The following is a 72,089-nucleotide window of genomic DNA, read 5'->3' on the forward strand; positions in this document are numbered from 1 at the left end:
TAAAATAAAATCTACTAGTTTTCCCTGTATAAAAATAGTAAATTTGAAAAACATATAAAGATAATTAATTTTTTAAATTCCTGTATTTACTTCCAGGCTCTTTTCATCTCATGAGTATGATTATAAGAAGGGGGTAGGATGTGAAAGTCCAGGGTTAACTCCCAGAAGTTGGTATTTACCTTTCAAAAATGGCTTCAGACAAGCCATGAAAAGACACGGAGGAAACCTCAGCACACATTTCTCAGTCAAAAATGCCAATGTGAAAAGGCTCACGTTGTGTGATTCCAACTCTAGGACATTCTGGGAAAGGCAAAAGCCATGGAGACAGTAAAAAGACCAGTGGTCGCCAGGGGTTAGTGGGGAGGGAGGATAAATAGGCAGAGCACAGAGGATTTTTAGGGCAGTTAAATACTCTGAACTACAAGAGTGGATATGCGATACATGTATCAAACCTGGGTCCAAACCCACAGAATGTACAGCTCCCAGGTGACACTCCCAGGTGATGCAGTAGAGCAGGTTCTTTGTAACAAATGCACTCTCTATGGGGATACTGGGAGGGGGAGGCGGAGAGGGCCACATGGGAACTCTCTGTACCTTACCCTCACTTTTGCTGAGAACCTAAAACTGCTCTGAAAAATAAAATCTATTTTTAAAAAAATGAAAAAAAAAGATACATACAGTTGGTATTTTGATAGTCTAGTGTGATGGTGTAATAGTTTGAGTGATTTTTTTTTTGCTTGTGAAAAGTACCAAATCATGTTGTGAATTTGCTTTGGAGCCTTTTATCAGTTCAACATGCTTCCTGGCAAATTCACAATATATGAACTTGAAATTAGATTAACAACTTGATCAGTGCTGGCAGCACTGAAGCAGGGATTCCAGGAGATCCCCTGGAAGTGATGCAAACCTTAAGTCCACTGTCCTCCCGCAAGTCTACTCTAAATGCCTCCAGAATCATGGTTTCTCCTTCCCGTCTATCTCAAGTAAGTGTCTCTTATTGGCAGACTCTACCCAAGAACCATTCAGGGAAGGAGATTCTGGAAAATATATTTCTATGAGAATGTGGTTTGATGCCAAGTTAATAGCAGACTATCTCACACATTATCTGATAGAGAAGTTGAAAAAGCTGAAGACCTCTAATGTTTCCTGATTAAAACGTCATTATTACTTCTTCTTGCCTGTAGATACTCCAGGTGCTCCAAAATTCAAAAAGAAAGGAACTTACCTTTAGATTATACCAAAAGAAATGACTATGGTAAAGGCTGAATACAAACAGTCCAGTCTTAGACCTCTTTCTTTGCCATCTACATTTACTTCCTCAGTGTTCCAATGCAGATGTGTGGCTTGAATTATCATCTATACTGACAGCTCCCAAATCTATATTTCCAGCCTGGACTTCTTCCTTTCTACCACCAAAATACTTCCATAATCCAACCAACCCTCACTTCCATGACTAACACTTTAATCTAAGCTAAACATGATAAACTGTCTGCTTAACTAGATTCCCAGCTTTGGCCTTTAGCCTCTTATTCTCGACAAAGTAGACAGAGTATATAGGTGATTCTTTTAAAATATGTCATGTCACTCCTCTGCCCAAAAACCTTTAGTGCCTTCTCTTCTTGCAAAAAAAAAAAGCAAAAAACAAGAACAACAAAAACCACCACAAAACAACAGCAACAACAACAACAAAAACAAAGGCAATGTCCCACAAAGTCCTTGGATATCTGGCAATCATTATCTTCCTGACCTCACTTTCTATTACTCTCCCAGACACTTCCTTTACTCCAGCCCCACTGACTAAACTTACTATTTCTCTGCTACACCGAGCATCCTATATCAGGGTCTTTGAACATGCTTTTCCCTCTGCTTCAAGTACTTACTTAACTCATCAAATGTCACCTTTGTAATGAGGCCTTTCCTGACCTCTCCGTATAAAGAATATCTTACCCAATGATGCCACCCCCTCCTTTTGAACACTTAAATTATTGGCAAATGTCAATATATAGAATGTATTTATTTGTTTTTGTCATTTTCCTCCACTAGATTTTAAGTCCCATGAGGGTGAGAACTTTGTTTAATTCACTGTTACATCCACAGAACAAAGAATAGAGTTCAGCATTTTATAAATACTGGATAATTAGTGAATGAATAAATAAATGAAATCTGAGTAGTGTAGAGAAATGATGACAGACAGGTGTGATCATTAAGCAAGCATTTGAGTTTAACCATAATAGGTAAGTGCGTCGCAATATCTAAAAAGAAGATGGTATACTGCATAGTGAAGCTCATTTATGTAAAGTGAATATCACCAATTCTTATTCAAATTAGTATGTAGTCAGTTTTTTCTATTTTATTTCATTCTATATTAACATAATATGGTGTCAGACTGTGGACTACCCTTTCTTCATATGACACAATAACTCCAGGCTCTGTAGAAAAGTGAGAATTATGCCATTTTTTACCTTCAAAATAAATATTACCAAAAAAAAATTTACTTCTTTTATGATAACTGAAGACTTACTGTAACCTGATATTTAACTGGCTTTGCAGCCACACCTCCCAACACTTTCCACTGACAATATCTACTTGAGTTTCCTTTCTTCCTCCTCCTCGATTTTGTGCATTGCCTTCCCTCTGTCTGAATGGTCTTCCAGCATTGATTTGCTTATAAAGTTTCTTCTCTGCTTCTGAGACTCATGTTAAGCGCCAACTCCCTAACCTTTCCTTGACTCACATAGGTAGATCAAGGTGGTACTTCTTATGCTCTTACTGCACCATGAACACAGATCTTGAAGGAAGAAACTACATATATCTTAAAGATAGTGCTAGTGCCTTTGATACTGCCTTACCAGAATAGGTACTTATATTAAATATTTTCTGAATGGGTGAATAAATGCATATAGCGAAAACAAACTGGCATCCAAAGATGAGTGGGAGTTCCTGAATTCTCACATTTAGCATTGTAATCAGACTGTTCTCTATCCCAGAGACATAAAGTTCTGCACTGAGAGGAAAAAAAAAGCATTATTTTTTGTAATGTCACATACCTTGAACTCTAAGGGACAGAAAATATTTAATTTCCTAATGTGAAAACACGTTTAAGAGACATTAAACTAGCAAACTCCTCATTCAAGTGATATGCTTTATTTTTTAACTCAATAAATATTTTTATAATATATTTTAATATCTATAAATTTCCTTTCTGTGAAAACTAATGAACCTAGTAACGTTTAATCACTCATTTATGTACATGCAGGGCTTTTGTTTTTTTTAAAAAGGGAGATTTTGATTCTTATAGCTTGAAAAAATATGAAATAATGCTCATTCCTAACTCCATTACCCCTTGAAACCCAACTCCCTCCCAACTCTTGTTGGCAGTTGAACTTGTCTTCTCTGCCAAGTGAGTCACTTGAAATGGGAAAATTACTTTATTAGAACTGACTTGGGTCAAGTTAATCTAAAGAAAATATAAGAAGGAAAGAAAAAAGTTGCCATGCTATATGAATAGAAAAGTATATGCAGAAAAAACATAACTTATAAATGAATAGCATATGAAACAGTCTTTAAATGATGAAAAATGTTGATGGACCTCAACCTTACTAATTTTAGAAATTAAAATATTCAGTATATACTGCTAAAATGGCTGCTTCTCCAAAACCTATCCAAAATTCAAGAAGCTGGAAAGCTAAATATGAGTTTGGTGGTTTTAAAAATATGTCCACTAATACTTTGATATTCCTCCCCTTGAGAACTGGACCTTAGTTCCCTCCTCTTTTAGCGTGGGATAGTGGGATAGACTTAATGATTCACCTCCAGGAAAAAAACCAGAACAAAACAAAACAAAAAAACTGTAGATGGATGGGCATCATTTCCAAGATTAGGTTATAGAAGGATTTCAGCTTATATTTTATGTATGTTCAATTTCAATCTGTCTCTGTCTTTCTGTCTGTATTTCTCTCTGATAAGATTGTGTTGGATCTATAACTCGCTTTGGATAGTATGCACAGTTTAACAAATAATTAGCAAGCCAAATTCAAAAACACATGATCTACATCATGATCAAAAGGGATTTATCCTTGTGATGCAAGGATGGTTCAACATATGCAAATCAATAAATGAGATACACCACATTAATACAATGACAGGTAAAAATTACATGATCACCTCATTAGATACAGAATAAGCATTTGACAAAATACAACATCCTTTCATTATAAAAGTCCTTAACAGATGGGTACAGATGGAACATACCTCAACATAATAAAGGCCATACATGACAAACTCACATCTAATATTATGCTCAATGGTGAAAAACTGCAAGATTTTCCTCTAAGATCAGGAAAAAGGCAAAGATGCTCACTCTTACCACTCTAATTTAAGACAGTACTGGAAGTCCTAGCTAGCGTAATTAGGCAAGACAAAGAAACAAAAGGCATCCAAATCAGAAAAGAAGTAAAATTATCATTATTTGTAAACAATATAATTTTATATATAGAAAATCCCAAAGACTCAACAAAAAACTGTTAGAACTAATTAACCAATTTAGTAAAGTTGCAGGATATAAAATCAACATACAGAAATCAGTTGCATTTGTATACACTAACAATGAAACATCTGAAAAGGAACTAAAGAAAACTATCCCATTCACAATAGTATCAGAAACAATAAAATACCTAGCAATGAATTCAACCAAGGAAATGAAAGATCTGTACAACAAAAACTACAATACTTTTTGAAAGGAAGCAAAGAAGACACAAATAAGTGGAAAGACATCTCATGTTCATGGATCAGAAGAATAAACATTGTTATAATACATGTTCATTATCTGAGAGTTTCTATGGATCAAGACCTTCTGCTGAGGGTTTCATAAAGCTGAATCAAGGCTAAGCTGATTTTTTTTCTGGAGCTTAGGGTACTCTTCCAAGCTGCTGGTTGGCAAAATTAATTTCCTTGCAGCTATAGAAGTCACGGTGGCTTGAGTTTTCAAGGTCAGCAGGAAACCCTGTCTAACATCTAGACTCACGGTTAAAGGGTTCTCCTAAATAGTCAGGCCCATCCAGGATGTTTTCCATGTAATGAATGTAAAATCAACATATTAAAAACTTTAATTACATCTGAAAATCCCCTTCACTTTTGCCATATGCTATTGATTAGGAGGGACTGCATAAAGGTGTGGATACCAGGGGTCAGAAATCATGAGGGCTTATCTTAAAATTCTGCCTCCAGAGACCCTAAGTCAGAACAACCCACCTAAACTGCTCCCAATTTCCTAACTCATGTAAGAAAATATATGTCTGTTGTATTAAGTTTCTAATTTGGGGATGTTTCATTACACAGCAATAGGTAACTAATATAGTGAGGCTATACTGGCATGAATTACATTCAGGGAAGAAGTATACATTATCATCCCTCTTCTCTTCTTGATTCACAAATCCCAGTTCTGCTGATAGTAGATGTTGAAAGAGTACTATATTAAGTAAGGATATACTCTTTGGGTTTCACACAAAGACGTTACAGGAAAAAATAGCACAAAGAATTAGAATATAATCCCAATACTCAAAAATCAATTTTGGAAACTGATACAGAATTGGCACTAACTCTTAAATCAAAGCTGTCCTTTAAAAGCTTTAAGATAATACCATCCTTAAGGTCAAAGTAAACATATAGAGGCAGAATAATCGTACAGCTAAAAAAAAAAAATTTCTTACTAACACTATAGTAATGAAAATTTTTCATACTGAAAATTATAAAATATTTTAATTAAAAATGAATGCCCATTAAATGAAATTCTGTAACAAACAGGGTTAAAAGTTTCCATACAGATGCATTTTGTAATGCATTTTTTCTTATCACTTACTAGTGACAGCCATTAAGAGTAGTGGCAGGAGGACTTACCTGGTGGCTCAGTGGTTAAGAGTCTGCCTGCCAATGCAGGGGACACAGGTTCGAGCCCTGGTCCGGGAAGATCCCACATGCCGCAGAGCAACTAAGCCCGTGTGCCACAGCTACTGAGCCTGTGCTGTAGAGCCCATGAGCCACAATTACTGAGTTCACGTGCTACAACTACTGAAGCCTGTGCACCTAGAGCCCATGCTCCCCAACAAGAGAAGCCACTGCAATGAGAAGCCCGTGCTCTGGAACAAAGAGTAGCCCCCCGCTCGCCACAACTAGAGAAAGCAGACATGCAGCAATGAAGACCCAACGCAGCCAAAAATAAATAAATTAAAAATAAATTAAAAACAAACAAAAAAAGAGTAGTGGCACTGATATGTTTATGTAAAATGATTGTTTCATTATACAAGGAACTGAAAGTTAATGAAAATAAGTCTAACCTTCAATTCTCAAAGAGGATTTCTGTATAACCTCTCTTTTCCAATATGTAACTGATCTTCTTGGGGTTAAATACTTGTACTGTGTGTGAATTAATTATGCATTACTCAAAAATCATGACTTATCTGTAAATCATCTTGCATTCAAACACTTGTTAGTTACTTAATCTGCTACTTATATAATTTTCAGTGTCATACAGCATCAACTTTAATAAAACAATCAATTCAAACAGATAACATTAAAAATTGGGCTTCCCTGGTGGTGCAGTGGTTGAGAGTCCGCCTGCCGATGCAGGGGACATGGGTTCATGCCCCGTTCCGGGAGGATCCCACATGCCACGGAGCGGCTGGGCCCGTGAGCCATGGCCGCTGAGCCTGCGCATCTGGAGCCTGTGCTCCGCAACGGGAGAGGCCACAACAGTGAGAGGCACGCATACCGAAAAAAAAAAAAATTACTTATTACCTCTGTGTTGAGGGGAAAAGCCCAAAATGCTAGGGAGACAGCTCTGCTTTGGTGAGATTATTTGAATTGATCAAATAGATGGTAGAATTTAATAAAAACAAAGATAAACAAGTGGGACCTAATGAAACTTCAAAGCTTTTGCACAGCAAAGGAAACCATAAACAAGACCAAAAGACAACCCTCAGAATGGGAGAAAATATTTGCAAATGAAGCAACTGACAAAGGATTAATCTCCAAAATTTATAAACAGCTCATGCAGCTCAATAGCAAAAGAACAAACAACCCAATCCAAAAATGGGCAGAAGACTTAAATAGGCATTTCTCCAAAGAAGATATACAGACTGCCAACAAACACATGAAAGAATGCTCAACATCATTAATCATTAGAGAAATGCAAATCAAAACTACAGTGAGATATCATCTCACACCAGTCAGAATGGCCATCATCAAGAAATCTAGAAACACTAAATGCTGGAGAGGGTGTGGACAAAAGGGAACACTCTTGCACTGCTGGTGGGAATGTGAATTGGTACAGCCACTATGGAGAACAGTATGGAGGTTCCTTAAAAAACTACAAATAGAACTACCATATGACCCAGCAATCCCACTACTAGGCATATACCCTGAGAAAACCATAATTCAAAAAGAGACATGTACCAAAATGTTCATTGCAGCTCTATTCACAATAGCCCGGAGCTGGAAACAACCTAAATGTCCATCATCAGATGAATGGATAAAGAAGATGTGGCACATATATACAATGGAATATTACTCAGCCATAAAAAGAAACGAAACTGAGCTATTTGTAATGAGGTGGATAGACCTAGAGTCTGTCATACAGAGTGAAGTAAATCAGAAAGAGAAAGACAAATACCGTATGCTAACACATATATATGGAATTTTAAAAAAATGTCATGAAGAACCTAGGGGTAAAACGGGAATAAAGACACAGACCTACTTGAGAATGGACTTGAGGATATGGGGAGGGGGAAGTGTAAGCTGTGACAAAGTGAAAGAGAGGCATGGACATGTATACACTACCAAACGTGAGGTAGATAGATAGTGGGAAGCAGCCGCAGAGCACGGGGTGATCAGCTCGGTGCTTTGTGACCGCCTGGAGGGGTGGGATGGGGAGGGTGGTAGGGAGGGAGATGCATGAGGGAAGGGATGTGGGAACGGATGTATATGTATGACTGATTCACTTTGTTATAAAGCAGAAACTAATAAAAAAAATTTTTTTAAAAAGTGGGGAAAGATGAGGAACTAAGAAATACATCTACAGGAATGTGGATTGTGAGTTCATCAGAATTTGTCTTTATTATTTTGGGGAATTCCCAGTATAGAAGTGATATCTTCATTCACATATAAGTATAAAAAAATTTAAGCCAAATATAAAGTGATTTTAGTCTCTTTGCCCTTTTGCTTATTATATATTACCATTTTTGCAACTGAGATTGATCTTATGTGCAATCCTACATCCTATCTTCATGACCCGCAGCACAACTTCAAAGTAGAAATGACGAAAACAACAGAGCAGGAGGAAAGAGTAAGCAATCAAAATTCTTTCCCTGAGGAGAAAGAAGCCTCTGATAACTAACTGGTTATAAGGCAATTTATGAATATGAGAATTCCAGAAAGCAATTTTATAATACTTCCTTAAAAATGGTAAAACTCTAGAAACAGGGGATTTAGGGCAATGTTGCATGGAGGAATGAGCTTTGGAAAAGTACTTCTATACCCATTATTTCATTTCACCTTCCTAAGTTCCCTGTGACTGACTAAGGCAGGAGACATCTCTGCATTTTGCAGATGAGAAATTGAGTCTCAAAAACATTGTTATTGGTTCAAGGTTTCATGGCTATTAAATGGTAGAACTAAGAATGAAATTCAAGGCTTATGATTAGTTTTCTGAAGTCTTTTTCCACTAGGAAATATTGCTTTTACTCATCCATTGAAGACACTTTTAAAATTGAATCTCCATGAACTAAGAGCCAAAGAATCTTAATTTTAAAATAAGAATGTTAGAATTTTATAATTCTCAGACTCATAGAAATTATCCCAGAGTGTTAAAGAGACTCAGTCTGGGTCATACAACCAGGCTTGCAAAAGAGCTTTTTGTATGGTTGGTTTTAACATTTCACTGATGAGAAACAGTCTTACTATGTAAGATTGAACACCTAATGAGCACTGGAACCACGAGTCTCCACTTCATGCAGTTCCTAGTTCCTAGAGTCTAGTGAAATGTAGGGATTTCCAGGTACATTATTCCCAAATTTGAATTGGGGTGTTCATATCCCAGAACCATTGTCTAAGGAAGTGTGTGAAAATTCAGGATAAACTGGACACATCTTTCCCAAGTGTGCATTTTATTCAGTATTGGGCACTATAACATAGTATTTTTACGCTAACGCCATCACAAATATATCATAGGCTGGAAAAAATCAAATGAATTATTAAAATAAAAGAGAAGACTTCAAAGATATTTCTCACTGTGGTGGTTTCTTGAATTCTGCCCCCAAGCTTCATGGGTATTTATTTACTTTCCTCTGAAGTTGGGGTACTATTTGGGAAAAGTTAGGCAAGCACTGCTTTAGAAGACAAAGGCCCTTCCTTTCTTTTCATCTCTCTCGTGGTGCAATCCAGCAGAGTGAACCCAAACTCTAATTTACACCCTTTTCTTAAAATCTCAGGTCGTAATATTATTATTAATTAGTCTACAATTTAGGGATTCCTTATACATCTTGATACATATATTCTAAGCCCTCTGATTGGACAAAAAGACATCTCCTTCAAAAGCTTGATAAAGTAACAGCTGTGTGTTTTCCAAATCCAACACTTGTATTCTAAGTAATTGCAATATTGCCAGTTTTGCGCTGAGTTCTCATTGCTGGGTGACTTGTGCTTCCTACTCCATTTAGCATGTCTCCGGGGCTAGAATGTTGGAACTACCTTAGAACATCCATTTTTATGTACCACCTAGCTAACAGTCCCTCTTCTTTCCCTGACATCCATCCAACCTCCACAAGGTATACATAACCCTTCTTTTCACTACATCAGATCTAGAACTTTCCAATAAAATCAAGAATGATATTTTACTTAAAAATTCAGATAGAAATTGAATGAAAGAACAAATTGAGGGACTTCCCTGGTGGCATAGTGGTTAAGAATCTGCCTGCCAATGCAGGGGACACGGGTTCGATTCCTGATCCGGGAAGATCCCACATGCCATGGAGCAACTAAGCCCACAAGCCACAACTACTGAGCCCACGTGCCACAACTACTGAAGCCCGCATGCCTAGAGCCCACGCTCCGCAACAAGAGAAGCCACCCCAATGAGAAGTATGCACACTGCAATGAAGAGTAGCCCCCACTCACCGCAACTAGAGAAAGCCCATGCCCAGCAATGAAGACCCAGTGCAGCCAAAAATAAATAAAAATAAATCTATAAAAAATTATTTAAAAAAACCCAAATTGAACATATAGAATGCTTTGACTCCCTTCAAATATCATAAGTAAAATAATTTTGCCATCCACATTGGGCTGTAGTTGAATTTCTACTATTTGTTCTTCCTTGCCCTCATCTCCCGATTTCTAAGATAATAAAAATGTATATATCTTATCTATCTGTCTTAAAATATTAATTTGTTTTAACAGTTGCAAATGTTTTTTGAGATGTTGAGGAAATATAATTTTTCTTTTTCTTTTATTAATAGACTATTTTTAGAACAGTTTTAGATTTACAAAAATTGAGCAGATAGTACAGAGAATTCCTGTATACCCCCTCTTTATCTCCTCACAATTTACCCTATTATTAACATCTTGCATTAGTGTAGTATATTTGTTACAGTTGATGAACCAAAATTGAAACATTATCATTGACTAAAGTCCACAGTTCACGTTTAGCTTCCTTTTTTTGCGTTATAGTTCTACAGATTTCAACAAATGCAGAATGTCATGCATCCACCATTACAGGATATCTTACTGCCCTAAAATTCCCCAGCGCTTTACCTATTCAACCCTTCTCCCTTCTCCTGAACCCCTGGCAACCACTAATCTTTTTACTTTCTCTATAGTTTTGACTTTTCCAGAATGTCATATACTTAGAATCATACAGTATATAGCCTTTTCAGACTGACTTCTTATGTTAAGCGATATGCAATTTAAGGTTCCTATATGTCTTTTGGTGGCTTGATAGCTTTTTTTTTTATTGTTGAATAAGATTTCATTATATAGATACTCCAGTTTGTTTATCCATTCACCTTTTGAAGGATATCTTGGTTGCTTCCACTGTGGTACAATTATGAATAAAGCTTCTATCAACATTCATTTGCAGGTTTTTGGGTGGACCTAAGTTTTCAATTTATTTGGGTAAACACCTAGGAATGTGACTGCTGGACCATATGGTAAGATGATATTTAGCTTTGTAAGAAACACCAACTTATTTTCAAAGTGGCTGTGCCATTTTGCATTCCCACCAGCAATGAATGAAAGTTACTGTTACTCCACATTCTCACCGATATTTGGTACTGTCAGATTTTTTTTGCATTTTGGCCATTCTAGTAAGTGTCAAATATTTTTTTAAATTATTTTATTTTATAGTATTTGTTTCTCTTCAAGGTTCACAGCCTGTTGAAATAAGCTATTCCTGCTTATTCCTGTATTCCTGCTAAATTAAAATCAAATTTAAGCTATACATTTGTCTAATTTTTTAAAAAAGTAAAACATTTATAAATCTAGAAATTGCAATAAATTTGGTGATAAATTTGAATGAGGTAAGGATGGAATACAACAAAACTCCTCCAAAATCCACAATATTACGCCATCTGAACTTAGAAGAGACACTTAATAAATATCACCGTCTTGAAAGAGATGTTTATATTATTTCTACTATGAAGAACAAGCCTCTTCCAGTCTGAGCGTAAAAAGAAGGAATAAATGCACATAATTTCGTCTTTTTAGAAGCCATTTCAAAGCCACTAAAGTTATTTTTGCTGAGATGCAAGCAAGATTTCAGACACCTGTAAAGCACCTGAATTACTTTCAGTAAGAAAAAGGTGATAAGCAGCTTACTAATAGTGTACATAGATTTCTTCATAAATTTCTTCATAAGGAAAGGCTTAGAGATGAGATAATTTCCATTTTAATAGTTTAGGTATTTCATAAATAAGAACCTACTATATGGATTCTCATCACACTTTGGAGAATGAAACAATCAGGAGTTTGATGAGGGTCCACAGAAAGCAAAGACATAAACAATAACTAGTGTATTCTTCTCCTGAGGGGTGTAGGATGACACCTTGGAAAGAGGATGGATTTTACAGATTGGTGGACTTGGAATGGAAAAAGATTTGCTGTCTGGTACATAGCAGATGCCCAAGAATTCAGAGGCTTTGAGGTAGTTACCATGAGTTGCAGGTTGGGGTTTACAGGAAGCAGAATTTTAGAGACTTCTAGAGACAAAGTTTAGTATACAGATGTTTATTAAGAAGTGTTCTTGGGATTAACAGCGATGGAAAAGGGAAAGAAACAAGATTGAGTAAAGAGAGAAGGAGGGTTGCCAGGCCAACCCAACAGTACCAGCCAAACCCCTGGGGAGTTGTAAAGCTGAAAGGGCCCAAGACAGTTGCTCTACTTTGGGCTAAATGGCCTGGGACTTTTTACCCTTGCCTCAATCAGTCTTTGGATGTGGACCATGCCTGGAAGGGCATGATCTTGGGAAAAATGGATCTCTGCAGCTGACAAGCCTCCTAGTTGAAGGCTGTCTGCTGATTAACACTCCTGGCAGTTCGAGGATCTCAGTGAGCCAAATCTGTGTTCACCACCGGTCACCCCTTACGTCTCTATGATCACTTTCTTTACATATATATTCATAGAGAAGCTCCTCCAGAATTACAGGTAGTCTCTTTTCCTGGAGAAAACTTAGTATAGGAAGTCTAGAGAGACCAATAATGGTCCTGGCCACTGCAGTCGGTCTTTAGGCTGCAACTGATAATCCTCTTCTCTCGATTTTTCCATCCATGCTATGTTCCTTTCACCTTCAGGTGCTGGTCTTAGTGGCGTACCTGGTAATATGACCTAGATCCTCATCCCTTATGGGTATGAATTCTCGGTCACCATGACCTTCTCAAACCAGAACTGTTACACTTGTCTATTTACCAGCACAACTGAGCAAGGAAATATCAAGAGGCGTTCAAGTACATCCTAGATGCCAAACATATCCTTCCCTGCCTCCACCAAGTAACAGCAGTGCTATCTCCTCCTGATGATCAGCTTAATTACTCAGGCCAACCGGTCTGCTGATCTTTGTACAGAAGGGGACTAAAATATCCAGGCAGTTATATCATTTAATAAGCCTAGCTCTGTGCCCCCTGGCTAGAGAAGTCCCTCTTTGGGAACAGGAACTTTTAACTATGCAGAGACCAGACTCATGGAAATGGGATAGCCAAATCTACTGGGGGCACAACACCATATACAATGTTTTGACTCTAGGTGTATACAGCAAACTGGAGGATCGTGTTCCATTATCAAAGGGTTGACTATGACCTATGTGCACTTTTCCTTGAGTTGGCCATTCCCACACTTTATCAGGCCAGAAGAATCTGGGTGTTACAGAATGTGATATGGGGTTACAGAACCCCATGATAGGAAGCCCACTATTTTGTTGTAAAGTATTGATTGGGAAACAATATTATAAGGGAACCAGTGCTAGTAGACCAATTTTCTAAGAACATTCTCTAAGAACTTTGATAGCAGTCTAGCTGAGGCTGTGCATACAGGAAAGCCAAACTTCTTTTTTGAAACTCCCCTTGACCACTACCCACAATCCCAGAGCTCTCCCCAGTGATAACCACTCTTACTGGGGTAGCATGTATCTTTTTTTTTAAATTATTTTTTATACAGCAGGTTCTTATTAGTTATCTATTTTATACATATTAGTGTATATATGTCAAGGAAAGGCAAACTCTTGTGGAGACTATGTGTCTATTCTGTTAGAATGGATGTCTGTCCCCTCCAAGTTCAAAAGGACCCAACCAAGCAGCCAGTTGGGTTTCTTGAGAAATGGTACCATATTGGAAGATCAACATTAATCTCTGTTGCTGGCAGTTTGCACATTTGGCATTGGCAGGAGCTGTATCAGCCTTGGTAAATGGGTGCTTACCAATATTTGTGAATCTGTAAATAGTCTCTGTCTCTGTCTCTGTGGTCACTTCCTTCACACACCCATTATACCACTGCTGGAGTGACCAATGTCAAAGTCTGGCTGACACCAACTGGCTGAGTCATTCTGTCTTCTTCACTTTTTAATAATTCTTCTATGGTGGGTACTCTCTAATCTAACATGTAATTCCAAGATATTCACACTTTGTTCCTTCTCTCATTCATCCATCCACATTTCTCTGTCTCAGATCCCCTTGTCCCTAATCTTCCCATCTTTCTTCCAGGTCCGTGACCTGCTACCTATGAATCTGTAAACTTTTCTAACTTTGGACTATTTCCCAAATGGCCAGGTGGATAACCAGGTGCATCACCTAAAACTCTGCCCATTGAAATGATTTTTCCCTCTTTACTCTCTTTCAAGACCACTGCTGAGTAAGGTTGTAATGCAGCTGCTGTCCATTTTTGACTTGTTCCCACATACCAGTCTGACCAAACTAAACCAAAACTCTGGCTTCTCCTTTTTCTATCATCAGCTGTTCATAGGAAGTCATCATACTGTAATAGGTCAAAGCTAAGAGTGGGGAACTAAGAATGTAACAGTGGTGGATGATATGAGTCTGGGCCACCTGCTCATACACTTGTTTGTACTCTCTTGTCCTGTTCATAAGTGACTTTGGATGTACCACTTCCATCTATGATGGCTTACTGCCACATCCAATGGTAGGTCAGAGAAAACCTAGTTTATTATAGGCCGTTTTCTGGACATATGATCACTTAATATCGCAGAGTCAAATTTAAAAGTTAAACTGTAATGCAGGCTCAATAGCCTCAGATAGCTCTACTGAAAGGCCTGAAACTGGAAAGGCTCATCAGTGTAGTCATGCTTTAGGCTAGTATGACCAATCCTTTTTATTCCTCAGCCTCAACTGGTCTATGGAATGTGGGCTACCCCTGGAAGGCATGGCTTTGGGTGAGGCAGCTCTCTGAAGCTGAAGCAATCTTTCAAAGAGGTGACAGCTGAAAACTGCTGATAGCACTCCCAGCAGCTAGAGGAATCTGGGTGCCATCTATCCATATCCATCTCAGCATGGGAAGGAGACAACTTTGTGTTGGTGGGAAAGAAGTAACTCAATTTGTCTCTAATTCCATAAATATCATTATTTAGCTCCCAATGCAACCTGTTCCAAATCAGTCATAAAAGAAATGAGATAATATTATCAAGCAACAAGTTAAATAAGTAATGCATCACAAAGCAGAGGTAACTTATACATATACAAATAAGTTATGACAATGGTGGTACTACAGAGCAGTGGGAAAAATAAGTCTTTTTTTACATGAGATATTTACAATTTTTTATATCTTAGAATTAGAAAAATTTACAAACAAAATCCACTGTTTGTGCATTTGTACACTTTGTACAAGTGTATAGAGTTGTACATATACCACCACAACCGTAAAACAGTTTCATCACCCCAAAACATTCCCTCATGCTCTCTCTTAACCCAATCTATCTCCTGGCAACCACTGACCTGTTTTCTATCCCTGTAGTTTTGCCTCTGGGATATAAATGGGAATGTACATGCCAGAATACCATATAAATAGAACCATACAATATGTTGCCTTTTGTGTCTGGCTTCTTTCCCTTAGCAAAATGCATTTGCGATTTATCCTTGTTGCTGCATCTATCAATAATTCATCACCTTTTATTGATGTGTAGTTTTCTATGGTATGTATGTACCACAGTCTTTTTTTATTATCTCTTGAAAGATAACTGGGTTATTTCCAGTTTTTGAAGATAATGAATAAAGCTGGTATAAACATGCATGTGCATGGTTTTGTGTGAACATAAGTTTTTATTTCTCTTGGGGAAAAAAAATCTGTCTTTTTAATAAATGGCACTGGATCAACTGGATATCCACAAGAAAAAAATAAATAAAACTAACTTTTCTTTTACCATACACAAAAATTACTTACTAGTGGTTTGTAGATTTGTAGTGAAATATTTCTCAAGCAGGGTATAAAAATCATTAACCATAAAGGAATATTTTATTAAACTGAATATTATATTAAAGAAATTTTGACTACCAAAGACACACCATTAAGCAAGTAGGGAAAAAAAAAAACAAAACAAGCCTCAGAGAGAAGAAATATATATCACAAATGACTGACAGAGGGCTCCTATAGAGACTTTATATATTCCTTTTATAATCAGCTAGAAAATGTAGACAGCCTAAGTGGGGGTGGCAGAGAGACCAAGGGGAATGGACAAAAAAGTTGACTGGCAACATTGCTATCTTCAGAGTGTGCATATGTGTATGTGTGTGTGCATGTATGAATATATCTCTTCCCTGCCTCCCTGGTTTTGTTGAGAAACAGTTTCCTAAAGTCTTTCTGTCCCCTTGTTGTCCCCCCCCCTCCCTCTGCTTTCCCATCTGTTGAGGCAGAGGTAGGAAGTTTGGAAGAAGACGGAGGCTTGCATAACCCAGTCCTTTCCTCCCTTCTCTTCTCTGGGTGTCCCAGCCCACACAGAATATGCCTCTTACTTTTTTACAGCTATGACCTAAGCTCAGCGCTATGACATGAGCTCAGCGCTAGAGGCGCTGTCCCTGCAGGGGGAGCTGCTCTGTCCTGTGCAGCATGACCATGATTAGGTGAGGAATGTCTATCTTCTTGGAGAGTTTAGGTAGCAAGCCCTTTTGACTGTTACACTGAACTAAGTCTTTTAACTCAGCCTTTTCAGTAACAATGGCAATCACAAAGGCCTTCATCTGTCTTGCTGTTTGTTTGTTTTTTTGCATTTTGTTTTTTGATTTCTCACTTGGTTCAGAGCCAGAATGGAAGAAGGTTGGGAAGAGGGGTACTAATTATCAAGCATTCTCGAGATCCAAATAGCATACATAAACTCTCATATGGAATATGTTCATAAAAATTTTAAATAGTCATTCTCTTAAATGTTATTATATTCTATAATTCAATATTAGAAATACATGAACTTGCTACCTTCCCTATGTCAAATTTTTTTTTTCCTCATGAGTTTTCACTTCTCAGTATCTTCCTTAAAAGGCTCAGGGAGGCCTTTCATGTTATTTAGTCTGAGATCTCAGGAAAGATGAGGAAGAGGAGGAAAAAAAAAAGGAGAAGGAAAGAAGAGTAGAAAATATTAATAATAGCTTCTGTTTATTAAATGCTCTTTATGTGTCAGGCATTTAGTGCTTTATATGTATGACCTGATTTAATCCTCATGACAAACTCACTTTACAGATAAGGAAACGGAAGCTAAGAAAAATTAAGCCATTTGCTTGATACCACAGAGCTTGATAGAAGTTTCATTTCTCTGAACTTCCATGTCATTTTCTAACCATTTTTTATCCAGCCCTTGCCATCTCTTGCTGTATGGTACTTTTATTTTTTCCTACATGTTTCCTGTCTCATGAAATCAATTATTAGTCTTTTTAAAGCATAGATTATTTCTCATTTCAATTTATATCTACAGTCTCTAAACACCACCCTGGACACAATAGGTGCCCTGTCAATATTTGCTGGTGATGACATAAGAGTTCGTAACAAATGAGACCATAAGAAACTGTTGTACAAGTTCTGTGGATAAAATAGGGAATTTGGTCTTTGTGTCACATAAGCTGTAAAAGGTTATGCTATCGATAAATAAAATATGTAGTGAAATTTTTAAGGAGTTTGAAATCGGGGATCTAGCTCTACTGTTTACTGGTTGTGAGACCTTGAACAAATCCTCAGCCTCTCAGAGATTCTGTTTCCTCTCCTCAAAAAGGAATCACATCTCCCTGAAAGGGTTATAAAGAGGTAATAATAGCTTGGGCAGATTGAAAGCTGTAATAAGATGATATCATCAAATTACATTAGTCATTTGATAATACTGTATGATATACATGGAGAATATGATATGATATACAATATGCATAATATCATATAATATGCTACATATATAAAATATATAATTAATAAGGACCTACTATATAGCACAGGGAACTATACTAAATATTCTGTAATAACCCATATGGGAAAAGAATCTGAAAAAGAAGGGAAGAAGGGATATATGTGTATGTGTAACTGATTCACTTTGCTCTACACCTGAAACTAACACATCATTGTAAATCAACTATATGCCAATAAAAATTTTTTAAAAATAAAATATATATTATATAGATATATCATATAGTGTTATACTGTCATTTTATAGTATCTGTTAATTTTTTGGTTATAGCCCAGGGTGAGCTCTCAATAAATATCAAGACTCATTCTCTAGACAGAGAAAATGCTGTTACTGATGTGAAGTTGCTGCTTCCTTCCTCTGTCTTCTTTATTTTCCTCTCTACCTGTCACTTCTGTCCTGAGGCATAGGTCCTGTCAGAGCCATGAAATATTAATCAACTCCCTGAGGGGAAGTTTTTCCTAGAACTTTTCTTCTACCTAATTTTCCAAGTTCCTATGAATCACTCTTTTCTCAACCTTATCCTATTCTTGTTGCAGACCTAGATTAAGGATTCTTGAACTCATGCTGGCAAACTGTTGGATTGGTAGAGTCCATATTAGATCATCTTCTTCTATGCCCTGAAGTGGCATAGATTACAGGCTGTGCATTCATTACATGCTTAAAAATGCTTATTGGTTAGAATTTAACTTTATCATAGGACACACTCACCTATATTATCTTTTTCGTGCTCTATCAAGAAGCTCTTTATGTCTTATATAATTGTATTTTCCTGAAGGCAAATTCCTAAAAGAATATACTCTCTGCATTGAAATTTTTTTAGTAACACAAAAAAGATTTTTAAAAATTTATTTAGAAAAATACATGCTTGCGATTTTAGAAAATTCAAGGAAGATAGAGGTATGAAATAGACCCCAAAAGCCCCCATGATACTATCTTTATCAATGCAAGAAATAATCATTAATTAATTCTCATGTATACTTCCAGAAAATAGCTATACAAACAAATATGCTCCATTCTTACACATTTTCATACTCCCTGCACACACACTTGTTCACTTACTAGAATTTGTACATATATACATTTATTCTTTTAAATACATATAGTATGTACTACTTATACTGTTCTATAACTTAAATATCTGAAATACGATAATTATAATAGTTGTGTATTGGACACAGAATCTACATTATTTATTTCAATTGCATTCACAGAATTCCATTGAATGGGCATTTTATAACTTGTGGAATTCTCCTATTTACAAAGACTTCATTTTTTCCCTCTTTTATTTTTGTTTTAATTTTTTATATTTTTTTGGTTACAAACAGTGCTGCACTGAATGTGGTTGTGACTCTATTATTGCAAACTTGGGTCAACATTAATATATCCATAGGGGACATACAAAAAAGGGGCATGGTTCAGTTAAAGTAAAAAAGCTTTTGTATCTTGATAGGCATTGTTCCCACGAAGTTTGACTGGTTTACACCCCCAAGAAAAGTGTAGGAGAATGACAATTTTATAGTCGATTAAAAAAATGGCAACCTATTACACTGCTATCTTTTCTTGTGTGTCTTTTTTTATGAATGAAGCTGATCATTTTTTCATTGCTTTTCTATTCTGATAATGGTGTATGAATACAACTGTAATTTGCATTCCCAGACTTTTCCTGCCATAATACATGCCCTCCAAAATGGTGGCAGTCTTGTGTGAAAGGGGAGAGGTTAACACACTAGCATTTATGAGTAGTTCTCTAACATTTTGCCTCAGGATCCTTTTTTACATTCCTAAAAATTATTGAGATCTCACAGTGCTTGTGCTTATGTGGGTTATATCTAGTGGTATTTAGCACACTAATAATGTATTAATAATTATTTAATATAATATTAAACCCTTCATAAGTAATATAAGTGATTTTTATGAAAATAGTAATATTTTAAAAAATATAGAAAACAGCTAAATTCTGGTATCTGCTTCTGAATCCAGTATCATGATATCAAGTATCATGTAGCCTCTGGAAAACTCCATGATACTCTGGTGAGATAATGACAATGAAAAGGGCAAATGATGACTTAGCAGTGTTACAAAAGACATCTTTAATTCTGTACACCCGAAAGGTCTTTGTGTATCAAAAGGTACATGGACCACATTTTGAGAACCACTTTATTAGAGCAAGAACTTCTTTCTATAGAAATAAGCAAGAATATCCTGTTTGCTATTTATGTCCTTTGAGCTTGAGCGCTCAAGCTTCAGAAATCATCACTAGCAATGTAACAGAGAGACAGTCTAATGAAGAAAGACTCAATAATAAGGAAGAAAACACCACCAAGGTATCAGGCTTGATTAATTAAAGCATTTTTTTTCTCTTTGGCTTGATAGTTATGGAAAAATAAATCTTCTGCTATGGGAAGTTTATTCTGGAAAATTTTGAGCCTAGGAAAGATTCAAAATTGAAGCTAACACTACACGTTTCATTATTTGCTTTTCGTATCTTCAATTATAATTACGTCTAGTGATTAAATCTGATGTTGACTGTACCTGGGCTCAATTTATTATTAAGTGTTTTTTTTTGGTTTGGTTGTTTTTGTTTTACTGACAAGAATGATAGAAGTTCAATTTCTGCATGATAATATGAGCTAACAAGCTTTTTCCCAACATTCCCTCAGGATTTTAGTTTCATCTGTTTTCTTACTGCTATTCAGAGCCCTGTGCTATTATTTTTCTTTTATCGCCTTACTTTATTACATACTCATAGAAAATTTACATACATTCATAAATGTAATTTCATACATGTGAACTTCTCTTGCTTGCCTCCTCCAACTTTTTATCCCCTTAATCTATTCATGCTATTTCTCCCCCCAATAGCCCCAAGTAATTAATATATTCTTCATATTTATTTCCATGCTCCCATAATATACCTCCTATACACACATAAATACAAAGATACATTTAAAAGTACAAATTTTTTTTCAAAAAACTATGATCATAATACATACATCTTTCTGTATCTTCCTTTTGTTTCACTCAATAATTATCTATGGGGAATACCAACAAGGGAATGAGTATATTTTTAATTAATCATTCTTAAGGATTGCATAACATTTTAAGTTTATTCAACCAGTTATTATCTTATCAAGGGCATTGTCATTGCTGCTAACTAGTTTTTTTTTTTTTTTTTTTTTCTTTTTGTGGTATGCGGGCCTCTCACTGTTGTGGCCTCTCCCGTTGCGGAGCACAGGCTCCGGATGCGCAGGCCCAGCGGCCATGGCTCACGGGCCCAGCCGCTCCGCGGCATATGGGATCCTCCCAGATCGGGGCACGAACCCGTATCCCCTGCATCGGCAGGCGGACTCTCAACCACTGCGCCACCAGGGAGGCCCTGCTAACTAGTTTTTTATTAATTATTATTATTATACTGCTGAACAATGCTGAAATATAAATACATATGCTTGATGATATACAGTTATATACCAGCACTTTTGTTTTGATAGGATAAAAGGATAGAATCCTGAAGTGGAAATGCTGGGTCAACAGGTTTATAAGTAAAAAAAAAATTAATAGAAGTTGCAGATTACTTTTCAAAAGGGATGTAGAATTCACATTTCCATCAGCAAGGCATAAGAATATCCTTACACTTGTTAAAAGTGTAAAATTTTATACTTGTTAAATTTTAAAAGTCTGACTAGTAGAAAATGTCTCATTACTCATGAGTTTGAATGTATTTTCATACTTTGCTGAAATTTCGAACAAAGTTCTTTTGCAAATATCTACTTAAATTTTTTTGCATACTTTCCTATGAGTTAGTATAACAGGATGTTCACATGGGACTCTTCCCGTGTATAGCTTTGATTGAGACTGCAATTCTGAGAGCAGTAGGTGCTATCCTCACATTCCAAATCAGAAGGCCAGTTTTTCTATACAGGACTTAAAAAGGAAGTATGAAAAACTGGCTCAGTAAACATTAATCCATCATCCACACTGAGGATCTATAAAAGCTAAAACTGTATTAAAAGTTCAAGAGACCAACAATAGAGGACATTGCAAGTGTTAGAGAAAAAGTGTTTCCCCTTCCCTTAAAGCCAAGCAAGGAAGCTTTGATAATAGCATGGGAAGCTAGACATATATCCCTGGAAATATGAGGGGTGCAGAAATTAGGATGTGACTCACACCAAAAAGTCTAAAGCAGAGACTGGCTAGAATGGCATGCCCCTCCTGAGCAGAGCAGAGATAGAAATGGGATTTCCTTCAAGCTAGATTAGGTCCCTGTGTCAGAAATCCAGACTTGAGGTCTGGATTTAAAAGGTGAAAATACCTGAACTGAGGATGGGCCATGAAGAGCCACAATCTGACTTGGGAAAGCCTTGACTGCCTAAGACGGGACATACTCAGCGTCAGGTCTAAAAAGAACACACACAATGTCCCTCAAGAGAAAAAGCTGCCATTTGAACATCTGCCTCTCCCAGAGATGCCAACACAAGATACAACTGTCCAACTTGTCTTCCCCTTAGCCCTACTCCACCCCTGTGCTTCGATCCTGGAGGATCTTAAAAGCAGTTTTGTGAGTTGAGGAAGGGGAAAGGAGCAGAAGGGAGCTCACAGGCAAAGTGAGGACATAGAAAAAAGATGATCACACCCCCCATACTGGTTTCCTTGGAAGTATTTTATTTATCTTTTCTGAGTTTTTTGGGTGATTACTGATTTACTTTACTTTTCATTTTTCTTCTCTGATAACTAAGGCCATAAATGTTTCTGAGTACTGTTCTCACTGTTTCCCGAAGGTTTATGTATTCTTTCTTATAGGGAATTTATAATTTTTCTTTGATCTTAGAGTTATCTAGGAGTCTGTTTCTTAACTAGTATTTACGATCTTTAAAATTTCATTAAACTATTAAGAGAGGCGACTGTTGGAATTTTAAGAAGTTTCTAAACAACACTCCCTTCCCCTTCTTTCCCTTTCCAATGAGAACCAAATGGGAGTTGTAACCAGAAGCCAAACCTATGGATGAAAATGTCAGCTTTATCACACAGTAAGGCTCAGTCCAAGGCATGGGCTTGCTAAATGTTACCTCTGCTTTAGCAAGACTTACCTACCCAGCCCCAAGACATGTTAAATTATAGCACAGGGGCAGCTCGTCCCTCAAACGTACCACTCGGTGATTCCTCTTATACATGCTAGGGTTCAAGTCTGAGTGTTGGTGTACTCTAAATGACACTGATGTCAGAGTAACTGTTCTCTGCATGTACGGTACAGTGGTGTTGGAGACGTCAAGCAGCTATCCCCTGAGCACACACCATGGGATCTCCATGCTTCCAGTCCCTTCACATTAACACAGATTCAGGAGTAGGGAGGCCCCAGTCCACCTATTCATCTCCTCCTACGGTAAGAGACTGAAGATCAAGAAGAGGCATCACCAGGTGAAGCTGATACAGCATTTTCTCCCAAGGGTCTGTGACTCTCAATGGGCTCTCTGGACTCTGCTGTCTGAGCTCTCGTATGAACTCATGGAAGGGCTCTGCCTCAACCATCTACTGGAGGAGACGTTAAAGTACAATTCCACTGGCTAGGAGCTCACTTGCTTTGGGCTTTCCATCAGCCCGAGCAGATCCTTAGCTCAGGTGAGGCAGACAGAATAGAAGCAGGAGCTGAGAGAAAGCAAGTGAAATGTACATGGCCGCTTTCTATTATCCTCTCCCATTATGTCATTTTAAATAGTATACAATATTTATTTTTCTATTTATAAAAGTAGTACATTCTTATTGTAGAAAGTGAAATTTTGGGGAAAAAAAAGTCACCCAAAGATAGCTTCTATTAATATTTTGGAATCCTCCCTTTCGGTTGTTATCTTGCATGTTTTAGTTCTTGTTAATGGAATTTCTAAAAGATTGTATGTATTCCTTTTTTTCAGCTTTACTGAGGTATAACTGACATATAAACTTGTATGATATTTAAACTGTATGTCATGGTGATTTGATATATACACACACACACACACACACACACACACACACACACACACACATTGTGAAAGGATTCCCCCTATCTAGTTAGTTAACATATCCATCACCTCACATATTTATCTTTCTTTTTTTTGTGGTGAGAACATTTAATTTCTACCCTTTTAGCAAATTTTAATTATGCAATACAGTGTTATCAACCATGGTCACCAAGTTTTACTTTAGATCCTCGAATCTTATTCATCTTATAGCTGAAAATTTGTGTGCCTTTGTCAACCTTTATTTCCTCCACCCTTCAGCTCCAGCAACCACTTTACTACTCTCTGTTACTGAGTTTGATGTGTTTTGTTTTTGTTTTTACATTCCACTTATAAGTGATACCATGGAGTATCTGTCTTTTGTCTCTGACATTTCACTTAGCATAATGTCCTCCAGTTTCACTCATGTTATCAAAAATGACAGAATTTCCTCCTTTCTTAAGGCTGAATAATATTCCATTGTGTGTGTATCTATATTCATCTGTTGATGGACACTTAGGTTGTGGTTGTTTCTGTATCTTGGTTATTGTGAATAATGCTGCAAAGAACATGGGACTGCAGAATATCTCTTTGAGAAACTGTTTTCATTTCCTATGAATACATACCCAGAATGGTATCATTGCTGGATCATATAGTAGTTCAATTTTTAATTTTTTTGAGAAATCTCCATACTATTTTCCATAGTGGCTGCACCAATTTACATTCTCGTCAACAGTATACAAGGGTTCTGTTTTTTTATATATCCTTGCCAACATTTGTTATTTCTTGTTTTTTTGTTGATAGCCATTCTAACAGATGTGAGGTGATATTTCATTATCATTTTGATTTGTATTTCCATGATGATTAATGATGTTGAGCACCTTTTCATGTATCTGTTGGCCATTCACGTCTTCTTTGAAAAATTTTCTATTCAGTTTTGCCAAGTTTTAAATCAGATTTTTGTTGTTGTTGTTGTTTTTATTGAGTTACATGATTTCTTTATATATTTTGGATATTAGCTTCTTATCAGAGATATAATTTGCAAATATTTTCTCCCATTCCATAAGTTGTCTTTTCATTTTTTTTTTTTGCTGGCTTCCTTTGATGTAGGAAAGATCAAAGAGTTTTAGTTTGATGTAGTTTCACTAGTTTATTTTTGCTTTTGATGCCTTTGCTTTTCTTGCCAAATCCAAAAAATTATTGTCATAATTAATGTCAAGGAGCCCACTGCCTATGTTTCCTTCTAGGAGTTTTATAGTTTCAAATTTTACACTTAAGTCTTAATCCATTTTGAGTTGATTTTTATTTATGGTGTAGGATAGGAGTCCAGTTTCATTTTTTTGAATGTGGCTGTCCAGTTTTCCCAACACCATCTACTGAAGAGACTATCCTTTTCCCATTTTATATTCTTGGTTCCTTTGTCACAAATTAATTGACCATATATGTGTGGGTTTATTTCTGGGGTCTCCACTCTGTTCCATTGATCTATGTGGCTTTTTAATGTCAATATCATGTTGTTTTGATTACCATAGCTTTGTAATATAGTTTGAAATCAGAAAGTGTGATGACTCCAGCTTTGTTGTTCTTTCTCAAGATTGCTTTGGCTGTTTGGGGTCTTTTGTGGTTGCATACAAATATTAGGATCTCAGTCAGTACCTACATGCAAGTTGATCAGAAGACAGACCCTCAGGCAGCTTTTTTTAAAGTATGCAAATAGACCCCTTTCAGGGAAAGACTGGAAGATGCCTAGATCACAGAGAAAAGAAATGACTGCTTAATAATGGAGCTGAGAAAATTAGAGTTAAAAAAAAGAAAAATCAGATCCCTATGTCATAACACACACAGAAACCAACTCTAGATGGATAAATAAACTTATCTTTAAGATAAACTCTTACATTGCATATGTGTACCAGGAAAAGTGTGAACGAATATTCATAGCTTCCTGAAAGCTCTGTTCTTAAAAGCAAGGAAAAAAAAAACCTGATTACAATCCAATGCGCATCAACTAAATATATATAGTGTTGAATGAAAAGGCAAGTTCAGGGGCTTCCCTGGTGGCACAGTGGTTAAGAATCCCCCTGCCAATGCAGGGGACATGAGTTCAAGCCCTGGTCCAGGAAGATCCCACATGCCACGGAGAAACTAAGCCCGTGCACCACAACTACTGAGCCTGTTCTCTAGAGCCCATGAGCCACAACTATTGAGCCCATGCGCCACAACTACTGAAGCCCATGTGCCTAGAGCCCGTGCTCCTCAACAAGAGAAGCCACCACAATGAGAAGCTTGCACACCACAATGAAGAGTAGCCCCTGCTCGCCACAACTAAAAGAAAGCCTGCATGCAGCAAGGAGGACCCAACGCAGCCAAAAATTAATAAATAAATAAATTAATTTTTAAAAAAGAAAAGGCAAGTTCAGAGCCCACAATGGTGTATCTTTTCTTTAAAAGTTCGAAAGTAAGCTAAAACTAAATAGAACAATGCTTAGACATATATCATATGTACCTAAAAAAATAATCAGTTTCAAAGGAATGACACAAAATATCTTATTATAGCTACATCTGTATAGTGAAAGAGTGGTAGATAAAGATGACTTAGATAAATGTAAAATTTTGTACTGTTCTCATTCTTGGCTTAGATAACAGTTCCCTAGGTATTTATTATAGTATGAATAAATAATTGAATTAAGTGATTAAGATAAAAGAGGATCATTTGTGTAATAGAAGATGACAAACTCTATGATCCAGATCCAGAAAGAAAGAAAAAAATTTATGTTTATAATACACTAAATTTGAATATTTACTGGTATGCCACTCTATTATTTTTCCTCTACACCATCTATTCTTATATAAGAAATACTGTGTTTTATTTCTAATGCTTTATCATGTGTTTTAACATGTACCAGACAAGTCTTCCTTCATCAATCTTATTCAGTACAGGCAGTCTTCATTTTTCACAATACTATGCTAACTGTAAAACGGTCAGATAGAAATGTATTCTCAAAATGCACAATTTCTCAATTACCATGAAACCATGCAAGGTAAGGACACAGTTCTGATATATACAAGTTTTAATTAACACTATACAGGTAGGAAACTACCTGTATTCCTCCATCTTTCATCCACACACTCTCTGTTAGATAAACTTTGAAATGTATCAAGTTAAAAAAATGGAGTATTATTATATAACTCATAGATTAATTGGGAGATAATAGCCATATCTCTAATAGTTCATCAGAACTATTTTAATAAAAATATTTAGTAAAGTTGCCAGCTCTAAAACAAAAATAGATAACAGAATATTTGAGGCTATGTCAGACGTAAAACGCTATCTGATGGAATTGGAAGTTAAAACTCGTTAGTCCATGGAAGCTTTCTCTGCTGTTGCTCAGAGTCATCTTCTAACCATTATAAGTTGATCAACATGCTTCTTAACAGCTTTGGAATGTTCTAGGGCACAGAAACAGATTTCAAGTAATAGATCTTGATTTGTAGGGGACAATGGACTCTATGGGAAAATATCCAAGTAAAAAACAAGTCTGATAGAGCAGCAGAGCCTATGTTGGAAAGAACAATAATGTTTTCAGGTTGAGTATGAGACTAGGCTTTACCATCCCCTAACATTTCTCCTGGGGAGGCCCCTTTGTTCTAAGAAAGAGAATGATACAAGAGAAGGGAAGAATCTATCAGAGGCCCAACCTACCTGCTATGAGAAAACATTTGAAAAGACTAGTTATGTAAAGAAAAAACTTTTTTTTTCCTGATGGTCAGGGGAAGAAAACATCACAAGTGAAGACTGTGTGTGGCAACACTGGCAATTACATGAGCAATAACCCTTGAGCAACAGAGGTCAGGGATGACCACAGGAATGGACACTGGGACAGAAGTTCTCCATAACTTCAAGAAATAGCTCTGTTCATGTCAGAATTTTGCCTCTCCAAGGACTCTTTGAAGAAGTTACTCAGGAAAGTTGCAAAAAGGAAATAAAAACCTGCACTTCTTGTGAGTTAAGAAAGTACTAGTTCAGAGATTTGAGGTTTGGGTTATTGCTATAGATAAAGGAGCAACCAGGAAACATATGGGTGACCCAAAAATCTACAGCTTTCCCAGATGTGATATGATAATATTATGCTAAATTAACCAGAGTGTTTTTGTTCCTCAGCCTTCTTAACTCCAGTGGCAATTTTTGCCTCAGAGAACATTTGGAAATGTCTGGAGAAATTTTTTTTTTCCAGTAAATTTCTTCCTTCCTTCCTTCCTTCCTTCTTTCCTTCCTCCCTCCCTTCCGCTGCATTGGGGCTTCATTGCTGCACGTGGGCTTTCTCCAGTTGCGGAGAGCGGGGGCTACTCTTTGCTGCGGTGCACAGGCCCCTCATTACGGTGGCTTCTCTTGTTGCGGAGCATGGGCTCCAGGCACGTGGGATTCAGCAGTTGCAGCTTGCAGGCTCTAGAGCTCAGGCTCAGTAGTTGCAGCACATGGGCTTAGCTGCTCCGCAGCATGTGGAATCTTCCTGGACCAGGGCTTGAATTCATGTCCCCTGCATTGGCAGGTGGATTCTTAACCACTGCACCACCAGGGAAGTCTCCCCTGGAGACTTTTTTTTTTTTTTTTTTTCTTTTTGCGGTATGCGGGCCTCTCACTGTTGTGGCCTCTCCCGTTGCGGAGCACAGGCTCCGGATGCGCAGGCCCAGCGGCCATGGCTCACGGGCCCAGCCGCTCCGCGGCATATGGGATCCTCCCAGACCGGGGCACGAACCCGTATCCCCTGCATCGGCAGGCGGACTCTCAACCACTGCGCCACCAGGGAGGCCCTCCCCTGGAGACATTTTTGATGGTCACAACTGAGGGTGGGTGCTAGTGGCACCTAGTGGGTGGAGGACAGTGATGCTGCTAAACATCCTAGAATACAGAGGACAGCCCCTCACAACAAAGAATTATCCAGTCCAAAATGACAATAGTACCAAAGTTGAGAGGCCTGGTTTAAGACATTTATTTCCTCATTGTCCCAACCTCCTTAGTGTAAGTACGGTATTTGTGTCACTGTGTCTCTTTGAAGGGATGTTCTGCAAGTGTCAACCATGAAACAGACCTTTTGATTATTTCATTTCTTCCTGTGTATACTAATATACACCACTTCTCACCAACACTTCCTCATGCTTTTGAGTATATTTGTGTCACTCTCCTGGGTTAATCCATGACAGATACATATTGTCTTTAAAAATGTGGCCATCCATCAACTTTGAAAAAAATAAACAAACCTCATCTGAAAAACAAATTGGTTGCAATTATAGCTTCATCTGGTCCCCTGGCATATATCTGTAATGCTGATTTAGTACTTCTGATAAGTGTTTCCCCAAATGCATCTCTTCAGCAGCATTAGAAATAATAGCTGAAAGAAATGAGTCTTTCCAGTTGCAGTAACTGTAGTTGGAGAGTATTTTAAATCAAATTTATTGCTAGGATATTTGTAATGCCCAAACATTTGATTTGTAATAATTTGTACATTTCTCTGCTAGGTACCATGCTGTAAAGTATTAACACAGAGGCACGCCATTATAAAAAGGATTGTTGTTGTTTATTTTTTCTGAAACTGCAATTAATGAAGAGAAGTAATTAAACAGCTGTTAAGAGAAGTTGCCTGGGATACTTGGTGTATTTATCCAAAGCTATCTGTCCCATTGTAGATCTTTATCTACACATGGCTATTTAGGTTTAGGCTTTGTGAAAAGAGCATGTTTTAATATCTCAATTATCTTTCTGGTAAGAGAGGAAGAATCATAGTTTACTCTTAAGATGAAAAGTATGACCTTGAAGTGTTTTTCTTCATGCATCAAGACTCTGTTCGTGCCAAGGGAGTATGCCAAGGGAGTCATCAAGGTAGCTGTTTTTGCCTTCCCTGACTGCTGGGTGTTACTACCCAAATCAAGCACATTTAACACATTGTGGAGGAGACAGGAAAGGAAATTAGCCTTTAAACATGTTTTTAAAGATATTTTTAACCTGGCAGTCTTCTAACAGGGAATCATTTTTCTTTGGAAGAGCAATGGATGGTCAGTATCAGTTATTTGTCAGAATGTGAGTTGAAAAGAACATATGATATAGGCACTTGATTTTGAAAACAATTTTGTTTTTGAAAAATAAAAATCATTTTACAATGAAAACTTTTTAATACTGTAGATAGGATTATTCAGATACCACATAATGTCAAAGCATTCAAAGGATTGCTGGAATTTAGGACAGAAATGTAACAGTTTTTGAGTAATGAAAAACTCTTGGCTTACGTGATAGAGAGCAAAATAAAAGAGTAATCTCATGAATTTGGCAAAATAAATGCCTTTAATCTTATCTAGATAATCATAAGTTATTAATATTTAGCACAATATCAAGTTAATCATTCTGTTTACAGGAAGATGATGTTTTAAATACAAGGGAATTTTTTTTTCCTTGCTAGTAAAATGCAACATAAGGGAACAGTCTTTCTTCTGTGCTGCAGTGGAATGATTAGAATAAGAAAATATGAATACCATTGAAAAAGAATCTTTTATTTTCTGAAGAGAATAAACAAAAACGATGCCACTGATTCTACAAAAATTTGTTTCTCTTGATGACTTGAGATTTCAACAAAAACTTGACTGTGGCCTAGCATTCTGGCTAGCATTCAGACTCTCGTGTTGTGAAATTTCATGAGAGAGTGCAAACTAATAGGGGTATTAAGTTTATTCCCACTTTGCAATTGTAAGACCATTAATTAATAGCTGATTTTATAACCATTCATTGCCTACAGAAGGCTGGTACTTTTTTCCATCATGGACCATTCAAAAACAATCAGTCACAACATACAAATACAAAGTAACTTGTTTGTAACAGCAAGAACAGTTTCTACCCAACAAAATCCTGTTTCTATTTTTCCAGCAACCTGTAAAAATATTGCTGAATATATGCAGAATGAATGAATTGTTAATTGGAATTTCATATTTGTATTACCTTGTGGATTTCACAAAATTTTCAGAAAATGGTTATTCACCTTTACAGCCTTCGCTTTCAGCAAGAGGAATGTTAGGACTATTTAGGATGAGGAAACAGGTTCAGAGCTGTTGCATGGTTTACATAAAGCTACAGAGTTAGCAAGTGATAGAGCCGATAATAAAACTAATGTCTTTTGTACTAAAGGAAGGTATCGGACTGCCAAATGAAAATTCCAGCATTTTTAGAATCATTAAAAAAAAAAAGTCAATTCTAGAATGTGCTAATACGTTAAACATTAGCCACTTGTGACTGTCTAAACTTAAACTACTTGTAGTTAAATAAAATTTAAAAGTCAGTTCCTTTGTCACACTAGCCACATTTCAAGAGCTAAATAGCCACATGTTGTGGGTGGCTACCATATTAAACAGTACAGATTATAGTATATTTCCATCACCCCAGAAAGTTCTATTGGGCAGCACTGTTTTAGAAATAAAAATTATAATAACTGAAATTAAGAAATCAATAAATGGGCTTAATATCAGACTAAATAAAGCAAAACAGAAGATTAGTTAACTGGAAAAGAAGTAATTAGAAAACATCCAAATTTGTAATAGCAGAGTGAGGAGCTTGACAGATCCTCTGTTTTGTTTGCCCTACAAAACAACTATTTACCTGGAGAAAATTATTTAAAAAACTAATAATTTAGTCCCTGGATATTGTCTTAAGGGAATACAGAAAGTAGATAAATATTCACTCAAGGAAGTCTACTAAATCTCAGTAAGAAAAATAAGGGTCGGTGGCATTTGAGTCGTTACTTTTTCACTTTCCCTGTACCTTGCACCAGCTCGGACTCATGGAAATTCTATTCTGGACACATACAACCAAGTCCAGGGCTCGCTCTGCCTCCAGCTCTAGGTCTATGACTATAGCTTCACTGGTGTTTCTCATGCCTCCTAGCTCCATGTAGCAAAACTCTGTTCTAAGTGGGAACTAAAAAAACGAAAACTAAAAAATCTAAAAATTCACTTTCCCTACCCAGACCCTACTTACAGAGAATTGCCTCTACTTTATTGCCTCTATTTCAGGCAATAAAAGCCCAGGAACACTGGGGTCCGGACTGCCCCTTCCTTAGCTCGCCTGTAGGATGAAGCTTTCATGCCCCCATTGTAGCAATGAGGAGAAAGCCCAAAGTAAATAAAAAATGGCTAAGAGGATGTCTAGCATACGAATCTGATATAGGACCCCTCATTCTCCATGATTGGTATGGAACAAGGGGAAAATCTAGAAGTTTCTAGATGCCCAGTTCAGAAGAGTTGAGACAACAGGTGTAGCAGGAGAAGCCTGGGCTTGCGAGAAAGAAGCCTCACACTATGATGACCTTGACATCAGAGACCATGGCATGTCAGAAAAATTTTAGGAATATCTGCCATTACAACCCTAAATTAGCTATATTCTCAGAGACTGCAAGCACAGGTATGCAGATTAATGGAGTAAGACTAATCTACCTGACGTCAAGTGAGATCAGCAGAGAAATATAGACCAGCAGGCAGATCAAAGCTCCACCTCTCTGAGACCAGAATGTATTTAACCCCCCTCTATATCCAGGCACCATTTCAGGAAGGATCAGGGAAGGGAAGCCTGACTGCTAAAGGGAAAGACAGAGACCTGATGAGGAGTGAGGGCTCTAAAGTGACTTAAAGAGGCTCTTTTAAACTTTAAGAAACTGAAATATGTTTAATTGTCAAGTTTATTATTTTCTCTGCCAAAAAAAACAGAAAAAGAGAGTCCCGTGGACATGTCATCAGTTATAGAAAAATTAATGCTTTGACTTGTTTCTGCATGCAAAATGCTATAGAAAAGTTAAATTATATTTTATATGTAAAATTTTACCCAGTTTTAACTTATGTTATAAAAACCATTTTACTAAAACTATTTTAATATATGCCTTTTACACCTCTTGGCAAAGCAGTTTCTTCTGCCTCTCTTTAGTCTGAATTTTTACATTAAAATCTTTTAATAATCTATAATCAGTTTTGTTGTCTTATCTGAGAAGATCTAATATTTTTTCCCAAACACCTAACCAATTGTCCCACAACTTTGTACTGAATAGTTATAGTCATCCTTGACTCACTGATTAATATTTTTACTTTATTATATATTAAATTACATAAAAGAATTTATTTTTAGTCAAATTACCTGTTCACACTTCCATACTGATTTAATAATTATAGTTTCAGGATATGTTTTAATATCTGAGAGGGCTAATCACACTCAACATTGTTCTTTTTCCTTGTTCTTAGCTGTTTTCCACTGTTTTTTCACGTAGGTGAATTTTGAAACCATCTTGTCAAGATTTAAAAGGAAAACATCAATGACATTTTGACTGGGTTTGGATTAAATTTGTGCATTAATTGTTGTTCCTCATCTGGAATGTGGCATATCTCTATACTTATGTATTTTTTTGCATGTGTCTGAGTAATATATTTGCTGGGTTTTGTGTTGTTTCTACATACAGACCACACATGCTTTATTTTAAAGATAATAGTTATATTCCTTCTCATTTATTTTCTGTTACATTTGTACTAGTATATAGGAACTGTATTAATTTGTTGTATATTTTTTATATGCACAGTCATTTACAGAGCTCTTACTAGTTCTAACAGTTTTATGAGTGAATTGTTTTGGCTTTTTAGTTGGCTCTTGTATTTTACTTAGAATCACTTCCTAGTTTACACTAGACTTGACCTGTTTCCTTTTTGTCCCAGGGCACACAGATCAATGCTGCTTCTGTTTCTGCCTGCTTTAATGACATGGTGCATTTTTAGCTTGCAGCCATAGTGCTTTCTTCTCCATGGGCCGCAAGGATGACAGTGTGCATTGGAGCAAAACAAACAATGCCATAAATATGCACTACTTATAGTGTATTGGTTAACAATATCTGTGCTCCAAAAAATCAATTAAACAAGATTATATATTCTAGCAGTTTCCAAACAGTGCCCTACAACCATAAACTATAATTTGTGGTATACAGCACAAGTGATGAAATGCACAAACAGCCTGTGGTCCTGGTAAAAGACTCTATTGCTTCCAACAGATCAGCCATTGCTTGTAGTTCGAAGACTGAAGATACCTTCCTTTGAGAGTAAACCAGGCCCAGTTATTCCAGGCAGCCTCACCATCTTAAGGAGCCAGACAATATCTTCTTAACTGGATCTACCTCAGTGGGGATAGGTGCTCTGGGAAAACAATCCTTTTAAAGGAAACATTTTTTTTCTTGACCTCATAATTACTAAACAGATATTCTTAACTAGATAAGGATTCCTTCTGCTGCAACACTTGAATGTAGGGGGAAGGCCATTCAGAGAAACAGGAGAACGGTGTTTGGTATCACTTTTCCTGTGCAGGTTCCCTGGAATCAGACACAGGGGTTCTGCCTATTTGGGTGAGCCCTACCTCCTAAAGGAATCAGGAGCCTGGCCTATCAGTGGCTGCCATCCCTAGGATTCTCACTGTTACAGAGGCCCCCAGAGGCTTGTTAGTTGCATTTCCTTTGTTCCTGCCTTTTATCTCAAAGCCACTGACCTGATGCTGCTTCAGCTGAGATAAAATAACTATACCTGTAGATATTCACAGGGGTCTGAGTGGGAGGCTTGACATCATAGTAACTCAGAAAAAGATAAAAGGCGGAGCTAGCAAACAACAGTGCACACAAGCTGCAACTTTATTTGGAGTTGCTATAGTTGAACAAAAAAGGAACCAGGTTGACTCACTTGGTTTCTATTGTACTGGAGTGATGGAGTTATTTTAGTGTGGGTCCTAGCTCTTCCTTCTAGAGCATCAAATAGAAATGGATTGGTTCAAGCCCTAGTGAATACATTTGGCTCATAATATAATTTGCATTTAAATCAAATTTATAGTTGCCTAAAATAGACCTTCCAACTGTGCAGAAGTCATATAAGTAGCAGTCAGAATGTAAGAATACTTTTTGCCATTCATACAAAAGCACATAAGTTGCTAAAGATACACTTTTCAATTGTTCTCTGTTCTACTGAGACTATTGCAAGGATTCAGATTCGCCTCAATTACACTAATATGATGCATTTTTGTCTGCTGCTGTTTTAAATCCCTATTTTCTCTAAATGTGCTTCCCTGTAATACTAAAAAGTGTCAAGTAAAACACCAGGGAGCTCAAAAGTTTGTTGTTTCTTTCTTTCCCCTTCTTGCATTACTTTTCCCCCCCTTTTTTTCTTCTTTTATGAGGATTCACAGGTACAGTCTAACTTTATTCTTCCATAGCAATTGTCAGCTGGGGAGATTTTGTTCACAGGGGACATTTGGCAATATTTGGAGGCATTTTTAGTTATCACAGCTGTATGAGGGTTGCTACTGGCCAGTGGGTAGAAGCCAGAGATGTTGCTAAATATCCTACATCACATGGGACAGCCTTCACAGCAAAGATTTATCCACCACATGTGCCAAGGGTAATGAATGAAAAACCCTGTCTAGGAGAAATAAACAAGATTGATCAGGCTTTTAACTGTTACATGATTTTTAGAGATGGTGAATTGACATGTTTTTACTATATGATTTTGAAGGTTTAATATCTTTGGTCTGAGTACTAAAAGATTTTGTAACTGCAGTCCCAATGTGCTATGTTGAAATGGAAGTTTGAGGTGTATTATGGTTTCAAATATATATCAAGGAGATAACACTGCCCTTTCAGAGTCAGTAGATCAATACCAACCAAGTAGCACAGAGGGAAAAGAAAAAAGAAAAAAGAAAAAGGAGGAGCTGGGAAAGATAAAGATAGAAATAGAAAAGGGAAGAGGCTAGATAGCTGCCAAGAAGGGAAGACTTTCCCTTTCCAACCTTAACAAATCTTCCCATCTGTAGCAAGATCTGGATGTGATGTGTTGCTTTTTTTTAACTTAATCACATTAAACCTACTGTGCTTTGCATAATAATTATTCCCTAATTGAGGAAGTTCTTTAATGTAAAAGAAATATGAATTAAGCTGTAAAACTGATTAACATTCTTTTTTTTTTTTTTTTTTTTTTTTTTTTGCGGTATGCGGGCCTCTCACTGTTGTGGCCTCTCCCGTTGCGGAGCACAGGCTCCGGATGCGCAGGCCCAGCGGCAATGGCTCACGGGCCCAGCCGCTCCGCGGCATATGGGATCCTCCCAGACCGGGGCACGAACCCGTATCCCCTGCATCGGCAGGCAGACTCTTAACCACTGCGCCACCAGGGAGGCCCTGATTAACATTCTTGAAATCACCAGAAGCCTTTGCTAGACGTCATCATTGATTTTACATGACCGGAGGGAAGGAAAACAATAAAGGATCAATAATTTGTAATTAATAACAATAATAATAATGAGTAATAAAATAATAACAATTCTTGGATTTCTCTCAAAAGGGGACTTGGAATACTTGAGGGCAGGGGAAGAGAAAGAACAAGTCATTATACATTCAGAGAAATTATTTTGATAAATTTATTTCTTCCTGTGGTAATACTGGCAGACATAATCATGTAAGCTCTGAAAATGAGAGGGAAATAATTCAGTTCAGCAAAATTATACTGATTGAAATGGATATGAAAGAAATGTTGAACTACATTTTGTAAGAAGTGTCCCTTTGTGTGTGTAGAAATTATGAAGTGGTTTAAATAAACCAGACAGGGTATAAGGTGTGTATCGATGTGCACAGCTCTGCTGTTGAAATGCTACCTTGCACGGAAGCTCAGTCCAGAGTGCTGCATCCTCTCAACAATTCACAAGTTTTATGATGCAGCTGCCCAGACTAAGCACGGGATCTGGATAAAAACCCAGATTCTCTTTCCAGCTGTGCCTCCCTGACCCATCTGGAAAATGAGAACATGGTCCTTCTTTACAAAGTACTTTGCAGCCTGACCCTCCTCTGTCTTTTCTTTCTCACCACTGAGACATCAACACATTTAAACAGTGATGGATTATAATGTCCTTAAGAAGTAAACTACAACTAGTGGGCCCAGAAATAATTAAGATCATGGAAAAGTATGAAGCAATGAGATTGATTTCCTAAAATCACACAAAAATAACTTCTATTACCACCCACATGAGCTTCACACTTTGTGTCTGACCTCCTATTGCTGACCTCTTTTCCCAGGAATGTGGGGAGCCTGGGCTCAGAGGAGCCAACAGTTCCAGAGCTGAGACGGAGTGTGGGAATGGGGGAGGGGAAACAAGCTTTTGGCTAAAGAACCAAGGGGGAGTGATGCCTGGGTCTCAGATGAGGGTGTGGGAAGCAAGCAGAGTTCAAACACTGGGGCTAAATGGAGGGTGGAGTCCAGAGACCAGGTATCAAGAAAAGCCTCAGGAAAACAACAAACAAGGGAGTCAAGGCAGGTGTGAGAGGCAAAGCACAAACAAGATTCCTAGACATAAGGGGGTGTAATGTGCCACAGTCAATCCTGTGGATGGGGTGGGAACCATAAAGCTAAGCTGTTTTTACAGCTCTAAATATTCAATTGCCTCCTTAGATAAGAAAGTTGTAGAAATACAAAGTAGGAATAAAACAAGTGTTTCACAGAAAACAGCACTATGAAAAGAAATCTAATTTTCTCTCAGAAAAACAAGGAATTTGCAACTTTAAATGCCAAAAATAAATGAAGTCTCTGAATTAGTCCAAGTTTAATAAATCTGGCCTAAAAAAAATCTCTTCCACAGCTTATGGACATCAAAATGGATTTAAAATTCTGGGGAATCCTACCCTTCCTCTACCAGTGTAAATAAAGCCTGTTATTGTTAGAGCCTGTTTATTTATGCAGTGATGGTTTTATTAATCAGGATAAACTAGGTTACTCCTTGGTAACAAATTAACCCTGAAATATCAGTTACTTAACACAGCAAAAGTATATTTCTCTCTCATACTACATGTGCAAAGTGAGTCAACAGATTAGCAGTTCTGTTGCATATAATCACATGATGTAAGGAGAGGTTAACAAGATCCTCCATTCAGAGCATCACTGGTAGTCATGATAGGAAAAAAAAGACAAAATAGAGAAACTCAGAGGCTTTCTATTGCCTCAGCTTGAAGCTCAAACATCACACTCATGCACGTTTCATTGGCCAGCGCCAGCCTACTGGTCTCATCTACCTAAAGGAGGTTGGGATGTATAGTCTCCCCTAAACAGGAAAGGACAGGAGAGTTGGGTGTTTCTGAGTACTAGTAATGTTTACCATGTTTGATATTTTTAAATAATCATAAGATTCTGGAAAATCACCTTCTGGAGAAAAGAGAGGGACATAAGAAAAGAAGAAGAAAAAAAAAACTAGGGATATGGACATAATCAAGAAAGAACAAGTGAAGAATCTTAATAGTAATTCGAAATTAGGGTATTTTAGGTACCCCATAAATGTGCAGTTTCTGCACATGTGAGGTTTTCCTGAAATATGAAAAAAATTATTCCTTGGACCTATTAAAGGTAAGATTTTTTTTAAAAAATGGTAGGATGGAATTCTGCTTTCTGGGGCCTAGTGAGACCAAAGAACAGAGAGGCTAACATCTAGATGGAACACACTACTGAGGTTTCATACCCAGTAGGGAATTAATCCTACACATGTGTTCAGAGCACTGTAAGAAACTGAATGAATGAAGCTCGTTAATTATCTAGTAAATAATTAAAACCAAATAAACCTTGAGAAAGGGGAAGGTAGGAATTCTAAAGGGAAAAAATGGATCATTTTTAGTACAGGACTTCATTCTCTTTTGAATTGCCAAGAAGAAAGAAAGGGCCCAGGGGAGCCAAGAGTAATTATGATGAAAGGATAATACACTTGGGATTCAGAGAAAAAGAGTTAGAAGATAAACAGAGAAGACCAGAAAGCCTCATCTGAGAAGAATTAGCAATCCCATTGGGCAATTGGGTATCTACTGAGCTTGGACTCTGAAGAGCTTGATCTAGACTCTAGACTTGGCAGGTCTTACTTTCAGACAAAGTGAATGAGTCAGGATGGGGATTCCTAGACTGACTTATAGCTCCATTTGAGAGTAATGAGAGTAAATAATCAAGATGCTTTAGTCTCATGGAAGCAAAAAGAAGAGGATGTATGTAGAGCATGATTGGAGGCTTTGGCCTGCCTTAAAAATGACTTATTCAATTTAGGTGGCAAAGGCAATTGTTACTGGGATTTCCATTTCTTCGCATAAAATCATTCACAGCTTCTTCAAGCTACAGCAAGGTTATAAGGTAGAGAGAGTAGCTCAGGAACTGGGTCTATTCTCATCATAAATATTAGTGTCCATCACAGACATTCTAAGCATATTTCCTATTCCAGTATCTAAGCCACTGACTGAAATGTTAACTGGCCCAAGAAGTAACCTCTATGGAATGCCATTTGTTGTGTATCCCCAGGCTGACACTGAACCATTGGTAATATTTGTCAAAATGTGACAGTTCAACCAGCTGTCACTTCTCAAAGCACTTTGATGCACAGTTGTTGGTGAGGAATTAAGGCACTAACAGCAGGGACAGTAAGGATTAGGTTTGACAGTTCACTAAGACAAGTGCATAGATTAGCTTTGTCTAAGTCAGGATGCCTTTCTATTTTAGAAAGAGGATGATTTCGGTTCACAAAATTTAATTTGAAAAGAGCTAAAAATAAAGAAATGTGAAAGGCATTTTGAATGACAAAACAGAAGAGCATTCAGGATTGTTGATCACTGATTTTCAATCAAAAATATAAACAGAAATTAAAATTTCAATGATTAACATAGAATTAGAGGGTAAAAAAAACTAATGTTTGTAAAATAAAAAAATCAGGTCAGCTTTTTGCCAGGGTTCAAAAGAATATATGACAGACACAAGGGCTTCAAAATAAAACTATATTCCTAGGAAAAGCAAAGTTTAGAAGGAAGAAGACAGATACCTTCTTTTACGATCATAGTGAAAGCATGCTTAAAATGACTGTTGAGATTTTCTTCAATAGAATGTTTTGTTTTCCAGATTCCTAGAAATATAGTTTTATGACTGAAACAGATGTGCTGTTTAGCTCTTTTCCTTGACCTTTTCACAAGTCTCCTAATTCCAATCAGGTAGTGAACAGCTGTTAAATAAATCTGCCCTTGAGCTTTGGAGAGAACAATGAGGCCTCAGACACTGTAGCTTCTGACTTCGTTCCTGGCATCATGGTTTAGGTCACAGATTATAAACTCAGTAATCCAGAGAATATGATAAACACCCTGATAATGTTGAGAAAAGCCAATCTAACTCCCCTCTTCCCATAAGGGGTGGGAGAGACAGGAGATGGGTGCTGAGGTTAGAAGAGCATATTAACGGCAAGCACAGGGCTTCCCTGGTGGTGCAGTGGTTAAGAATCCATCTGCCAATGCAGGAGACACGGTTTCGAGCCCTGGTCCAGGAAGGTCCCACATGCCGCGGAGCAACTAAGCCCGTGCGCCACACTACTAAGCCTGTGCTCTAGAGCCCATGAGCCACAACTACTGAAGCCCGTGTGCCTAGGGCCCATGCTCTGCAACAAGAGAAGCCACCGCAATGAGAAGCCTGCACACCACAATGAAGAGTAGCCCCCGCCTGCCACAACTAGAGAAAAAAGCCCACGTGCAGCAATGAACACCCAATGCAGCCAAAAATAAATAAATAAATAAATAATTTTTTTTTAAAAAAGCACATTAAGTTCTCAGTTTATCTAGAGCCAGCAGACTTGGTGTTTTGGGATTGATACCCATCTTTTCAGCCCCAAGTGAGACTTGTACACAGCTCCCATCACTTTTATGATCTATCTGAGAATCTGCACAACCCTGATACAATGAAGAAAGAAACCCAAAGTGAAGAGACACATAAGCTCCTGGTTTTGGGGGCACAGCCTCAACAAGCAGCTGTTTGAGCCAAGGAGCCTATTTAGATCCAGCAGTTGTGCTGATGCTAGGAGCCCCAGGCTATGTCCTTGCCAGCACACTTCCAACCTGAACAGCATTCCAAAGCAAAACTGACAAAAGCAGATTAGGACAACTACTCACTCACTCAGTCTGGTAAAGCTTCCTCTTTAAAGGCTGATGTGTCTTTAGACCAGGGATGTGTCCACCCATGAAGTATGCTTGGTAATCCCCCCATGGAATATAAAAAAATGGAACTTATTATTTTTTAATCTCAGTATTTTAAACTGATATTTTATGTGCATTTTAAAATGTACATAATACACTAGAACATGGGATTGAATATAAAATAATAAATAAATATACATATATGGAGCTATATGCCTGTTAGGGCTGCTATAACAAAACATCATAAACTGGGTGGCCTATAAACACCAAACATTTATTTCTCACAGTTATGGAGCCTGGGAAGCCCAAGATCAAAGTGTTGCAGGAAGGGGACCCCTTCTAGGGCCCGAGAATGGGTTCTTGTATAACACTCAGAAATGAACTGTCCAGGGAGACGCACATGCTGATGAAGCAAAAGCCTTTAACAGGAAGGGGCGCCCAGGTGGAGAGCAGCAGGTAAGGGAACCCCGGAGAATTGCTATGCCATGTGGCTCACAATCTCAGGTTTTATAGTAATGGGGTTAGTTTCTGGGTTGTCTCTGACCAATCACCTGGTTGGCCCATATTTGGTCTGACTCAGGGTCCTTCCTGGTGGTGTGTGCATCTCTCAGCCAAGATGGAATCCAGCGCGAAGGATTCTGGGAGGTTGGCAAGACATATGATGGGCTGGCGTCTCCTCCCTCTTTTTGGCCTCTCCTAAATCTCCCGGTTAGTTTTCGGCAGCAGCACTATGTTTCTTATCGGGACCTCCTGTTGTGAGACAACTCAGGCAACTGGTTGTTATCATGCCTGGCCAAGGCAGGCAGTTTCGGTCAACAGTTCCCTAACATCAGCTTCTTAGTTGGCCACTTTTTGGTTAAAAGCTCCCATGTGGTGGAATAGATCTCTTTTATAGGAACACTAATCCCACTCCAGAGGTTCTGCCCTAGTGTCCTAATTACCTCCCCAAAACTCCACTTCCTATTACCAATACACTGGTGGTTAGGATTTTAACAAATGAATGTTTGGGAGACACAAACATTTAGACCATAATAGATATTTAATTTTATTTAATTGGTAGGGGAACATACAATAAAAAAAAAAAGTTAGAAACCACTGTTCTAGATTACTCCCTTCCCTCAGCCAAACAGAAGAAACAAGGCACATTGAGAAGGAATTGCTGTAACAGTAACTCTCTAAAAGTCTTTTTTTTTCTTTTTTTTTTTTTTTTTTTTGCGGTACGCGGGCCTATCACTGTTGTGGCCTCTCCCGTTGCGGAGCACAGGCTCCGGATGCGCAGGCTCAGCGGCCATGGCTCACGGGCCCAGCTGCTCCGCGGCATGTGGGATCTTCCTGGACCCGGACACAAACCCGTGTCCCCTGCAGCGGCAGGCAGACTCTCAACCACTGCACCACCAGGGAAGCCCCAGAGCAAACTTTTTTTTTTTTGCTTTTGCTGTATATGGGCCTCTCACTGTTGTGGCCTCTCCCATTGCGGAGCACAGGCTCCGGATGCGCCGGCCCAGCGGCCATGGCTCACAGGCCCAGCCGCTCCGCGGCACGTGGGATCCTCCCGGGCCGGGGCACGAACCCGTGTCCCCTGCATCAGCAGGCGGACTCTCAACCACTGCGCCACCAGGGAAGCCCAGAGCAAACTTTTTGATTTAGAATAGTGATCAGACTAATGTCACCATAGGGCAGAGGGAAGGAAAAACAAGGGAGGGGGGAAATAAGAAATGAAAGTTTCTTTTCTCAGGTGACATCTTTCTTCAGTAATAAACCTTTAAACAAAAGACCCAGACTGCCCACCTTCCTCATCCTCACATCCATGGCATACTGTACCTACTGTGGTATGAATCATGTAACTCTCTAGTGAATAATCTGGTAAACCCAAGGAACAAGATTCAGACCAAGGGTATCACCTCGGGGAGGGTTTGTTTAGTGAGTGGAAGATCCCAGGTACAGAGACTCAGGAAAATGTAACTGCAGAATGTAGTCATCAGGTAGTTTGCTTGCAAGGTGTCAGACAGTGAGCAGAGGATACTTACCTTACATCAAAAATCAAGAGATCAAGTTCAAGATCACAGGTTGTAAACAGGTGGCCCATGGCCAAGTCCAGCCTGCAGATATGATTTCTTTGGCCAAAGGTCACATATAAAAGTTTGAATTTGTTGTAAAGATTTAAACTTGGGAGATTTCACACCAAAAAAATAATATCCACATTTCTGGCTTCTCTTCATAAATGAAAGATCTGACAACATGTGGGCCCACATTCCTGAATAGCCAACCACGGGCTGGAGATGAAGTATGTTGCTTATGGAGAGAGGGCAGAGCCTCTTACTTTCATTTCATCCCCTGAAAAGAGCTGTTTCACACATCTATGCTTGTTTCCATTGTTCTCAGTTCAGATATAGCAATGACACAGAATGCTGAGAGAAGTCAGGAAGGCAACCAAGAAACCCTGAATGATCAGCTCCTTGTCACACCTCCTCCCCCTGCCCCATTGCCTACCATGTGCCAGATGCTGTTCTAGGAATCAGGGACGGAAAGAATCAAAAGCAAACAGAAAAGACGAGGTGCCTCCTCCCATTGAACTTATATTCTAGTTGAGAAAACTGGAAAACAAATCATTAAGTATCAGTTATCAGTGACAATAATATCAAAAATATTTTGAATGCTTTATGCACCAGTCACTGTTCTTTCTCTTATGTGGTTTGTGTTCTTTTATGCATATTAATTCCCACAGAAACTCCATGAAAAGGAAATAATTGCATCCCATTTTTCAAATAGGAAATTGAGTCATGGAGAAAAGCAACCTGTATGAAGTCTCACAGTTAGTAATGGCAAAGTAAGAATGGGTCTCAGCAGTCTGGCTTCAGAGGAGCAGCATTGAACCCTGTACCACACCATTAAGTGCTAAGCAGAGTGTTAAAATAGACTGATGTGACAGAGAGAGACTGGGCAGCTACTTTAGATTTCGAAGTTAAGAAAAGCCTTTTTAGGAAGTGACAGGATACCCTTTCTGAAGGATACAACCGTGCAAAAACTTCAGAAGTACGCTAAGGGAACAATTAATGTAAAGGACTAACTTGGGAAAATGCTTGGCTTATTAAGAACCCAAAATAAGTTGACCAGGGTGGCTGTAGCTTGATGTGAGAGTGAGAATGAGAGAGGGAGAAAACTGCAGAGATGAAGTTGAAGAGGAAAGCACAGACCAGTCTCCCAGATAGGTAGTTTAGATTTTTATTCCAGTTGGGAGCCATTGATGGGTTATAGATTGAGAGGTGACAGAATCTGATTTGCATTTCAAAAACATGGCAATGCTCACATTTACCCGAGCTCTTTATAAACTGACCTTAATGTATGTCTCTAACTTCTTCTCCCACTATTTCTCCTTCATGCATACTGTGCTTTAACTACAACATTCAAGTAGCTAGTTTTGTGCTGGAAAACTGATTTTGTGAAAACAAAGCCCTGATTTGTAGAATTTGCTCATTTCTGTGGTGTAAATACTTTCACCACAGCTGATTTTATGTTATCAATAATTTAACAACCAGTTTGCAAAACTCCTGAATATTTAACCATCAGCTCTTGAGAGCTGGTTCCAGCTGGCTTCAACACAGCTCTATCCCAAATATCTTCACCTTCTGAAATTCATCAGGCCCTTACATGGCATGCCTTTCTGTTCTCCCTGACCAATTTAACCACTGTAGAGCTATGGTTATGAGTAGCACATTTGGTTTCACATGGACTTCGATTCAAATCTCTGCTTTAGAAATCAGCCACATGGTCTTAGGAAAAGTTCTTAATTTCTCTATAGTACCTGTGTTATCCCATTTATAACATTGGATGACTCCCGTAATAGCCCTTCCTCAGGGTGTTGTTATAAGAATCAAATAAAATAATGTAAGAGAAAGCATTTAGCAAAATACCTGGAATATTAGATGATGTACTTTATAAGCAATTTTTAACTTATTTATCTACTCACCCACCACAGGCCGTACCTAGGAGCTGGGGAAAGCTATGAAGTTTGAAACACGTACCTTTCAGCATCTCGTCTTTTGAGAGTTAGGTCTCCTGCCTTGTTCTATCTCTAAAATGCTTTCTAGGATCCACACAAAAATCTTTTTCTCTTATGTGGTAAAGAAATTACTCAATGATATAAGACATATTTTTACATATGATATAAAAAGAAATAGTGGCTTAAAGTATTAGTAACTATTTCATAATAAGGTTTTTTGATGACAGGAAAGACTTCAAGACTCTGTTTGCAGAAGTTTCTTGCCATTGTACTTTATCTTGATATTTAGTATTTTGTAATTTTTCTATAAAAGCAGCCATTTGAGGTAGGTAATTTAGTCTTAGCCTCCACCTGTCAGTTTTTATCCACTAGAATTCTGTGAACAACTCACTTCAGTGTTTAGCTGTATCAATACCAAGAACAGTTTTATTCAATGACTATTAAAGATCTAAGTTCTAGTGATAGCTCGATTCTACCTTTGTGACCTTAAGTCCCAAACTCTGAGATTTAACACATTAGAATGAATTCAGAGTCTATACCTGCTCTAAAATTCAATGATTCTTCCTAATGAAGTATTTATAAATTCCAAAAGCACCTACAAAGCCAACAGAAAAAAAATACTTTTGGCACCATTCTCATGAGATTAACATAAATAAACTTAGGTCTCTATAGCAAACTAAAGCAGAGTATTGAGGAAATTCTATGAATTATTCAGAAACAAAATAAAATAAAATAAAGCAAAATAACAACTTGTGGCTCTAAAAGGTATCAGAATACACTTACAGTCCTATTCAGAAATCACTAGACTGTAGTGTGCTCTGTATTTATATCCAAGAAGTCCTCAAAGTTGCACTTTCCTTTAAATTCAGGTTTTTCAGAGATCCCGTATCAAATACCTGCTTAAATGAATGTTATAGAACAATATCAAGTCAAAAACATGTAAAAGCAACCCAGGTGCACTTGCTAGTTTCCTCGTTAAATTTTAAAAGATATTTAAGGGAGGACCTTCAAGATGGCAGAGGACTAAGACGGGCAGATCACCTTCCTCCCCACAAATACACCAGAAATACATCTACACGTGGAACAACTCCTACAGAACACCTACTGAACGCTGGCAGAAGACCTCAGACTTCCCAAAAAGGCAAAAAACTCCCCAAGTACCTGGCTGTGCAGCTGACAGGGTGTTCATGCTCCCACCAGCTGTCAGGCCAGAGCCTCTAACGTGGGAAAGCCGAGTTCAGGACACTGGACCACCAGAGACCGCGCGGACACACGTAATATTAATCAGTGAGAGATCTCCCAGAGATCTCCATCTCAACACTAAGGCCCACCTCCACTCAATGACCAGCAACCTCCAGTGCTGGACACCCCATGCCAAACAACTAAAAGGCAGGAATAAAACCCCACCCATTAGCAGAGAGGCTGCCTACAATCATAATAAGTACAGACACCTCAAAACACACCACCGGATGTAGTCCTGCCCACCAAAAGGACAAGATCCAGCCTCATCTACAAGAACACAGGTACCAGTCCCCTCCACCAGGAAGCCTACACAACCCACTGAACCAACCTTACCCACTGGGGCAGACACCAAAAACAACAGGAACTACGAACATGCAGCTTGCGAAAAGGAGACCCCAAACATATTAAGTTAAACAAAATGAGAACACAGAGAAATATGCAACAGATGAAGAAGCAAGGTAAAAACCCACCAGACTAAAAAAATTAAGAGGAAATAGGCAGACTATATGAAATAGAATTCAGAGTAATGATAGTAAGGATGATTCAAAATCTTGGAAATAGAATAGACAAAATGCAAGAAAGGTTTAACAAGGAGGTAGAAGAACTAAAGAGCAAACAAACAATGATGAACAACACAATAAATGAAATTAAAAATTCTCAAGAAGGAATCAATAGCAGAATAACTGAGGCAGAAAAATGGATAAGTGACCTGGAAGATAAAATCGTGGAAATAAATACCGCAGAGCAGAATAAAGAAAAGAGAATGAAAAGAACTGAGGACAGTCTCAGAGACCTCTGGGACAACATTAAATGCACAACACTCGAATTATAGGGGTTCCAGAAGAAGAAGAGAAAAAGAGAGGGACTGAGAAAATATTTGAAGAGATTATAGTTGAAATCTTCCATAATATGGGAAAGAAAATAGTCAATCAAGTCCAGGAAGCACAGAGAGTAGCATACACAATAAACCCAAGGAGAAACAGGCCAAGACACATATTAATCAAACTATCAAAAATTAAATACAAAGACAAAATATTAAAAGCAGCAAGGGAAAAGAAACAAATAACATACAAGGGAATCCCCATAAGGTTAACAGCTGATCTTTCAGCAGAAACTCTGCAAGCCATAAGGGAGTGGCAGGACATATTAAAAGTGATGAAAGGGAAAAACCTGCAATCAAGATTACTGTAGCAAGCACGGATCTCATTCAGATTCAACACAGAAATTAAAAGCTTTACAGACAAGCAAAAGCTAAGAGAGTTCAGCACCACCAAACCAGGTTTACAACAAATGCTAAAGGAACTTCTCTAGGCAAGAAACACAAGAGAAGGAAAAGACCTACAAAAACAAACCCAAAACAACTAAGAAAATGGTAATAGGAACATACATATCAATAATTACCTTAAATGTAAATGGAATAAATGCTCCAACCAAAAGACATAGACTGGCTGAATGGATACCAAATCAACACCCGTATATATGCTGTCTACAAGAGACCCACTTCAGACTTAGGGACACATACAGACTGAAAGTGAGGGGATGGAAAAAGGTATTCCATGCAAATGGAAATCAAAAGAAAGCTGGAGTGGCAATTCTCATATCAGACAAAATAGACTTTAAAATAAAGACTATTAGAAGAGACAAAGAAGGACACTACATAATCATCAAGGGATTGATCCAAGAAGAAGATATAACAATCATAAATATTTATGCACCCAACACAGGAGCACCTCAATACATAAGGCAAATACTAACAGCCATAAAAGGGGAAATCGACAGTAACACATTCATAGTAGGGGACTTTGACACCCTACTTTCATCAATGGACAGATCACCAAAATGAAAATCAATAGGGAAACACAAGCTTTAGATGATACATTAAACAAGATGGATTTAATGATATTTACAGGACATTCCATCCAAAAACAACAGAATACACATTTTTCTCAAGTGCTCATGGAACATTCTCCAGGATACATCATATCTTGGGTCACAAATCAAGCCTTGGTAAATTTAAGAAAATTGAAATCATATCAAGTATCTTTTCTGACCACAACGCTATGAGACTAGATATCAATTACAGGAAAAAATGTGTAAAAAATACAAACACATGGAGGCTAAAAAATACACTACTTAATAACGAAGTGATCACTGAAGAAATCAAAGAGGAAATCAAAAACTACCTAGAAAGAAATGACAATGGAGACACGACGACCCAAAACCTATGGGATGCAGCAAAAGCAGTTCTAAGAGGGAAGTTTATAGCAATGCAATCCTACCTTAAGAAACAGGAAACATCTAGAATAAACAACCTAACCTTGCACCTAAAGCAATGAGTGAAAGAAGAACAAAAAACCCCCAAAGTTAGCAGAAGGAAAGAAATCATAAAGATCAGATCAGAAATAAATGAAAAAGAAATGAAGGAAACGACAGCAAAGATCAATAAAACTAAAAGCTGGTTCTTTGAGAAGATAAACAAAATTGATAAACCATTAGCCAGGCTCATCAAAAAAAAAGGGAGGGCTTCCCTGGTGGCGCAGTGGTTGAGAGTCCGCCTGCCGCTGCAGGGGACACGGGTTTGTGCCCCAGTCTGGGAAGATCACACATGCCTCGAAGCGGCTAGGCCAGTGAGCCATGGCCGCTGAGCCTGCACATCCGGAGCCTGTGCTCTGCACGGGAGAGGCCACAACAGTGAGAGGTCCGCGTACCGCAAAAAAAAAAAAAAAAAAAAAAAAAAAAAAAAAAAGAAAGAAAAGAAAAAGAAAAAAGGGAGAAGACTCAAATCAATAAAATTAGAAATGAAAAAGGAGAAGTAACAACTGACACTGCAGAAATACAAAAGATCATGAGAGATTACTACAAGCAACTCTATGCCAATAAAATGGACAACCTGGAAAAATGGACAGCTTCTTAGAAATGCACAACCTGCCAAGACTGAATCAGGAAGAAATAGAAAATATGAACAGACCAATCACAAGCACTGAAATTGAACTGTGATTTAAAATCTTCCAACAAACAAAAGCCCAGGAACAGATGGCTTCACAGGCGAATTCTATCAAACATTTAGAGAAGAGCTAACACCTATCCTGCTCAAACTCTTCCAAAATATAGCAGAGGGGGGAACACTCCCAAACTCATTCTATGAGGCCACCATCACCTTGATACCAAAACTAGACAAGGATTGTCACAAAGAAAACTACAGGCCAATATCACTGATGAACATAGATGCAAAAGTCCTCAACAAAATACTAGCAAACAGAATCCAACAGCACATTAAAAGGATCATACACCATGATCAAGTGGGGTTTATTCCAGGAATGCAAGGATTCTTCAATATACGCAAATCAATCAATGTGATATACCATATTAACAAATTGAAGGAGAAAAACCATATGATCATCTCAATAGATGCAGAGAAAGCTTTCGACAAAATTCAACACCCATTTATGATAAACACCCTTCAGAAAGTAGGCATACAGGGAACTTTCCTCAACATATTAAAGGCCATATATGACAAACCCACAGCCAACATTGTCCTCAATGGTGAAAAACTGAAATCATTTCCACTAAGATCAGGAACAAGACAAGGTTGCCCATTCTCACCACTCTTATTCAACACAGTTTTGGAAGTTTTAGCCACAGCAATCAGAGAAGAAAAGGAAATAAAAGGAATCCAAATCAGAAAAGAAAAAGTAAAGCTGTCACTGTTTGCAGATGACATGATACTATACATAGAGAATCCTAAAGTTGCTATCAGAAAACTACTAGAGCTAATCAATGAATCTGGTAAAGTAGCAGGATACAAAATTAATGCACAGAAATCTCTGACATTCCTACACACTAATGATGAAAACTCTGAAAGTGAAATTAAGAAAACACTCCCATTTACCATTGCAACAAAAAGAATAAAATACCTAGGCATAAACCTACCTAATGAGAAAAAAGACCCATATGCAGAAAACTGTAAGACACTGATGAAAGAGATTAAAGATGATACAAATACATGGAGAGATATACCATGTTCTTGGATTGTGATTGTTGATTTCACAATCAACATTGTGAAAATGACTCCACTACCCAAAGCAATCTACAGATTCAATGCAATCCCTATCAAACTACCACTGGCATTTTTCACAGAACAAGAACAAAAAATTTCACAATTTGTATGAAAACACAGAAGACCCCGAATAGCCAAAGCAATCTTGAGAACAAAAAACGGAGTTGGGGGAATCAGGCTCCCTGACTTCAGACTATTCTACAAAGCTACAGTAATCAAGACAGTATGCTATTGGCACAAAAACAGAAATACAGGTCAATGGAATAGGACAAGAAGCCCTGAGATAAACCCATGCACATATGGTCACCTTATCTTTGATAAAGGAGGGAGGAATGTACAGTGGAGAAAGGACAGCCTCTTCAATAAGTGGTGCTGGGAAAACTGGAAAGGGACATGTAAAAGTATGAGATTAGAACACTCCCTAACACCATACACAAAAATAAGCTCAAAATGGATTAAAGACCTAAATGTAAGGCCAGAAACTATCAAACTCTTAGAGGAAAACATAGGCAGAACATTCTATGACATAAATCACAGCAAGATCCTTTTTGACCCACCTCCTAGAGAAATGGAAATAAAAACAAAAATAAACAAATGGGACCTAATGAAACTTCAAAGCTTTTGCACAGCAAAGGAAACCATAAATAAGACCAAAAGACAACCCTCAGAATGGGAGAAAATATTTGCAAATGAAGCAACTGACAAAGGATTAATCTCCAAAATTTACAAGCAGCTCAATATAACAAAAGAATAAACAACCCAATCCAAAAATGGGCAGAAGACCTAAATAGACATTTCTCCAAAGAAGATATACAGATTGCCAACAAACACATGAAAGGATGCTCAACATCTTTAATCATTAGAGAAATGCAAATCAAAACTACAATGAGATATCATCTCACACCAGTCAGAATGGCCATCATCTAAAAATCTACAAACAATAAATGCTGGAGAGGGTGTGGACAAAAGGGAACACTCTTGCACTGCTGGTGGGAATGTGAATTGGTACAGCCACTGTGGAGAACAGTATGGAGGTTCCTTAAAAAACTAAAAATAGAACTACCATATGACCCAGCAATCCCACTACTGGCCATATACCCTGAGAAAACCATAATTCAAAAAGAGACATGTACCACAATGTTCACTGCAGCACTATTTACAATACTCAGGACATGGAAGCAACCTAAGTGTCCATCTACAGATGAGTGGATAAAGCAGATGTGGCACATATATACAATGGCATATTACTCAGCCATAAAAAGAAACGAAATACAGTTATTTGTATTGAGGTGGATGGACCTAGAGTCTGTTGTACAGAGTGAAGTAAGTCAGAAAGAGAAAAACAAATACCGCATGCTAACACATATATATGGAATCTAAAACAAACAAACAAAAAAGGGTTCTGATGAGCCTAAGGGCAGGATAGCAATAAACACACGGCCCTAGAGAACGGACTTGAGCACAAGAGGAGGGGGAAGTGTAAGCTGGGACGAAGTGAGAGAGTGGCATGGACATATATGCACTACCAAATGTAAAACAGATAGCTAGTGGGAAGCAGCCGCATAGCACAGGGAGATCATCTCAGGCTTTGTGACCATCTAGAGGGGTGGGACAGGGAGGGTGGGAGGGGTATTCAAGAGGGAGGAGATATGGGGATATATATATATATGTATAGCCAATTCACTTTGTTATACAGAAGAAACTAACAAGAACTTAAAGCAATTATACTCCAATAAAGATTTTTTTAAAAATAAATAAATAAAATAAAATGTGTGTGGGGAAAAAGAAAAAAGATTTTTAAGAATCTTTAGAAATAATCAACCAGATGAGATGACTGCCTTCTATCCTTTCTTTAAATTTATGATGCCCTAATCAATATATTTATGAGCCTAAACCTTAATAGAGTACTTGTGCTAAAGTATATACCTAATGTACCCCAATTTTCTTTTTTAGCTCAAAGATTGACATCACTATGTTCTAAATTATATTGATATATTCCCAGCCCATTTAAGGCAATTATTTGTTAGTTCCTCAAAGCTAATATGCAGATTATAATGCACCCTGAGCAGTGTAACCAATGAGGCCACTACTATTTGAACTGCCAAAGTGGTTGTATATCACTCATCAGCAATGCAAGGACTGAGCCCAAAAGAGATTTTTGTCTTGCTATTAAGTATTTTATATCAGCTAGTGAATAATCACCCTGGATAATGTCAAAGGAATTTATCCCAAATACATATTTCAGGTGGCAATAAATAATAAGCCACCAACATTGCTTATTATCTCCAATTCCTAACTCAGAGATAAATTACAAAAACATCTTTTCAGGCATGGTTCACAGGTCTGATGACAGCAAATTTGCATTATGGAACATGTGCAATTTATATTATCAATTACATTTTTCTTGATTTGAACTTCGATGATCAATTTAGGATAAGAGTTATCAAAATTGAAAGGCTGAAAGAAGCTAATCTAAAAAGGCTACATATTATATGATGCCAACTATGTGACATCCTGGAAAAGGCAAAACTATGGAGACCATAAAAATATTAGTGGTTGCCAGGGGTTAGGAGTGAGGGAGGGATGAACAGGCAGAGCACAGAAGATTTTTAGACAGTGAAAATACTCTGTATGATTGTATAATGATGGATACATGTCATTACACATTTGTCCAAACGCACAGAATGTACAACACCTATGTAAACAATGGACTTTGGGTGATTATGATGTATCAATGTATGTTCATCAATTGTAACAAATGTACCACTCTGGTGGGAGATGTTGATAATGGGAAAAGCTATGCATGGGAGCAGGGGGTATATGGGAAATCTCTACGTTTTCTTCTCAATTTTGCTGTGAATCTAAAACTGCTCTAAAAAATCATGTCTTTTTAAAATAAAAATTGAAATGGAATGTTAAAAACATTAAGAGTTTAATATGTTGAAAAATATGTGCCTATAAAACAGGGACAGGGCCCCCCTGGTGGCGCAGTGGTTAAGAGTCCGCCTGCCGATGCAGGGGATACGGGTTCGTGCCCCGGTCTGGGAGGATCCCATATGCCGCGGAGCGGCTGGGCCCGTGAGCCATGGCCGCTGGGCCTGCGCATCCGGAGCCTGTGCTCCGCAACGGGAGAGGCCACAACAGTGAGAGGCCCGCATACCGCAAAAAAAAAAAAAAAAAAAAACAGGGACAAATGATTTAATAAATCTCTAACCCATATTCTTTCACTTGCATTATTCCCTCGATCTTGTAAATTCTATAAAGCACAAGGTTATCTTCTAGGTTTTCTGAAACTTCCTACATTTCCCAGGACAGCATCTTCACAACCTCAACTGACTCTCATAGGATAATTTTAGAGAGCTGGTTCATAAATTAAGCACTGGTCTTTTCCTAGGTATGCAGCAATTAGGATGTCACTAACTCCTTTGTAGAAATCCAAAATACACAAATGCATGTGTAACATGTTGCCACCTAGATTCCCAAAGAGGGAGAACTTACTTAAAAAAAAATTTTTTTTTACAGTGATGTCTTGATGCTCTAAAGATCAACCAAGGTAGTTAAATATCATGTTGCTGGATAAAACTCTGCTAAATAAGGCTGGTTGCTTTTCTACCCAGAAAAGTTCACCAGAGGTCAAGAAAGGCTACCCTTTCTTGTACCCAGGTACTTTTTCACAAGAGGGTGAGAAAAACCCATCCTTCCCATAGAAATACTCAACTTGGCCCTGAAGTGGCACTGAACCCCGAAGGATTTCACACTGAGACCATAATATCTACCACAGGCCTTTGAAGAGGTCCCAGCTGTGCCTGTTGCCATGGGTGAACCGGAAAACCCGCATTACTGAGGGCTTCCGGTGGTTTGACATTATCCTCTCAGGCTTTACTGGAGAGGTGGCCACAATGTGACTCAGCTGTAAGCCATGGCCAGGCCTTCCTCAGTCCAAAGGGGAGAACCGAGGGGAAAGGACTGAATGTTTGCTAACGCAACTGCCATCTGCCACCGTTAAGTCTGATGGTGACAGAGTGTACATTAATGCCAGATAGACAGAGAACACTCACCATCTGTTCACTGCCCTGAAATAAAATTAACTAGGTCATCTGGACTTGGAAGTCTATCTGGAATTGTTGACATGTATTCCCAACCTTGGGGATGGAAATTTTACCCCATCTTACATCATTCAAATTACCCAGAGAAATATTTTTACTCTAAACCTTCTAGTGGAGAAAGTACGGTTAATAGATAATACATTAATAACAATTTATATGTTAACAATGAATAAAGGATTTTGCAGCCCCTACATTATTATATCTGTAAGCAATAGTATTATAGATTGCTATCCAACTGAAACCTTCTAAAGGGAAAAATGTCTAATAAATTTCATTTCAAGGAGAATGTGCAAAATTTATGTGTCAGTCTTTCTTGACCAGCTAATGAGATGCACACTTCTTGATTTCCAGGCACTCAAACTAAAAAGGGGAAATAAAGAGCTATTAGATATTTTATTCTCTCTAACTACTTAAAAGATATTTATTTGCACAACGGCAATGGAATCTAGGATATGACTGAAACGGTGGTGAAATTTTTTTTTTTTCCCAAAAGAGAGGCAAGAAAAAGCTTTAGGTCAATTTCTGTACAGGAAAACCTGCCCCTGATCTCCCTACCCAGACTCTCTCACCTTCCAATCAACTCACTCTTCTGCCCTCATCTCTCTCAAACTAGCATTGGTCTTAGCCCGTATTGGTCTAGAGGTGAATTTCAGCTGGACAGATGACACAGGAGAGAATCAAAGAAAATAGAATAAATAATTATTTTCAATTCCTTATATCAGTCCTACCTGGAAATATGTTTCTCTTAAAGAAAACTCTAACAGATTCTATTTCCAAGAGTCAATTTAACTTAGAGGAAAAGTTACTGCTTTTAAGAGTTTATGGACATCAATAACAGGAAATAACACAGTTCATTTAGACAACCTGTAATGTGCTGACTTGAAATAAATCCAGTGGAGCTAGCCTTAGGTCCCAAGAGATTCGGTTTTAAAATGACCTTTTGTGAGTCGGATTATTGACCTAGCTCAGTTATTAGCAAAGCCTACAAGCAGAAATTTCTTCAGCCTCTTACTTAAGCCTTAAGTTTTTAAGAATTTGAACAGAATATATTTCCAACTAAGGATATAATGAGTGATCTTCCTATACTCAGCACTGAATTTAGAGCTCTGGAAAAGGCAAAGAGGTATACAATGCTATCCCTTGTGTTCATATAGGTTAGATAAACAAGATACAAAGACTATGCATAAAAATATGACAAAAATACCAACTTGTATGAAATGTGCCAAAGAAAAGGCACCCTGACCCTACAGTCTAAAGTAGACCCCTACCATTCTCTCGCATACCTTATACTGCTTTTATAGCTTCAATCACTGTCTATATAGTATTTATGTAGAGGATCCCTTAATACCTGTGTCTCAACCCCAACCCCAAACCTATGAGCTACATGAGGACAGCGGTTGCATAGTTGTATTCATTGCTTTATGCTTAATGCCTAAAACAGTGTCTGAGACATAGTAGGTGGTAACTAAATATTTGTTGGATTAATTTTGAAATACACTGTATTCACAGTCTAGTGGGAGATAATGAAAAATAAAGAGATCATAGTTACATTCTTTCTCTCACTGATTAATTTATTCAACCCATGTTTACTGAGCACCTACTTTGTCAACACAGTCCTTAAAGATGCAGATAGGTTAGTGAATAAAATGTACCTGATTACTGACCACATGGAGCTCACAGTACAGGAGATCATTATCAATCAAACCATCAAATTAAATAATTGTAGGTAAATATATAATTGTAAAATGTAAGGTCATTATGAAGTAAAAGTCATAACAGAGATTTGATTTATTCTTAAGGGTCAGGGAATGAAAAAGGAATGAGTCATATAAATCAACAGGAGAATTATGATTTTAGAAATGAGAGGGATCGCTGAGGCCAGGAGGGAAGGAATAAAGTTTATTTCATGGAAGTTTCACAGAAAAGTAGAGCTAGTGCTGGGTATTAATTCCTCCTATCCTTCAAGACATAATTATGTGTACAGGAGCATCCAATGATGCTAACAGTTAACATGTAAACTACATTTGAATGATATACTTCTCAAGATAGTTTATCTTCAAATAACTGGGGCACTGAGTCTTTTGATTTTGAAATTTTGTTTCCATTTGTTACTTTTCAAATTAAATGTATTCATATTGTGCCATCTTCCATCTTTCTTTTTGCAACTATTCAATATATTACTAAGTATTTTACTTTAAGAAGCATCAAGATTCAAAATTTCTGTTTTCAAGAAATTAACTTCACATCTCTTAACAAAATGCCAGAAGTGAGAGCAACAGCAAAATAGACTGGGGGAAGATACGTACAGTTACTTGAACGAAGCTGTTTCCAAATGAACAACTTTTTAAAGTTTTCTAGAAGAGAATATAGCTCTTTTTAAAAAAATATCATGTAGATATGGCTGACAGCAGAACCATTATTCCATGAACGATATATTTCTTTAATATAGATTTGTTCAATATTTGGGGGAGGGAGTTAATTTGGAAAATATTTCCATGTAAGAGCTACTTGTTTATAGAGTTGCTATTATAATTTAAAAAGGCAGCATGCTATAAACTACCAATACAGCAAATAAACCGGTATGTTTATTTTGAAGCCAGGCCCACACCCTATCAAAGCCAATAAAAGTGGGCAATGGTCATGAATTCAGTTCCAAAGCTGAGACACTGAGTGCTTGGGTTGTGGCAGTTATTATTTCCTGAATAAGACTTTATGCCGGATCCAGAATTCACTCTGACTCTCAGCCAAGAAAGGAAGTAGCGTGGGTGACCAAGTTTAACACTTGCTCTGGGGATTTCTCTCTAGCCAAAGCTAAAAGGAGACTATAATTGGGTAGCCAGGCCTGTCCTTAGCACATTCTGTATTTAGATGGCTTACCTAAGCCCATTAGACAGCAAAATCACTCTGCCCTATGCCCCTAGAGACTTCCAAAAGAAAAACCATGAGGGGGCTGGGGGTTGGCTCAGCCAGGATGAAAAGGGATTAGGAGGGAGAGAAGGGGAGGAAAACAAAGTAGACCTCTCTGTGTCTGTAGGCTTGGGAATAAAACAAGTGAGTTAAAACTTCAGCTGCACTGTTTACTGGTTGTTAATTTTAATTAAATTACATCCCCAATCTGAACCTTAGGTTCCTTAGTGGCAGAGTGTGTGTATAGTACTAACTGCTTCACAGAGTGTTTTTCAGTGGCTGGTAGATAGGAAACAATAAATATTAGTTTTTGTTGCCACTGCTATTTTTACTTTTGTAATGTCATCTATGAAGAGGGAAGAGGGATAAACTGCCACGTTTCTTAGATTTCAAAGTTGCCCTGTTTCTTTCTGCTGTCTCTAGACCTCTCTTCACCTCATTTAACCCTCACTCATTTGGATTATTCAGGTAAGAAGCAAAGCAGCTATTTGGCACAGACAAGGTTGATCAACCTGCCCTAGGACTAATCTTCCCGACACACACTCCTAAAGAATAGCTGTTTCCAATCAGATAGTTGCCAGGCATGCCCAGAGCATTTTTTTTTTTAAAGCAATTTGAGTAGGTCACTTGGGGGAGGCAAATTGAAAGAACCTTTTTAACTAAGTCAAATCTTGGTCTCCAGCTAATTTTAATACATCTTTGTAAAGTGCTCTTGAAAGCATTTGCAGCTAAAATGCCTCATACCAAAATAAGGAAAGAAAAAAAGTAAAAATAGGAGAGAGAAAAGTTCTTAACAGTGCAGCTTGAAAACTGATTGTAGCACTACGTAAGAAATAAAAATAACCTGGATACACAATTTCCTTCAAAAGAATTTTGGATATTGGACACCAAGTCATATGCTTCTAACAAATGGGGGAGTTTTATTATTTCCTATGGAAGTGACAAGATACATAAAGATATTCACTTTTTGGGGTATCATTGTACTAAGCTTCCAGGGAAATTTTCTCAAAAGATATTTTAAAGCTAAAAACCATATTTACTTTTTGGAAAAGAAAGAATTTTCTTTAGAAAGTGAGAATAAAATAATGCTCCTCTAAAATACCCAAGAAGAAAGGAATACTAACCTTTACCTTAAGAGAAAAGAATGAAAATTTGCAATGAGGAGGGATGGGGTGAGAGTTTAAATCTTCAAGTAATTTTGAATTTGTCAGACAAAGGGGAAAAGATGACTTTAATTGTTAACATCAACCTTCCTAATATTTCTGTAACTTTTTGAAAAGACCTATTTCATAGTAGAATGTCTCTTTACTACCTTTCTCAACTGAGGGTTTGTATTTAAAGAGACTCCTTTTGGGATTCAGACAGCCCAGTATCCTTCATGAGGTCTCAGGTACTGACCAACAGAGACTAGAGGCCTTCCCTGATCCTTCTCTACTTGGAATTGTTATCCTATAGCCTTCTCTACCTCACAATACATGTCCATATATAACCGGAACAAATACTATCCTGTGTTACTCTTGCACTTCATGCACATATTCATTTACTCACCCAGTCTTACTGCACACCTATTACGTTCCAGGTGCTGCACATAGTATGTAGATGGTGGTTGTAGCAATAGAAATAGTAAGAAAATAGTGTACTGATCATGATATATTTTGATTGTAGTACCAGCAGGGCTTGAATTTTTATGGTGACTAACAGTCATCAAGAATGACCTCTAGGTTTCATTCAGGAGGAGTAGATGGCAGTCTCATTAATTAAGATGGAAAATACCAGAAAGGAGTAGCTTTGAGCATTTGAGGAAATCAAAAGTTCTGTTTGGGGCCTGTTACACCTGGATTGTTGTGTTTGCCAGTGGGCAGTTGGACGTAATAGGCAGTTGGAGAGATTATTAAGGGGCTTATGGGACGGCCAGTGTTAGAAAGATAACTTTTAGGGTCACTTGTCTATAGATAACATTACAAGCCATGAGATGGCAAGCAGAGAATGCAGAGAAGGAAAGGAGGAGGATTCAGAGCTATGCCCTGGGACATTCCAACATTATGAGAAAAAGGAGGCAGCAAAGGAGAATAAGAAAGAGAAGACTGTGAAGAAGGTAACCAAGAAAGTGATGTCCAAAAAAATCAGTCGAACAAAGTATATCAAGAAGGTTCACTGTGTCAAATCCTGGTTGCTGAGAGAGAGACTAAGAAGAGGAGTGCAGATTTGGCCTTTGGGTATCATTGGATTTGACAAGATGGAAGTTGCTAGAGATCTTGAGGAAAGTGTTCTCAGTGGAATGGTGCATGTCTCTTAATCAAAGTGCTTCATTATAGCCATCATACAGATTAGATCATGAGTGCATGGAATGTAGAACATGCATCTTATTCATCTCTGTATTCCTAGAACTTAGGACAGTGTCAACCATGTACCAGATCTTCAATAAATACATATTGAATGTTGAATATTGGCTTTGATCAGTGCTTTATTTTCTGTTGTCTGATGGTGTACCTCTAAAAGGCAGAAAATGCATCTATGCGTTTATCCTTGAACTGTGCTTTTCACTTTCCTAGAACATTTACAACTGTGATTAGATGCTTAATAAAATATTTGTAGTGGAAAAGAAGAAACATTGTGGTTGTAGTAGTGAGTTAGAGAAAGAATTAGCATCTCTATGAAGAACAGGCAGGAGACCAGATTAATGAAGACTGTGGAGGTTTTTAACAAATGATCACAAATCCTTTGACACTCCTCTCTCAAAAGACAAGTCTAATTCCCCTCCCTTTGAATATGAATTGACCTTAGTTATTTGCTTCTAACAAATAGATTGCTGAGGAAGTATTACTGCTTGACTTCCAAGACTAGGAGATTGAAGGTAATACAGCTGCTGTCTGCCTCTCTTTCAGGACTCACACCTGTGAGCACTGACTTGCCATGATTACCTTACACTGCCATGATGGAGAGACCACATGGAGAGCACCTAAAGAGAGAGAGAGAGAGAGAGATGCCCAACTGCTCTCAGCCTAGGTGCCAGACATGTAAGAGAGGAAACCTTCAAAATGAGTCCAGCTCCAGCTACTGTCTAACTACAACAGTTCGGAAGATTCTGAGTGAGAATCAGCAACCTGAGTCTAGTCAATCCCTGGGATCATGAGTGATAATAATAATTGTTTAATGCCATTAAGATTAGGTTGGTTTGCTACACAGCAATGAATAATGGAACAGACAACAGTGTGTTTATTCGGCCAGGAAAGAAATAGGCTCAAATAGCAAAACAGAAAAAGATACTTTCTGACTGGCCTAAAAAATGTTCATGAGGGCCTCCCTGGTGGCGCAAGTGGTTGAGAGTCCGCCTGCCGATGCAGGGGATACGGGTTCGTGCCCCGGTCTGGGAGGATCCCATATGCCGCGGAGCGGCTGGGCCCGTGAGCCATGGCCGCTGAGTCTGCGCGTCCGGAGCCTGCGCTCCGCAACGGGGGAGGCCACAACAGTGAGAGGCCCGCATACCGCAAAAAAAAAAAAAAAAAAAAAAAAAAAAATGTTCATGAAAGAGATAGGATTAGAAGAGCTGTTTCAATGACCCCTATTACTTTTGTCTGAGAAAACAAATTCAAGACCTGGACAGAAGACCCTGTAATATTTTTAAATAGGTCAGACCTCAAAGACCAATTCTAGGTCTAAGCCCTGGCATGAATAAGATGAAAATAAATAAAATGAATGAGTACATGAGTGAATGAACTACTTCTCTAGTCTGAGATGCTATTCATGCCTATAGATAGCATTGAAAGCATTCCTCTGGTCTGAGATGCTGTTCATGAACAGTTCTTTGATCTCATGGCACTACTACAGCAAACAAGTAGCACAAGAGGTATTTGTTGGTCAACTCAAAAGCATGCTGCAGAAGTTGCAGTTTTCTTGTCTCCCCTTTTTCTACTGGTGGTACATTTCAAGTTCACTAGTCTAAACAGTTTTCACATAGTAAGGAATGTGATACTGGCCTATGTTGTAGAAGTCTAGAAATGTGAGTTTCTTGCTTTTCATTTTCCTTTAATCTGAGGAATAGCAAGTGGGGGAAATGTTAACATGTGCACGTCTTCATTATTATCATAATGAAGTTTCACTTAAGCTGTGTCACGTGGAATCAAGACTGGTTTCCAGATTTATGATTTCTTGTTTGCCACAGTTACATAACCCAATTGCATAACACTTATAAAGCAACTTGTAAAAAAAAGCTACTTCTGAGCTTTTACTTCCCTCTTCATTGCACCATTGGGCTGACTAGACAGAGGCTTCAGTGAAGGCCCACAGTTCTACAACCTATCACATCTTTATCTGATAGTCCCCAGCCCATCCTAGATAATGCTCCATCCTAGATAAGGTTCCAGCACTTTTATCCACTGGAAAGTAGTTTCACCTCCTTTTTACAGGCTATTTATCCTGTGTATTCTTCTGAACCAGAGAGACCTCTCCCTTCTTACATTTTCCTGTAGGCCTTCTTCATCTACATGGAATTCAAATAGTTATCTCCTTAGGTAACTTGCACCCTAACATCTAATTTTTATTTTTCATGTTTTCTAAATGTCTTGAATACACTGAACAATGCCTTAATATGGCATTCTGTTTTGCCTATTTTCTATTATTTGATATCCTTTAGATTATAGACTTTTTGATGACAAAGTCAAGGCCTGTTGAATTTATTCTTGAAATAGTGCAATACAGCACCGTATTAAAATGAGTATTTAATAATAATTATTTAGGAATGATCACGCTTATCTGTCCTTTCCAATTAAAAAACAACTAAATCACTATATTGAGGCCTTCCTCAATAGGCCTCTATAGGACTGTTTTACAGTCCTCCTTCTCTTCAATAATTAAATTTTATCCATTAATTTCAAGTCCTAAACTTTAGTCTGCTTCTAAAGAGTCTTTTCTAAATAAGATACAATACAGCTCAGGTAACTGTTCCTCCTTTGCCTTTTTATACAAAATGAGTGTAGCAATATAAGAAGAAATGAAACTCCATAGAGAACCAAGGAAAGAAACTAATCAGCCATACTTAATGACTTAAAGAAAGGGACAAGAAAATCAGGGATAAAACAAATTAAAGCTTGCCTGCAAGCCCATACACATCCTACGTCATACTGGCTGTTAGGAAATGTCACCCCTTTGGCTAAAAAATAGTAATATAGGGAATCCATTTTATGCTTTGTATCGTTATTAATGCCACTGCCACTTCTCATTCCCGGGACTCAGTCACTGAGCCCACTGGCCTTTACTAGAGGGACATGTGGCTTTAGACAGCACTCTGGGCATACTTGTTTGTATGCTAACAGCTGACCATTAGATAGCTTGGTGGACTGTGGCAAGCAAACAGAATTGTTTTCCACCAATTCTGTTTTCAGCAAAGAATTATTTTTAATTCCCCTGTCTTGTGCATTGCCAAAATTCTTAAAATACTGTTCATGGAGATTTTTTTGTTACCCGCCTTGGAGCCCAGATGTAGGAACCAAGCCAATGCAGCTGGTGTAACTTGGCTGACTCTCACAGATAATTCGGTGTTTGAACAGTCTTCCTTTTTTTAAAAAATGTTGTTATTATTTTGGAAAATTTTGGAGTAAATGCTTACGGATGTAAAGTATAAAGGTTGAGAGAACAACAGCAATATAGGCTAAAGGTCTCCTACCTCTTTTTCCTCTAGAGACTTCATCAAGCTGGGCACACACATACACACACACACACACAGCTCTTTCTTCAAACCCTACAGCAGATCTGCCCCTGAGCTTCAGAGACAGACTTGTCAGGGGAAGACAAAGAAGGGGGAAAATATTCCTTTTGCTTTTTTTACAAGAGACTTCATGTCATGAATATAAACATATCAAACCCAACACCAACATGTCAAAAACAAGAGAATTTTAGGAGTGAAAATACTTATTCAGAAATCCCAACACAAATCCCAGTGATGCTTAGGGTTGTGATTTTACACTAGACTTTACTTCTGCTAAATTCTGGCATCATATTTACTACTTACAAAGCAACTGCATTTTATAGCTGACACTGTATTATACCGATACTGCACAAACATAATATTCATCTGTCTGACCTACATTCCAATTTGCATTCTTCCATGAAATATGATGGAATAATAATAGCAGCTATTGGTTGAGGGTTTACTGAATTGTGCTGTGTGTGTTACATGGGTTAACTCATTTAATTCTCTCAATAAGTGAATGAGGAAGGTTCAAATACTATGCCTATTTTACCAATAAGGAATCTACAACGGAAAGAGGCTAAGTGATTTACCCAAGAACTCACAGCTAGAAAGTAGTAGAGCTGGGGTTTGAGCCTAACCATCTATTTCCAGAGCCGGCATCAGAAATACTACATTCTGCCACCTTTCCAAGGAAGGGATGGAATGAATCACTGTTAAGATGCAGGGATCTGCACACAACTATCATTGGGCACACAGGAAAGTGTTTTGCTTTTAGACATTATCTATTAAGTATGTCACAATGAAAAGAGCTTAAGAACTGAGTACTCAGCTATGCTGTGAATTCCTTTTCTCCTGAAGAAATGCCTATCTGCTTTGCTCTTTCTCTGCAGACTAGCTAAGCTGATAAACAAATAAAAGAAAGTGGTATTAATGACTCAAAATTACTTCACGTGTATCCCTTCCCTGATTCATGTATGTTTTACCCGAAACCGTCAGAGCCTAAAGCTCAAGGGCTGAGTAACGTGAGAAACTGCCACATCAGGATGAATTACAGAGCTCATTTTCAGTTGGGAGATATTTCACCAGCCCTCAAACACATATTTCTCTGTATTACCATCTATTCCACCTATGCAAATCATTAGCTAACTTTTGAGACAGATCATTAAAATTTCCTTGCAACTGCTGATTTTAGAATTCCCCCAATTTTTTCTTTTTTATCTCTTTATTTAATAACTCAATCACAGTATTAAATACAAAACAAGCTAAAGTACCCTCTCTCATCTCAAGTGATGTTAACACTTCCTTCTAATGCCCCCTAAATTTTAAAAACATGCTACCTGTATGAATAAGGGTGTTTTCAAAATTTAAAAAGCTATAAGCTCCATGTAGAAAAAAAGGAAGCATTTTAATAGCAATACATGTTCATACTAGGTAGAAAGTCTAGCACTGCACAAAATTTTCCAGGTGGAAGTTAAAAGAAAGGCATTATGAGATAATAATGCCAATGTGAAATAGCTTTCATGATTGGAAAATATAATGATGTACTCTATCCTGAGGGTCTTAAAGGTATTTAAAAAAAAAAAAAACATATTTAGGGCTTCCCTGGTGATGCAATGGTTAAGAATCTGCCTGCCAATGCAGGGCACACGGGTTCGTGCCCCGGTCCGGGAGGATCCCACATGCTATGGAGCGGCTGGGCCCGTGTGCCATGGCCACTGAGCCTGCGTGTCCGGAGCCTGTGCTCCGCAACGGGAGAGGCCACAACAGTGAGAGGCCCGCGTACCGCAAAATAAATAAATAAATAAATAAATAAAAATTAAAAAAATTTAAAAAATATTTAAAAATAGCGTCAACAGTTCTCTCCCTTAAGTGAATTAGGTGTGATCCTATCAGGAGGCAAGCTGTCTTTGAACCTTATGAATGTAACTTGTGCAAACACACATAAAAACAATAGAAGAGAAGGAACAAATCATAAATTTTAGGCAGGAAAAAAATGTAGAGCTATGTCCCAAATATGAAGCCTTCTCCAGTATGGACTATTTTGTACATGTTGTTATTGCAAAAGCCATTAATGCTATGGTATGTCCTGGAATTTAAGTGTCAGATAATAAACACTCAAGTTGGAACTGGAAATAATGATACATCATGAAATCATCATGATATGACACTAAAACATTAGTGGACACATCATGAAATAATCACAATTTGCAAATGAATCTTTCTCTCATTTTGCAAAAGACCTGGCAAAACATGACTCAATAGCAACATTATTTTTCAGGGAGACCTTGGGAAAACAATTGGAGTAAGCAATAGAGAAAGGGTTACAACATTCATTTAAATGCATGTGGAGTATCTTAGGATCCTAATTAGAATCTCACATTTTTATGGCTTAGTCAGCAACTTTGTGCTCATCTAATATAAAACATAAGTGGAAAAATTTCACCCATGTTCATAAAAAGCAAATATCTTGAAGTACTTAAAGAACTCAAGTACTATGTGTTAGTGCAGGCGTGTTTCAAAAATAACCACTGAACCAATCCCATTACTAGGAGGACTGCTGCACTCTATAATTATGTTTGACAGTTTTCTCAGATCTTTCCTCCTCCAAATTATCTGAATTTGAGTGAAAGCCAGAGGGCTATCTTGAAAATTGATGAAAAAAAATATGAATGTGCTTTTCTGAGGTATCAAACCTGGTGTCATAAGCATAGCACTCTGGTAAACATAAAAAATAACCTTGAAAGATTGTTTTGAAGCATATGTCTTCAAACATATATGTTATGATATGCAAATAATGTTTAATGAATAAGTAGCCATTAGTAAATAAGACCTCCCCATTGACACTGATGTTCTCAATTAAAGTTGTTTATTTAACCAATGCCTGGTATCTCCAGCAAATATTAATTCAACAAACCTTTGGGAAATCGTTATGTGCTGAGCACTATGCAAGGAAATGGGAATGCAAATGGCAAAAGATAAAGTCTCTTGTCCTTGAAATGGCCCATCTATTGTAGAGACCCATATACACAACTTAATAAAATACAGTATAACATTGTTCATCAATATTTTTTCTTTTTTTTTTTTTTTTGCGGTATGTGGGCCTCTCACTGTTGTGGCCTCTCCCGTTGTGGAGCACAGGCTCCGGATGCGCAGGCCCAGCGGCCATGGCTCACGGGCCCAGCCGCTCCGCGGCATATGGGATCCTCCCAGACCGGGGCACGAACCCGTATCCCCTGCATCGGCAGGCGGACTCTTAACCACTGCGCCACCAGGGAGGCCCCAATATTTTTTAAAATTTGGTGAAATAATCATAATTGCTTAAAATACAGTTCTCCAAATTGTGTTCACATATGCTCTTCTTGTATCCAGTGAATCTCTGAGTTAAATTTTAATAATCTTTAGCTTAAGAACATTATTACCTATTCATCTGCTGATATTTGATAAAATTTCTGCTTCACATATGTCCTTGGCTCTTAGAGACTACTATCTCTGTTGTAGAAACAAAAATTTTAAATACTTTAAAATACCATTCCCATTATCATGTATTCCTTACCCACAGGTAGAGACAGTAAGGAATAGAGGTATTAGCATAGTACATAGGAAGCAGAGAGTACTGAGAAGGGAATATACAAGAATGTCACAAGCTAATAAACATGCAATTCATCTCCTAGACTACACGCTGGGAATCAAATAGAGACATGCACAACATCCAGCAATATCACATTTATGAATGAAATTTACATACTGCAAATGAAAATGTTTCAGGATCTGTATTTCAGATTGAGTTGTAATTTTTCTGTGTAGATACATCATTAAAGATTAAAAATATGTTTTTAAGCTGTACTTACCCTTTCTTCATATGTCTAGAGTTTATTATTCTAGCCATAACATCACAAAGGCTTCTGAATTCTATATTACATGTATTTTGGGTATATTGGGAGAGATTTATTTCCTGTTGGGAGAGATTTATTTCCTGCAGTTTAATTTTCCTCAGTTCTATTTTTCCCCTATATATATTTTTTAAATTTAGTTTTTACCTTTATTTAAAAAATCATTATATACACATTAAAAAAAAGATGAGAGATCAAATAATTTCCTTATATTTTTAATGTTTTAGGTGAAGTCAAGAAATACATCCTTGTCAGTTCATAATGATAACAGTTATCATTTATTGAGCACTTACTCCACAATGCTCCTTCCCATGTCTGATGTTTCCTTCCTGTGAAGGTAGCAGAATGAATGTAACTTTGGGTCTCTCTCTGAGTCTTTCTCACTGTATCCCTGGGAAGGGGGAGTCGCTTTTGAGACGGTAAATTTGGGAGGAATAATTGACATACCCAGCCCTCCTCTGAGGCATGAGCTGCAGGTAGAGAGCACACGACCACTGTGCTGAGAGCATGTGACGACGGTAAGTGCTGCCTGAGCCTGGATGGATAACTGCCTCACTCTGAAGTTTGGTTAGAGAGTTTATTTGGCTTTCACACAGGCCTTCCAGCCTGGCCTTTATAATTAACATAGAAGTTATTTTGACCTCTATCATTAGTCCTTTTCTTATTTACTTGATTTTCTTAGCCACAACGCCAAATGTGACGTTGCTGAGTCCACTGCTCAATAATACTCCTCTTCCCTGACTGGGTTCAAAGCAAGTTGAGAACCCCATGCCAGACACTGAGCCAAGGGTGTTATACGCATGATCCCCATTTATTCCTCACAACAGCATTATAAAGGAATGATTGCTCCCATTTTGGAAAGGAAGCTCAAGTTTAGACAAATTAACACACTTGCCCAAGACTGTGGTGACAGAGCTGGGCTTTACACCCAGATCCAACTCTGGGGCTATAAACCTTAACCACTATGCTATATGACTATACTGAAATTCCCACTAGAATAAAATTAGCAGGAGCTATAGGCAGAACCAAGGAATAAATCAATGCACACCTGTCCATCCTGAGTCAGGCCTCACAAAATAATAGACGGCATTATTAAAGAGGACATCATCACAAGGAAGCAGCGATTTCAAGGAGAATGACTGACAACTGTGATCTGATTATAGTCGTTAACAACTTGTCCTGCCTTTGGGTTAAAAGTCGGAATTCTGGCTGCTTTCTCTAGGTTTAAAGATGAGCAAGTTCAAAATGTCACCTGTTTTGTAAGCCCTAAAGCACAGCCCAGGTAGAAGGCAGAAATAAAATGATCTGCAATGCATTTCAACCAGGTGAGTGACAGTGCTTGAATCTGTGCATCATTTCATCTGTGAGTTCTCTTGTCTATTTTTTATAAAATGTTTTCCAATCAAATAAGGAGATCTGACCTCAAACCAGGGGGACTGAATACCTTGCTAGTCTGTTCTCTGCCAGAATGGCAAAACACTAGCTTAGCTACTTTAACCTAGGCAAACAAAAACATGTTTGGCAAAGAATTATGAATTTGAATTACTTTAATTCTCAAAATAACTTGAGGCCATTTTACTTCTCTTCTTTCCTTCCCACCTGCTTAGTTTATATCTGATACTCTAGAAAGTTCTTTCCAAAATTAACTATCTCTTATTAGAAAGAAAATACAAGAACTTCTTCCCTTTCTTACCACCATCTTTTCTTAGTAATTTTGCAATAATTTGTGGTCATCTCAAATAAGAACATAAGAAAACAAGTCCCTTTGATGCTGATAAAGTATCACTTTACTCAAAATCACTCTCTAAAACTTTTTATTTTCTCCTTGGCAGATTTGTTATAGATGATCAAACTAACTTTTTAAGCCTTACAAGTAAGGAGGAGCTGAATTGGAACAGATGAAAAGGAATTCATAAGTGTATGTGATTTGCCATAGGAAATGATGCATGGTTAAGGATGATTAAAATAGTCACAAGGAAACTGGCACAACATTAGCTAATACTATTAAAATAACTACATAGTAATATGTAGCTCTTGCTGACAACTAAAAATATTTCTGGAAAAAAATTTTTCATTCAGTATCCTTAGATTCCAAACCCTTTATAGTGGGATTTGATTTATTTATTTAAAATGGGTCAAACGCATTATCAAATATTTTGAAGATTTCATATAGATTAAATAATGTTTGTTTTTTTTTTTCCAAAAGAAGGTTTGGCAACTTCTTTAAAGTCTATTTCACTACGAAGAGTAACTTGAATAAAAGAGTTATCCTCTTGAGAAGGTATCAGTGATTATTCCAAATAACTTTTTATAAAATATCACAAAATTGGGGGAATGTGGGAAAGAAGGGAATAAAATATCAATCTCCTTATAATGCCCAAGAATATCTATTATTTATGGATACAGATTACAAAATCTAGTCTTCCGCAAAAGTGTGAATTCAATTAACGTATTGGGGCAAGCAGTTTACAAATTTATATTTCACATTTAAAATTAGTCGTGCATCACTTTATTTTACAAGTGATGTCTTAGGTTGGTTTCCCTGGGAAACATATTGAGACTCTCAGACAATCATATGCCTATAGGAGTTCACTGGGGAGAATTCAGGAACAATAGCTGTAAGGGAGTAAGGGAAGCAGGGTTAGGCAGAGGGTTACTCGTATATATATATATATATATATATATATATATATATATATATATATATATCTGATCCTTCAGCACTGTTTCACAAGGAGACAAGAGGGTTGAGTCTTTGCAGTCTCCCCTCCCATTTCTACACTGAACAGTCACTGGATGCAGACACCAACTGTGGGAGACAGTTCCTTTTGGCTGAGGGCAGTTCCCAGGGAAGGTCTCAGTAACCAACACTCCAGGCTGCTGAGAGAATAAATGTCTTGCCACTGAAGGGAGATCCACGCAGAGCACCACACGATCTATACCACCCACTGTATTGAAAGAGAATGACTAAATAAAAGAGATGTGATAATTTGATTCATTTTAGAAATGCCACACTTCCAACCAAATCTTCATTCCACTGTGGAAGGTAGTGTAATACTATAGTTTTCTAGTGAGTGTCCCTCATATACTTAAAAAGTAACATAATAGGTTGATATTTTTTATTGTTTTTGTCTGAAATAATGGTCAGTGTCTTCAGTAGGGAAATTATTTATAGCATAAGGACCAGAGAATGGCTTTGTGCTATTTTATACTTAAAGCATTGCCCATTCACTTCACCAATGTTGTATTTCAAAAATTTCTATTACATTTATTGAGCACTTACCACATGCCAGAATTGTGCTAGATATGGGAGTTAGAGCAATAAAAGATAGTTCTGTTTCCTGGACCTCATTGGCTACTGAAACAGAATACAACTGAACAGATAATAGCAAGCCAATATGACAAGTGCTTTGCCAGAGGTGTCAAAAGGTGCTATTGCCGATAAGGCCTATCTAAACCACACCAGACCTATATTTATTCATGTAACCTTGGGTGAGGTATGGTGAGGCCAGATGCACATACAGAAAGAAACACAGAAAAGAGTTTTACAGTTTTGCGATATGCATAGTTTCCTGGGGAGAACACAGCACTCCACTCAGTGTCACTCAGTGTCACTCAGGGGAAGGACCTGAATTGGTCACAAGGCAGAAGGAGGGAGAAAATGAAAGAGCAGAGCAAGGCAATCTGGGTAATTTGAGTAATTGCAGAGGGCTCTGGAAAATTGGGGTTGTCCTTGGTTATCTGGTACCTGGTCCTAGGACAATAAGGGTGTGTGTATAGTAGCTCAATAAGGGAGACTGTTGGGAATGTGGACTTAATCAGCTTTTCAAGAAGGCAAACTGACTGGCCTCCAGCCAGGCCCTCAAAACTGGGTCAAGGCAGCATTTTTTAAAAAACTACATTATAGCATGATTTGGGATGAGGGAGATCTTAGGGGTGATCATTTCTCAGAAAATCTCACTGAAGCTGAGCTTTGAAGGAATGTTAGTGTACATTCTCATTGTGTGGGATAGGTTTACAATGCTCATCATCTATCCAATGATGATGGTAGAAATTAGTTAATAGTTAACCTTTTAATTATAAATAAGAATACAGATGTAAGATATCAGTATTATTATTAAAATAAAACACTTGTTCTTTTCTCTTGAAAGACTTTTGCAATTTTTTGGCAAAACTGATGTGATCGGCTGTAATGTTAGACAATAATGACTGATAGAGAACAACTAAAATGTATTGATAAACATTCAGTTTCTCCATTGTTTATTTACCTAGGCAAAGAACACTGCAACAATACCAATTGGAAATCTAAATTAAAATGAAAGGTTCTTTGTTACTCCAGGAAAGATCACCGACTAGCAACAAAACTCAAAACTTAACAGGGTCACCATCTCCTTCTGCCCCCAAATATAGCAAATCCCTAGTCCTTATCCTACATTTTCTATATCCATTGATAATGTTATATTTTTCCAGGATGTTCAGTTCTCTCCTTCTCTGTCTCTGCCTCTTCTGTCCCTCTCTCTTGTTCTGTCTCTTTTTAGTCCTCCTCAACACATTTTACTTCTACTGTCACATACTTATTGATTCAATCTCCATAAAGCCTGTCAAATTAAAACCCTGACCTTGGTTTTGTCCCTCAGTCTATCTAGAATATGCTATTGTATAAGCCTCCTAACCAGTTCCCTGCCTTATTCTTTCCCCTCTAAAATTCATACCATATATGACCTGGATAAACGTGCTGACTAACAGACTGCCACATGCATTAACTCTCTACAACATAAGTCTAAGTGCAGTTCAGAAACCGTACATGGCTTCTGTTTGAGGAGTCTCCAAAGAAAGTGCAATTTATTGGCATTCAGAAAGAAGCTATGAAAATGCCTATTTTTTCTAAAAACATTTAGAAATATTAAACATTATTAATATTAAATTCCATTATTCACAATAGCCCAACATGATCCTGAGAGACCTTGTGATAGGGTTCAGATGACACCCTCATGCCTTCATTTACTTCAGCACATTGCAGACTACATGGGGGTATGTAGTATGTAGTTACTCTTTTTTCAATGACCAACAGCAGAATCTTTAAAACACTTCATACTGAGATTAAAAGGGCTGTGCAAATTATACATACAGTACAAACGTTTGTTGGCTATCATGCCAGAGCATCTAAAGAGGTATAAAATTTAAGGAAGATACTTGCAGTTTTCTTTTATAAAGAAGACTCATTTCCAAATAGACTATTCCTCTCTGTGATGATGAATCATTCTGAGAAGTATGTTGCCCATTAGATGTTGAAGGAATAAATATAC

This window comes from Mesoplodon densirostris, chromosome 11 (genome assembly GCF_025265405.1).
Source record: "Mesoplodon densirostris isolate mMesDen1 chromosome 11, mMesDen1 primary haplotype, whole genome shotgun sequence".
In the NCBI taxonomy this organism is placed as follows: Eukaryota; Metazoa; Chordata; class Mammalia; order Artiodactyla; family Ziphiidae; genus Mesoplodon; species Mesoplodon densirostris.